The following is a 72,089-nucleotide window of genomic DNA, read 5'->3' as shown; positions in this document are numbered from 1 at the left end:
AATCCATTAGGTTTATTTTTAAGGATGAACACACATTGTTTTTAGAAATGAGAGGACCACCATAGAGATTTCAGAGTGGACAACAACTGTGACAAATCTATACAAATGTGTGGTAATCTGTTTGTTATAGTCAGGGAGACGGCTTTTCTTTCCCCACACGGCTTGTGACTATTGATCCAGAGCAGCAGCACACTGAATGTCTTCAGCCTGAGGTGTTGGATAAAGGGTGAGATGACTTTTCACTTGTTGCCAGGGACAGGGTTTGTGCAAAACTAACTTCAACCCCAGCAGTTTAGAATAACAGTAATGCTAGTGACTTTCTCTCTTCCCCAGTGCTGTTGATGGATGTGTAGAGCAAACCAGCCTTACGAGTGAATCACAAAACCGCCTGCTCGCCAATGATTACCACAGTGAAGAAGTTCACAAGGAGATTGATGTGTTAAAATCTGGTACGTCTCAAATTACCATACTGTATATCAGTATAGCAGATAGAAGTTAATGGTGTATTGTGTCACTTTAAGTAGGATCTTAAAGTTACAGAAATGCAATATAATATACTTAACTATATTATCAGTGGTGTATCAAGACCTTGCTAGATGTCTCGCCCGCGCTGCTGGCCAATGGAGGTCGACGTCAGCACCTGGCGGCCATCTTACCTCAGACAGCTCGCTCACTCGTAGCATTGTGTTTAATGGAGCATGTACTTTTAAATGACCATAACTTGCTCAATTTTCTACACATTTTCAAACGGTTTGGTTTAGAAATGTCAGAGATGTACCTATGACACTGCATACTTATGAATAATTTTCATGAAACATGTTAAAGCATCCAGAAGTATAGCCACGTTAATATTAATGAAAATTAATAGAAAATTGAGCAAGTTTTGGTGATTTAAAAGTACATGAGTACACAAGTGAGAGAGCTGTCTGAGGTAAGATGGCCACCAGGTGATGACGTTAGAGACTCTGCCATAACCTTGGGTTCACACCAGCCGCGTTTGAGGCGTCAAATTCGCGTCTACCGCGTTTAGTTTGCGGCTTGAACATTTTTGAGGTTATTCGCTCGCACGTGAAATTCTAGTCATCGAGACTTTCACGCGGAAAATTCGTGTCATGGGAAGGGCTTCTGTGACTCCGCTCACTTTCTGTGATCACATCACTACTAGAGCAAGCTCCTGATTGGTTAACGCAGCGTTTTTTTCTGCCAAAGTTCACGTTTTTCAACTTGCGTGTTTGGCGCGGCAATGATCAATTCGCGGCATTTGCGCGAACTAGAGATGCCAGTGAGGCGGAAACGCGTCTACCGCGCCGCACTAAATGCCTCATTCGCACCGCGAGACCTCCAGATGCACGTCAACGCATCTTCACATTGAATTAACATTGAAATCGCTTGACGCCTCTACTGTGGCTGGTCTGAACGCAGCATTAAGGGCTTGTTATAGCTGTGTGTAGGTCCTACGGCGTAGCCGCGTCGGCGTAGGTTACACGTCGGTTTTCATTTATGCTTTTGCGTCGTCGTCCGCGACGACGTGCAAGCACGCGCGCAGACCGCTGGTAGGCAGTATCCACGTGCGTAAACACAGTAGCAGCTCGACCGTCAAGAAGCTTGGCAAGTTAACCCACAAACGAAGAAGAAACAGCAACTTGTTAACCTGACGCGCTGTTAAAAATTTTGCGAGGTGCATGTCAGGCTACGGATAGCCTACGCATTAGAACTTACGCACGACTATAAATCGGGCTTAAGACATCTAGCCTGGTTTATACATGTCTATGGTGGACTGAGCTGTTGGTTGCAATTCACAATCTCACCACTAGATGCTGCTAAAAATCTGAGAATTAACCCTTATCTTGCTTTTCAGATGAAAGTGAGGCTGTTACTATCTCCATTGAGAGCGAGTCATAGCCACGTAGGCCATTTCAACTTCAGCACCGATCGATTGATTCTCCCTAGGAACGAAGCCGGCGAGGGGTGGTCCCCTGTGCTCTCGTGCCTTTGACTCCCAGTACTGGGGACTGTTGATGAGAATCACAGCCATCAAAGCTGATGCCTTAAACATTTTTGCTGTGAAACCCTTTCCTGTGCCCATTGCTTATGGAGGGGCCCACATTACAACTGTCCTTTACATCAACTCCCCAATCGGCAGTAGCAGCGTCATTCGAGATTGCACGACTCTCTTTGCAAACTGGTTGGTTGCTTGCACAGACCCTCACAACATGCATATTCCTCAACCTTGCATGTGAATTGAAAACATGTTTACCTAAAAATACAGCAGTGCTGCTCCACAGCCCTCAGTCAACCCAACGCAGCTGCCAAAATTTGGTACCAACTGCTGTTTACATGAGGGACAAACAGACACAATCATGACTTCTTCTGGATCTATGTTGTTACTGAGTATGAAATGGTCAAGGATTCAATGGATGGCGTCAAGTTGATGATGAAGAATGGAGAGCACAAGATGGCTGTCTACAGTGTTGGAATGTATTCTTTTAAAACTTCATTTAATCTTTTTTTTAAGGATGTAAACACAGCTGTTCGCAAAGTGCAAAGAAGTGTGACCAGGCACAGGATGCCTGCAAAAGACTGAAACGATCCTTGATGTTTTGGTAACGTTTTATTGTTTTCTGATGTGAAATCTTGGCCAGTTTTCATATGCCAAATAAAGGGCTTAAAACCAGAGCTCTGAGATTCACAGGAGTGTTTACAAAATGTTAGTAATACCTCTCTGCTTTGGCAGTGTAGCTTGTGTCATCTTGAAAACCAAATGAAACTGTGGTGTGACCTCGACTTACTTTTAGGTTTACAGACTGGCCAGCAGGCGGCACTATTGACACTATTAATATTAATTCAAACTTTTGGAGTCGGTGGTCTTGTGTATTGTATCACCATACACTCAATCTGCAACGGATGTTTTTTACCATTCCTTTTTCTTCTATATGTGAATGTTGTTGATGGCTCTTCTTGGATTCTTTAGATACAGAATCTACGTTCTTTAATGCCTTTTTGGCAAAGCGATAAAAGTGATATGTTCGTTTATATTTGTCGTAATTTATCCTCGGTGAACTTTAGTCCAGTGTGGAATAATTGTGCCCGTCTGATGTGACTTGTAGTGTGATCATAAGTGGAAACCGATGTGTGGAAAGCTGATGTGTTTATGTGCTACAAAGTGAAATGCAGTGATTGCTGCCTTATGTGCTTTGTGTTCTGAAGTATCTCGAAAACCACCAAGCAAACAAAACGGTGTTGATGTTGTAGAGCATTTGAAGGCTATGTTGTCATTAATGGCATTTCTGGAAAACTTTGGTGTGTAAAATCTGACCTATAGTATGATTTTTAAGTATTATCAGATTTGAAATCGGTGCTTTTGTTCTTAAAGATATTTGTGAGTGTTTATGAGAAGATCTAACATGAATCCACTTCATCTTTGCTCACACATTGTTTTCTTTCTGCTGCTGAAGATTGCATCATGTTCAAGATATTTCTGTACGAAATGGTTTAGCAGGTTTTATTGAATGCACATAGCGGTGTAGATGGGTTTAGAGATATTTGTTTAGTTTATTGTTCTTTAGGGAAAGTGTACTTTAAATAAAAATTACTAGGGATGCACAGATATATCTGTATTGGCAGATAAAAGCACAATTAGAAAGTGATTGCTTAAAAACATACAATCAGGCCAAATTATATCCTGGAAAAAACTCTTTAGAATTCATTCTGTCTGATTATTTTAAATTGGATGCTTTGCACTTTTAGGATTTCAAACAAGGGGTAAAGAGCAAAACTATCGGTATCTATCAGTATCACAAGTCGTCATTCTATTGAATATTGGTTTTGGCACAGAGATTTTGTATTGGTGCATCCATATGAATTACAGAGCCTTGACATCATGTATAAAAAGCTGCTTTGTTGATGCCTTGACTCTGCCTGGAAGCATGGCCCTGAAACCATTCTTAGGTTATTTACTGCAATTCATTACCTCTTTCATTACCTTTTATACTGAATAATAGAGGAGTAAACATAAAGCCATAATGAAATATATAAAAACTGTTTTTGTTTTTTATTATTTACACATTTCTGTTACAAAATACCTTCACTGCATGTCAAGTACAATTATCTGTTTGATCTACTTGATGTGCTCTGAGGTTTTGTTTTAAATTCATGTTACAAAAAATGTTAACAGAATGACATTTTTTTTATTTAACTTTCCTATTTTGTTAATGAAGTACATGCTTATATGTAAGAAGAAACAATAAATGTTCTTTTATATAAACCTGTCCACTGTGTAGTCCATTTGCTTTTATACTGTATGAGTATGTACTTGATTCTTTTACCCTGACCTCTGCCCAGCACATTAGCACTGAGGCCATTCAACCCTTAAAAGTTTAGCATGTTAAATACGCTCCTCTTTCACTCCTCTTTTTAGTTAATCATTTTTACTTTGTAAAAGTGTATATGGTTATTGTCAACTTTTTGTGAACTTTGATCATTTCAAGCTTGTAATCCTCACAGTTATGCCTTAAAGGGATAGTTTGGCCAAAAATGATATTAAACCCATGATTTACTCACTCCTAAGCCGTCCGAGATGCATATGCCCGTCCATTTTTCAGACAAACACATTTTTTGTTATTTTAGAAAATGTCTTCGATGTTTCAGTTAATCAAATGTAAAGTTACAGAGTCTGCGTCCTTCAAGTCCAAATTTTATAAAATTGTATAAAATAAATCCAAATGGCTGGATGGATGCACACTTTTTGGACGTGAAGGAGTGGACCCTGCAACTTCACATTTTATAAACTGAAAGATCTAAGACATTTTCTAAAATAACTGAAAATGTGTATGTCTGAAAAATGATGGACATATGCATCTCAGACGGCTTGGGGATGAGTAAATCATGGGTTTAATATCATTTTCGGCCGAACTATCCCTTTAAGTTATGCTATTTTTACACATTTCTTAAAGTCACAATATCCATTCTGATATGTTATGAGAAATGTTATTGTTAGAAACCTTATTACTTGGTTATATTACAGGTGATTTCAGCAAAATGGATGAGATCTCTTACTGGGCAGGATAAGACACATCAGAGGATTAGACATTATACTTTGGACACTTTATGAACATATAAATTATGCCATTATAGCAAATGTTACATGAATCATTTGATCTGTATAAAATATTGGCCTTCAAAGAATGTTGGTCCATAAAATGAACTTGGGTTATCATTAATCTGCTTTAAGGTCCCATAAAGTCAAAACTGACCATTCTTATTTTTAAAGGAATATTGCAATGTTCATTATGAACAATTTATACACGTGGGTCTTTTTTATTCCTCTTCCCCTTATAATCTTTCATCAATATCTAAAAAATTACTTCCACCTGTGGTGATCCTTCTCTGATGACGTCAGCTAGACTGCTTGGGTGGAGCATCTGTTAAACTCTGCTAAGAATAAATAACAACAAAGTACTTTAAACACAGTTTATTTATATAACAAGCAAAATAAACAACACGTAGATTACCCAGGACACCAAAACATTTGTTATTTTCGATGAGGTATTTGTTCAGTTAAGCAATTAGTCAGCCTATGAGCAGCCACCGGCAAAAAAAGAAATCGGCGCCTATAAACACCAGATTTCACAAGATTTAAGACACAGCTGTATCTCATCTAGCCTAAACTCCTGTTCACGAGGACTTTAAAGGAATAGTCTACCCTTTTGCCATATTAAACTATGTTATTACCTCAATTCATTCCTATGGTACCAAAAAAAGTTTTATTTTGTGGCACCATACTTACTGGTATAACTCCTCATGTAACAGTCTTTAAATAGGGAAAACACGGAAGTGTTTGGTGGCTTCCCTGTTTGGTACCATAGGAATGAATGGGGCTAGGCTAACTGCTAACACATTCACAACACGCTGTACAGTGCACGCATTGAAAAAAGATAGGTATGTATTAATTTGTCTAGGTTGAGGTAATAACATAGGTAAATATGGCAAAAGGGTATACGATTCCTTTAACATAACCTAACATTAAAAAATCCTTAAAGTGTTAACTTTAAACGCAGTCCCTGAGGACAGTAAAGCCATAATCATAAAAAAAACTTGACGTTATAGTCTGTTTTTAATTTCATGTAATGACATTTTTATTTTAACATTCAAAATATGTTAATAACGTACAGTATAACTTTTCACTGATTTATTTGCCTCATATGTATAGACCATTTCAAATTATGTAAACAACACTGGTCCAGAAACACTTCCGGTTAAAGTTTGTATCATTAAAAGTATCATTATTTTTAAGATGTTTGTTTAACTTCAGTTAATTCAGGTTTATATGTTCTGTTGGTTTATTTTATCCCAACGTTTATCTAGTGTTAAAAAACTGAAACAGGAAGTGCTTCTGGACCAGTTTTGTTTACTTTTTTTGTGAAATGGTCTTAACTACCATAGCAACCACATCTTCAAATAGTTCTTTAATTAATTTTGAACAATAAATTTTGTACAATTATTAGAAAAATATTCTACAGTAACGCATTACATTTAATATTTTATATATGTATGTATATAAATACTTTCCTCCTGCATAATAAAATCTTCGTTTTGAAGTCGATTAAAACCTGCATGCCTCTGGCCGTTTCTCAATCTGAAGGCTGCAGCCTCCGGAGGTCGCATATGCAGGCTGCGAACGACATTAAGCCTGATTTATTTACGTTAACTGAGCATTACATTCGCAAATCATACTCATATTACAGCATTTTACAATTAAATAAGAATAACATTAAACATTATAATTAATATTCTGAAATACGACAGCCTAGAAATGCGAACTCCGGAGGCTGCATACTCCGAAGGCTGCATCCTTCGGATTGTGAAACGGCCAGAGTATGTGAGACCCTATTGCACATGCGCAGAGCGGTCGGATGAAAGCACTTGATTTTAATTGGTCAGATTCCGTTACTGTGTACCGCAGGGAATGGGCGGCTCTTTAACAAGTGTTTCTGAATCAAAGGCATATACTACACGAGCAACTTTATTACTGGACAGAGTTTACAACACAGCAGTCTGGTTTCATTTCATGACTGCTGGTGGGTGAGGAGGACTGTTCAGCTTTCAGGGGGTTCAGTTTGCTTCGGATCTTGTAAATAATTTTGGAAGATGGACCACAGCAATCACACACTGTTTGATCCCAGATGCAGGGAAAAGGCTCCCTTTGCAATCGATGTTATTATGCGTAAGTAGCCTAACTTTAGTTTATGCTAATTTACTCAAACACTGCATGTTTATTAAATGTTTACTGACATTTGTGTTTGTAATTCGTTTACCACGATCCTCATTCATAATTATAAGTATCAGTTTCATTAAATTGATAACTAGCCTATATTGCAACTAAGTGGAGGTAATTGCTGGAGTTGCACTTAGCTAAAAATCACAATTTTTGTGAAACTAATAAAGACAGTAAACAACATTAAGGAAATCAAATAGGTCATGGCAATTCTTACATGAAATCATTTGTAGTAGTAATTTAAGAATTTCCAATCTGATCCAAATCTAATCTTTGATATCTTTCTATACTCTACATTACACAATGATCTGGCAACTATAACAGTCGACTATAGTCATATTTTTTACAGAATATAATAAAAGTAAATAAAAAGGTAATAAAGAGATGAAATAAAATAGTTTAAGATGGTTTTATGGTAAATATAACACTGACCCATACTATAAAAGAACTGTTGTACATTTGTATAGTTGTCTCTTATATTTCATAAACATTCAGCCTTATTTAAGTGTACTGATTCGATTTGCATACCATCTGAGTCAGCAGCACTGATAAGAGATTGACTTTCTTGTTGTTATTGCGGTCAGTGTACTTTGACTTGAGCTGGGCACACTAACTTTCAGTGAAAGTAATGTGGATCATTTCCTGATCGTGCAGTATTAATAGTAGACCATGTCAGACTCACACAGGTGGTTTAAGTGGGAACTACATAAATGTTTTTATTAGTAGTTGTATAAATATTAAGTGGGTTGGGGGGTTCTCACATTTACCCAAATGTGCAGTGTATGGTAAAAGTACAGATCAATATAAGATATGCTCTGTATACTTACTGGAAAATCCATGCATTCTGTTTGTGCTAAAATTTATTTAGAGATTTGTTTACCCCTTAAGTAGCGCAAATACCCTTTGATGGGGGGGGGGGTGATATTCACATTCAAATTAATATAACTCTGGTGGCATTTTTTGGTCTAGAAGCCTAATCTTGGTCTTGTTTTAAAGAAGACACTTTGGTTTTTTTTGCAGAAGTGTTAGCAGGTGAAAGTATTAAATAAATAAATTGTTATAGCAGTTTACATTTATTTAAAAAAAAATAAAAATAATTCCATAACATATTAAATGTAAATATTTTAAAAAAGTAATAATGCAAACATGAAGCCATAAGTCTGATAAGTAGTTCTGATCCAAATGTCAAGTTAAAATGCGGTTTGTGTCCCATTTTAGTGATTTTACCAACAACGGCCACTAGGTGTCAACGGTTTGCTGCATACTCTTGTCACAAATTAATAAATAACTGTCGCTGCATTATTATTACTGCAAAAAGGTTTTGAAATATGAAAGCTTTCCAACAATATGTAGTTTGTCAACATTTTGTAGATTTATACTAGGAAATAGTTTTATGAATATATAATAATTAATGCATTCCTATGGGGGCAGGGGGGGTCATAATTCTCCCAAAATGATGATGAAATATGAAAACTACACTCTTAGAGCTTTCCAGTGATATATAGTATGTCATGATTGTTTAGGTTTAGATGGGGTATTAGTAGGGCTGTCAGAATTATTAAATAATCGTCTCACCACAATTATTTGACCTCATCGCAATGATTTCAGATCACCGCAATGATTGCACATCTCTCTAAAAAACACAAGGGGGAGCTGTAGCGCCTGTATAAACGAGACTGTATTAGATGGCGTTCCTTAACTGACAGTGTAATGCAATACATTGCGAAGCCATTCAATACAGTATTTGAAGAAATGCTGCAAAACTTTGATAAGCAGTATGAACTATTATAATTAAATGATTACGTTTAAATATATGTTATGTGAATTAATATTCACTGCTAGATAAACTTTGCAAAATATTTAATTTAAATAATCACAACAATGTGTGAAAATGATTTCATAAACAAACAAAATGTATGAGAATTAAATGTCAAAGCCCCAAAACAGGCAATTAATCATCACAATTTGATAAAAATTTCATAATCGTGACAGCCCTAGGTATTAGTGTTGCAAATATATAATAACAACGTGGGCCCAACTGTATAGGCATTTTAGAAAATGGCTCTCACTATGTCATTCCTTTACCAAAATGGTGATGATAAATGAAAACTACAATCTTAGAGCTTTCAAACAATAGTTTATCGTGATTGGATAAGAATTTACATGCAAAACACTGAAGTATGTAGGCGACAGTGACATTTCGCAAGATATAAATGTTTTAAGGCACACTCTCTTCATAAATAAATAAATTACTCTCCCTACATAATTTCTTTTATAAAACACTGTTGAAATATGTATTCTAGAGGCTTAGACCTTTCCAACAATATATAGTTTGTTATAATAGACATTACATTTACATGGAAAATATTGAAGTAAACTTAGGTGTCCCGCTCACAGGACGGCGCCACTTAAGGGGTTTTAAGTATTGCGAGTAAAGCTCACTTCACACTGGTCAGACAGACTCTGTCTGACCAGTGTGAAACCCCTGTTGGCAGTTGTTGGATCAAAGTCAATGAGACTTTAGAATGTGGTTGTCTGTTGGTGTCTGTTGGAGTTGGTAGTTGTCTGACTAGTGTGAACTGGCCTTTAGGTGACGTAATGGCAGACACCTGGTTTGTTTTAATTTGTTTTCTAGCACAACTCAAACCCCCCCCCCCCAAACTATCTATTCTGAGTTCTTAGGAAGCAAGGAAGCGATTTACAAGGTTTCTGACGTTAACTGCTGTGTATGATGCAAGAGTCAAGTGCCAGATTCCTAGATCTCAAAAACATGAATGCACCTGCAATTATATACTCATCCAAAGGAGGACTGGTTTTGATGGCATATGTTTCTCTTCTTCAGAGTTGGACATCTTTGGCATAGTTCTGTTCTCTGTGCTGACCTTTATGGCCACGGTCTCCATGCTGATTTTTATTGAAGAATGCATCTATATCTATAAAAAAGTGCCGGCAAACAAGAAAAGTGTTATCATCTGGGTAACTGGAGCAGCACCGGTGGGCATTGCTTAATATTTATCTGTTCTCCTTTCTCCTTGTCTCAGTGTACTGCATCAATCATTTTTTTGCTTTGTGTATCTGTTTATCATGTATCACGTGCCTATCCTCACCGGTCATTCTTTATTTTAAGGCTTTGTTAATAATTCATCAATTCTACATATTGCGTGACATATTTAAGCTTTATCTGAATTGCATCTGTTTTGTGAGTCATTTCAATCATCATTGCTAAGACGAGTGATAATGAGTGTCAAGATTGAACTTTGGAGACATTATATTTATCTTTTCTAGGTCATTAGCACCATGTGTTGTTTGGGAATGTGGATTCCAAGGGCCACGATGTTCTGCGACATGACATCAAATACGTGAGTTTAAGAAAAAAATGGAAATAATTGGGGGTTTCTTGAAGTTCCGCTAATGAAATACATTGCATATATTAGTATTTGTTGCGAAAAGATGCTAGAAGAAGAAGAAGAAATTTCAATAGACAAGTTAGTAGTGTGCCAGCAAATGATTACAAAAAATGGATTAAAATGTCAATATATTGTTTGTCTTAAATCAGTAAACCCAAGCTATTTAAGATAAACTTTAAGACGCTTTTCCACCGACAGGTCCCCCATCCTCACTCACCCGCAGGCACACTCATTATTTTTAATTCAGGCCTGAGTGTGGTTTTGTTATTAGGATGTGACTGTTTGGAAGGAACACGAAGCCTGTGAACACGATTCGGTATTTTAATACAGTTTTTGTATTTGATTCAGTCCCTGAGTGCGGTCTCTTTTTTACCATTATACTGTTTGGAAGGAAACATTTTCTCAGAACAGTAGAACCCATCATAATGTTAAGTTTATGGCATTTTATTTCAAGTCATTTGGGACACGGTGACACACAGCCCTTAAGTCGATCTATTGCTCATGCCACTCACATTTTCATGTCGCACAACCATCCAATCCATGCTACGGCATGGTTAGCAGCACTCACACAATGCGTTACTAGCCCAATTCTGCAAGCGTGCCAGGTCATAATTAACCACTAGTCAAGCCAGGCTTTGTTGGGTCAAACGTGCTCAGGCACAGTTTGGTTTGGAGAGTGCAGGTACGAATAAGAATGATAAGGAATGGTTAAAGGGACACTCCACTTGATTTGAAAATATGCTCATTTTCCAGCTCCCCTAGAGTTAAACATTTAATTCTTACTGTTTTGGAATCCATTCAGCTGATTTCCACTTTTAGCATAGCTTAGCACAATCCATTGAATCTGATTAGACCATTAGCCAGGGCCGGCGCCACGGTGGGGCGTGAGGGGGCGACAAGTGTATAGCCTTGTTCGACTTCATGCGGCGCCGCTAGAACTGTCAGGCGAAGACGTCAAAATGCCGCGAGATTGAGACAAAATGACACTTAGTATGATTTTTTCGAATCGTTCTCGCGGTACTTAGACGTCATCCGGCTGTTGGTTCTTGCAGCAGGCAATGAAGTTGAACAAGCCTTTTGTGTTGACGGCTTGACGCACGCCGACAATGAGCCCGTGTTCTGAGTCTCAGCGGGAAATCAAGATGTCAAAGTGGGAAAGTATATAAAAAGTTACAGACAGGAGTGGGAGAGTGACCTGGGCCTGCCCTGAAGCAATTGGTTATATGGAAAATAGCACTGCAAGTTCTGCAAACCGGACTCCGGATTGTCACACATCAATTAATGCCGTGGCGTGGATGAATTATCGGAGCATTTCAGGTGCACAGATCCAAATGTTCGGCTGTCATTAAGTCAATTCTAGCACTATGAACTTCAGCCAGACTGTACATAGTTTTGAAAAGTTCAGATGTTCATGTTCTTCAGCATCCTTGCAAGTTAACGTACAACCAACAGCCTTTTGTTCTGCATTTAACGTTAAAGGTAAGCCGTACGATCTCTCTCTCTCTCACACCTGTTTATCAGAAGTAAATAGATAAAAAACAGAATTTATAATTAACGGATTTGAATTAGCCTATCCTACAGCATATAGCTCTATATGTAAACGAGTTATAGTTATTTTTCTATTGTGGTTCTCTAGCTGCTTAATTGCTATAGCTTATGGTGCATTACTTGTGGTTAAAATAACTACGTTATATGATCAAATTGAACCAAAATGTTGATAAAATGTTGCGTTTGGACAGTTTTTGGGCTGAAAACCATCAACTCTATTCGCCAACACTATGCCCCACCATTACGTAAAATTACGTAAAAAAACAGCTACTGAAAGCAAACAAGAAGTATGAACATTTCATAATTTCAAGGTTTATTGCATTAACTAATTTCACCATGGACATTCGAAAATGGATTAAAAAGAAACTACAGCAACTGCCAATACCTCTGGGTCTGAACTTCAAATGAGCAGTGTTGTGCTAATATGTAACGTTAGGTATGCGTTTTTTTGTTGTTGTTGTATTGTTCAGAGCTCTGTACGTTGCTCACTATAGCTGTAGTTTTTGTGGTTGTATTACAGAGATGTTTGTTTATAACACGTTAAAACTTAATGAACCAAACCTATGTATTTTCTAGCTGGGGGAATTATATGCATTCATGTGATTGCCCCCTCTGGTATTTTAGACGCCCCCTCATCAGCACTCGGCTGGCGCCGGCACTGCCATTAGCATCATGCTCAAAAATAACCAAAGTTTCATATTTTTCCTATTTAAAACTTGACTCTTCTGTAGTTACATTGTGTACTAAAACTGACAGAAAATTAAAAGTTGTGATTTTCTAGGCCCATATGGCTAGGAACTGTACTCTCATTCTGCCGTAATAATCAAGGACTTTGCTGTCGTAACATGGCTGCAGCAGGTATAGTGATATTACGCACTGCCTGAAAATAGTCCCCGGCTATTGAAAGATACTAAGGGGACTATTTTCAGCTGCTGTGTAATTTTTACGATGTAACTACAGAAGAGTCAAGTTTTAAATAGAAAAATATCGAAACTCTCTTTTTTAGGCGCGATGCTAATGGACTAATCAGATTCAATGGATTATGCTAAGCTATGCTAAAAGTGCTAGCGCTAGACCCGGAGATCAGCGGAATGGATTCCAAAACGGTAAGAATAAAATGTTTAACTCTAGGGGAGCTGGAAAATTAGCATATTTTCAACAAAAGTGGAGTGTCTCTTTAAAGTGATGTTTCCACATTTGCATGATTACACATTAGGCCTCCTCAAATTCTCAGCACGGATGTCTATCCGTGTTGAATAATGCTGATTGAATGCGTGTAGTAATGTCGACACTCAGGATTGGTCACTCACATATTTGACACCTTCTCCTTGAGCTAGTCAAGCATATTATTTAATCTAGAAATCTCAGATAAGGTGTGAAAACAGAAATATCTTTCATCTTTCAAAACTCGATTATTATATCTATCTCAGACCATCTGGAAAATGTTGTGGTACAAAGACAATGACTTACGCAATGACTTATCTACTATCAGCCCCATCACCGTTCTGGACGGAATGTGGCATGATGGTGGAAGAGCGGCTTTATACATGTCATTGTACTACTGTACATCTGCATAGTTTTTAATGCTGAGGAAAGTACATGTTTCTGCAAGCCTAAAAGCTTTCCGAGTTATTGTTTAATTATTTCCCAAAATGCAGGGGAATAACCCTCCCCCCACACACAGAACTGTGCCTGAAACTTTTCAAAAGGGAGCACTGTAGACAGCCAAAGAATTGTGCCAAAAAATTGCGAGTTGGTGTTGTGAAGGAGTGAGAAACAGAAGTATTTAAATAAACGATTCTTTTCATTTGACATCTTTTGGCAGATATTTTGCAGTTGTGATCTTTAAGTTCCTGATTCTTATGATTGAAGAGGTCGGAGGGGACGATGCGTTCCTGAACCGATCTGAGAAAAAGACGTTACGGATCAGCACGGGACCCTGCTGCTGTTGCTGCCCATGCTTGCCAAGCCCTGCTGTCACAAAGTAAGATATTTTTAAACTAAAAATCTGCCACAATTATAAGTGATTGTTGGGACATTGCTTACTGGCAGGACACTCCACCCACCATGTGTTTATGCTTTCGGTAATGAGATAAAAATTCTGATTGCTTGGAAAAGTAAAGCTATATGACTTTCGTCCTTTTTACCATATGCCAAAATGTAAAACTTAAAAGTTTATTCAATTGAGAGCAATGGCTCTATAATTGTTCTTCCTGTCAATATGAAAAATACTGGAATAATGTATCGCACTTGGATTTTACTAACTAAGCTAAAGTCTGTTGGCAATTAATTGTCCATATCTTTAACTAGACAGGATACATGTACCTCTGGCCATTCAACTCTTCTGCAAACACGGGACTTAGATTATGCCGTTATCTGAAAAAAGGCACCTCAAGGCCATTGCACTCTTTAGGAATCTGAATGACAATAGTTGTCTTATCAGTTTTATGTTAGATCGTCATTATCAAACTCAACCATAATGCATTGATCTTCAACAGGGAGTCCCCTTTGGGGTCTTTGGTGGTATTACTATGGGTCCTCCAAATATCGTTGAATTCGAAACAAAAGGCTTTAGTAGTATAATAATAACAAATGATTAAAACGAAAGTTCACAGATTAAAAACTTTTAAAATGTAAAATGTGTAGTGCTGGGCAAAGATTAATCGCGATTAATCGCATACAAAATAAAAGTATTTTTTGCATAATATATGTGTGTGTGCTGTGTGTAATTATTATGTATATTTAAACACACACACATATATGTATACATTTCAGAATTTTATATATATATATATATATATATATATATATATATTAACTTCCGGTTCAAAAGCCGAACTGCAGTGTCGTCCAATCAGCGATGTCTCATGTTGCCCACTGGTACCTACCTCTTCCAGTAGGTTAATGTAGTTGTGTTTTTATTTGTAGTTGTGTTTTTATTTGTAGTTGTGTTTTTATTTGTAGTTGTGTTTTTAATTTGTTGTTGTGTTTTTTTAATTTGTAGTTGTGTTTTTTAATTTGTAGTTGTGCTTTTTAATTTGTTGTAGTGTTTTTTATTTTGTAGTTGTTTTTTATTTTGTTGTAGTGTTTTTTAATTTGTTGTAGTGTTTTTTAACTTGCTGTTGGGTTTTTTATTTTGTTATGTTTTTTTTGTTGTAGTGTTTTTTAATTTGTTGTAGTGTTTTTTAACTTGCTGTTGTGTTTTTTATTTTGTTATGGTTTTTTATTTTGTTGTAGTGTTTTTTTATTTGTAGTTGTGTTTTTAATTTGCTGTAGTGTTTTTTTAATTTGTTGTTGTTTTTTAATTTGTTGCAGTGTTTTTTAATTTGTTGTGGTGTTTTTTAATTTGTTGTTGTTGTTTAGTAATTTGTTGTTGTGGTTTGCACTTCAGGGCCACCGTATGAATGTGTGTGTATTTATATTTACATAATAATTACACACAGAACACACTTGTATATTATGTTACAAATTACTTTTATTTTGTATGCGATTAATCGCGATTAATCTTTGGCCAGCACTAGTTAAAAAATGTGACTGTACACCAAATTTTTTTATTTTAATATCTTTATAACGTTACGTAACCATTATAACATAAAATAGTTATGTATCATTGTAACATAAATCCAGTCTTAACTGATACACTGGCAGTCCCTGCTCCTCCTCTCTAGGCAGTGGTTCTCAAACTGGAGGTGTGAAATGGACATTTTATCACAATTTCAAAAATTACAATAATTTCTCTTAATGATTTTATTTGGTGCGGGTCGCGAAGGGATGCATTCCACACAGGGGTGGGGGGGGGGGGTGCCAGCCGAAAAAGTTTGAGAGCCACTGCATTGAGGGGTCCTTGGCCTAAATAGGTTGATGACCACTGATTTAATGAGTCTCGTGCATTTGAATCTTTCTTCACGTTCAATTTCTGTGAGTGGGATAGTGTGATGTTAACATTTAAACTAAATTTTGACTGTGTGTTGTTTTTCAGACGAAATCTGTTTATATTGAAATTAGGGTCCTTCCAGTTTGCTGTGTTAAAATTGGTCTTGACCATCTTCTCTATAGTGCTTTGGACCAATGGCAACTTTGATCCAGCTGATGTAAGTGTAGACTGCCACTTTATTCACAAAAATATAAAGACTTGTAGTGTGTTAATCTTTTCTTTGTTCTGTAGGTGGCTATAAATGGAGGAGCCATATGGATAAACTCATTTTTAGGATTTCTTACAATTGTTGCACTTTGGCCTGTTGCAATCACTTTCATACATTTAAAAGAGTCGTTACGTGTCCTTAAAATCATCCCTAAATATTCCATGTATCAGGTTTGTGGTTTTATTTTATTTTTTTCTTATTTGATGTTTAAGATCATACTTAATATTGCTAAAATTATTAAGATTTCATTATTATATCCCCATTATTATATAGATGGTGCTGATTCTCAGTCAGTTGCAGACAGCCATTATCAACATACTGGCAATGAATGGCACTATCGCCTGCGCGCCACCCTATACTTCTCAGTACCGTGGATATTGTGAGTATCTTTAGATAGCTGAACAATGGCAGTGGGTTGTGAAAGACCAATTATTATGGAGAACAGTGAAATGGCTAGTGCTTTGAAATCTATAAAAGTTAATCCATTTGAATAAAACACATTTATTCTTTGCTCTTACCTTATACCCTTACTTTCTTCTGGCAGTGATGAGTCAACAACTGTTAATCGTGGAAATGTTCATCATCACATTAGTCACTCGCCTTTTATACAGACGTCAGTATGATCCCATACCAGAAGAGGATGGTGACGAGGAGATGAAAAAGGGATTTACTTCGGAAAAACCTGTGGATTTGGCCTAAAGGAACAGACTGTTGTGTGTGAATGAGATGTGTGTTTTCTTTATAATGGATGCGTGTGGTTACGTCTCATATATCATTAAATTTTTTTATTGGCATTATAGTACATTAGTGGATGACAGAATTTGAGTCTAGACTGAACCGTGACTTTAAGGCTCTGACTTTATAATAAACACAAATGATCAACTTATATATAACTAGAAAGTGAACTACATCTGGATATTGACAAGAATGACAGAAAATGTAGTTTGTTTTAAAGTTGATGTTTTTCAAGAATTTTGGTTGAAAGGGACCACAAAGCATCAATGTATGTGGCTTATTCATAGGTTACATGAGGACTTTTGGATTTGTAGATAAGGTCAGATGGGATTAATTTGTGTTATATTTCCATATTGTACTAAAGATATTATACTTTTTAAAACTGGTCATTAAATACTCATTATTCATCATGTAGCTCAACTACATGTATGGAGAGGGTAATTTAGGCTACAGTATTTTCTATTTTCTTGTTAAATGTGCTTACATTAGTAAAAAGACATTGTTTGAGGTAACATAGTGTGTTGATGAGTAAAAAATAATATATATTTTTCTCTCAAGTCTAACACATCTGAAGGTTACGTAGACAACCAGAACTATAATAAAAAAACACTCTGTTTAATGGTTCCAGAAAAACCACCTGCATATCATAATCAGGGTAAAGAATTTGGAGACATGTTTCCATCATTCCCGGGAACATGTGTCTTTAACCATTAAAGTCATGATCATGGAAAATCTGCACACAAGTTTTCATCTCTACGAAGCAGCAGAGCACGTTAACTTTTTCAGGCTGAGGCTCTGACTAAAGCCTTTTTCAACTTTAATCACAGGGGGCGTGGTTTGTTGTCTCCTGTGAAGTTCTATCGATTTCAAGACTGTTTTGTCTTCCAGAAACATATATTAACCCAAAACGCAAAGTTTTGATGACATAACCCACACATGCTCCTTGACCAAAACAACAAACCACGCTTGCCTCATGTCACCAGACTCTTATCAAGGATTTTGTAAAAAAGATACAAATTATTGAATGTGACGTCACACGGGTGTGCACAATATTATTAGCCATTTTCACATCCAATCGGATTTCAGAGGGATGAATATTTATTTGTAATACTTTTAAACATTTTAATACTACATATAAATTAAAGGTGCTGTGCGTAGATTTCTAGTGGCATCTAGTGGTAAGATTGTGAATTGCAACTTACGGTTCAATCTACAGCTCACCCCTTTCTTTCAAAAAGCATTGAAAAGCAATGGTTAGCCGCCACAGAGACAACGTAGTGTCAAAACGCGCTCTGTAAAGCATTTTGTCCATTTATGGCTTCTGTAGAAACATTGCGGCACCAAATGGCGACTTCCATATAAGGGGACCTGCTGTGTTTGTAGATATACTGTAAACGGCTCATTCTAAGGTAATAAAAACATAACGATTCATTATTTAAGGCCTTTATACTCCACTGATAACATAGTTATGTAGGTTATATTGCATTTCTGTCAAGAGATCATCCTAAATGTTACACACTGCAACTTTAAGGGAAAAAACATTGTTAAATTACAGACAATACAAAAAAAAGAAATCAAAATCAGTTTTTGGTTAGCATAAAACTAAAAGTATGAACTCAATAGCTGAGAAAGAAAAGTGCATAATTTAAGTGACATCTTTAAATAAATCATCATAATATTTCAAAAAAATAGTTTAATTTTTTGTTCTTTATAAGTCTAGGAGATGAGACAATGGATCTTATTTCAGCAAGAAAAAGTCGAAAATACAGAGGGAATTAAGCCATTTTTGTTTTGGATGAAGAATTAAGCATATAAAACAGATATAAAATAAAAAAGTTAACAGTATTTTCCAGGAAAACATTTTGGGATATTCATAGTAGAAAATAACATATCTGAAGCTATTGCAGAGCTGAAAAGATAGACAGCTAAATCAACCCAAATTGACTATTACATTCATACAATAAATGAGCAACAGTTTAGTTGTCAAAGGCACAAAATGAGCAAACTTCTTCAATATCAGAATAGATGGGGAATTATTTGGGATGACTTATTTTTATAGGCCAACCCGGAAGTTAGCGGGACACGGTTCTCTCGCAAAAAAGGCCATTCATTTTTCCTAGACTTGGATTATAGAAATAAATAAGCTCCGTGTTTAACAGAAGTTAGAAACACTTACACATTTTGTCCAACAAGTTAAGCTTCACAGATTTTATTAATTTTATGATAGTAATGACAGGATAATGCCTGCCTCTGGACATTTACATTTTAATGTATACATTTTCTGTTAAAAAAAATATATATATATATATATATATATATATATATATATATATATATATATATATATTATTTTACAGCATATTTTGCTATATTGTGAATTTTGAAAACAATTCCAACTTTATATATTCTGTCTTTAGTCTTTTGCATGAAGTTCTTTTCACTGAAATTTTAATGCGATTTATATATAATATATGTACACATAAATAAACATGTCATTGCAAAAATAACTTATGTATGCTGCTTTTCAACCTAACTGTCAACATATGAGGGGCGTTTATGCACGTACATGGATTGACCAATCGCAAAGCACCGTCTATATTTTCATCTCACTCGTAACCAATCACAACGCTCGCTGTTAAAATCAGGGTCGGTTGTTCGGTCGCTGTTGTGTACGTGCTGTTTAGCGCAGCAATGTTTAGCTATGATCGTGTTGAAAAGCGCGTTAATACATAGGTTTAATGCAGTGGCCTGATATATCGATAATATTTGCATGCTGAATGCGGCCATTGCTGTCAGCTGTACTCTCTGGACGGACCCCACTGCCATGATCCTAATTTAAAAGGATTTCTTTCATAAATATTCTGGCCTTGGTCGTTACACATTCTTCCACTCACAATGAGACTATACGCTTATCTCCTAAAGGACCATTTACCAAAAATTGAATATTATTCAAGGTTTTCACCATCGCCTCTGTCAATCAAACAGTTTCTGGAGTTTGGTAAGTGCGAGAGCATCCGTCGCATGATTGTTGACAGTCACAGACAGCGTAGGCTACTTACGGTTGCTGCGGAATGATGTGTTGATGTTACTGTTATTATACATTATAGTTAAAATTGTGTTGTTTTGTACGTTTTTTTGTGAGTTTAGTGTTACACACTGTCCTGATTTGAAATTCGACAATGCTTTGAAATGGTAAACAAAATTTTCATTTTCTTCCTGTAAAAATCCATAACTTGTATGAAAAATCTTTTGGTCATCTGTTGGTCAGTTTTTGCTTTGGCCATATGCTCATTTGCATGACGAGTAGCCATCTTAAATAGTTGTCACTTATCTTATTAAATTCTGAAGGGGATAGTATATGTTAGTCTTAAGGATATCTGTAAATAAGTGTGCTCTAAAACGTAGACAAAATGTTTATGTCGTCATTATGTCATTAAGATCAAAGCTGTGAGGTAAACTAACCGTTATTGGCTATTTTAAAAGGGGGAGGGGCCACTCAATATATCCCACGGGATGCATCGAACAAACCTGCGCATTTAAAGGTGCATTGTGTAACTTTTAGAATAATGTCTTGACAGAAATGCAATATAATAATATACATACTTATATTATCAGTGGTGCATGAAGACCCTACAAAATCAACTGTATTGTTTTTATTACCTTAGAGAATGAGCTGTTTATCTACATACTAGGGGTGTAACGGTACACAAAAATCACGGTTCAGTGCGTACCTTGGTTTTGAAGCTACAGTTTTTGGTACAGTAAGGGTAAAAACTGCCAACATTAAACTGCAGGTTGTTTATTACTATAAACTTTTTTTTAACAATTTGTTTACACTTTTTTTTTAAACACTTTTTATTAAAATATAATAAATAAAATATATATAAAATAAAAAAAGAATAATAAATAAAATACTGCTGCAAAGTTCTCCACTAAATAACATACTTTTTTACATTATTTTATGACAGTAGGTAAATCTTTTCTTAAACTTTTTCTACTAAAACCTTGCACTAAACTAACAAATTCAATTCCTGAATACATTTATGAACTATTAGCCTACATTTTTGCCCCCAAAAAGCGTTTCTGTTCATGCATTCCGTTATTCTCATGATTGCGTAGTAACAAAAGACGCGCAACCTCTCACGCCCTTTTGAAAGAACAAAACAGTGTGTCGACACGCGTTTAACACGCGCTTTTAGATGCGACACGTAAGCGGCCCCGTAAACGTCTACATCAATAATCAAACGAATATACAACTAAGTAAATAAAAATCTTTCTGTGGGCCAAATTATGTTAAATATGTTTGACAGAAGACTTGCGCTGAACGCGGAGACTTCCGCCACTTAATATGTCCGTGTGGAAACACGAAAATTGACCTATGTTCCGCACACAAAAGATTGCATTCGGCCATTCGGTGCACATGTGCATCGTGCCGGAAGCCCTGTACTGAAATGGTCCAGTACGAATACACGTACCGTTTCACCCTGACTACATACACAGTGGGTCCCCTCACATTGAAGTCATCATTTCGCGTCGCCATGTTTCTACAGTAGCATTAAAAAGACAAATTCTCCTGTAGAGGTCATTTTGTCACCACGTTGTCTCGGGCGATGATGACATGTTTGTCCTCTGGTGGCTGCCGTAGCTTCTCTATGCGTTTTGAATGGGAGGGTTGAGCTGCGAACAGAGCCGTTGGTTGCAGTTCCCAATCTTACCTCTAGATGCCACTGCCAATCTACACAGTGGATCTTTAAAGCCTTCTAGTCAAAGTAGTATTTTATGTAACTTATCTCTATTGTGGGTTTTTATAAAATAATTCAGCTTGTATACTCCCCAAATACTTAGTTAGGTGTGAGAGGTTGTTTTGTACACGTGCCGGGTATATTTATAGTACTTTTATTCTAACTTCAAGGTGAACTCATTTCAAGGTTAATCACATTTAATTGTTTTATAAGGTCCACTGAGCAAACACTAATAGCACACCTGGGACTGTAATACAATGACTGTTGACTCATCTTTCGACACATTGTCACACAGTAAATTAGTCCCAGATTAACTTAACTGCTTGCTTTGCCTATTATTCTTCATTTTGCCATACTTAAAATATTATAAGTGGGATTATGTAGAAGTTACAATACTCTGTGCTAGTGCTAGCAACAGCAAGATCATGGGTTTGATTCCAAGACAATCCACACATTTGTTAGTCGTTTTGGATAAAGCGTCTGGCAAATGCGTTATTGTAAATATCGAGGCCTTTGACACAAAAACATGTTTTTCGTTTAGCCTAATTAACACACCATTGCATCACTTTTTGTGTATGGATGACAAGGCATTTTTCAACTCTGTCCCATTTGTAAACAAGCCTCCCTTACCATCTTTGGTGGTTGTCATTGACTTATTTTGTACTTATTTTGTCCCTGGTTTTGCAGGCAGGGATAATGCCTGCGAGAAGACGTCCTACATGTTTTTGCGAAAGGAGCTGCCGGTGCGTCTGGCGAACACAATGAGGGAGGTGAACCTACTGCCTGATAAACTGCTCAGTCAACCATCAGTCAAACTGGTGCAAAAATGGTGAGTCCAGTCGAAAGTCCAGAACATCAGATGCAACCGTGCATGCAAAACTGTACAGATAAATGTGTGACATCTTTCTGTAGGTACATGCAAAGTTTTTTCGAGTTGCTAGAGTTTGAAAACAGGAAGCCAGAAGACCCACATGCACTGAATGAGTGAGTGTAACTTTTTTTACCATTATTATGTATTGCTTACTACTCCAGTGTGTTTACATGTTAAGTGAATTAGTTGAAAATTAAACTTTTAGCTTTTCAACTCATGTTTTTGTAGCTTCCTGGAGAGTCTTATTGACATAAGAAACAGACACAATGATGTCGTCCCGACTATGGCCCAAGGTGTGATCGAGTATAAAGAGAAGTTTGGCTTCGACCCATTTGCCAGCTCCAACATCCAGTACTTTTTGGACCGCTTCTACACAAACCGAATCTCCTTTCGCATGCTCATCAACCAGCACAGTACGTCATAAAACATGACTGATGCATGCCAGACCACTGGTTTTTATGAAGCATTAACTTAAACGTTTTTCTGTTTATGACAGCTCTCCTCTTTGGCAATGACATCAATCCAGCCCATCCTAAACACATTGGCAGTATTGATCCCAATTGCAATGTGGCAGAGGTTGTGACCGGTAAATTTGTTGTTATTCATTGCTTCAAAGTCATTATGTCACATTTCCCTATCTTTATCTTTTTTGGGATATTGTGCTTGCTGATTTTGAAGCTTGATTTTGTTTTCAGATGCATATGAGACTGCCAAGATGGTGTGCGAGCAATATTATATAGCTGCCCCGGATCTCAAGATTGAGGAATTCAATGGTACATTTGCCTCTTACATATTTTGTATTGTTTATATTTTGAAGTTTGTAGTTTTTATTTTTATGAAATTTTGGTAGGCCTCATTTTATATGTTATTGGTTAATTACACTGTAAGTTCACGTACTGTAAAATAAAGTGTATCAAAGTGTTTTTTTAGTGATGCACTGAAATTTTGGCTGGCCTAAAACTAATAATCCAATTTCCTGGAAATTTTTTTAGGCTAAACCAAAAATAAATTGCAATCTTGTATAAACTGTGCCCCCGACTACGGATTTACATATTCAAATCAGAATTGTCGAATTTTTTGTTTACTTTGACTTTGATCATCTCTGTATTCACTTGAGGTACAGAAACATCTGATGATTCTTATATAATTTGTAAATGAACACTGACCATAATATTAAATCACAAGAGAGACAATTGTGTCAAATATAGGTTTGGTGCAGATATATTCCGTGTCATCACCAAAATTTAAAGAAATGGCTTACCTGTTTAGCTCAACTTTTTTATAATAATGTGCACTCTCATAAAGCCAAAATTGTATGATCCTCATTTCATAACACATCTGCGATGATTCGACTGTGAGATTTGTAAGTCGAATCAGGCTTCCCATATCGAAGCATCGAATCTATGACTATTCGAGGTCACCCCTAATAAACTGTTGTGCATATAGTTTTCTACATTATTTAGATAAAAAAATCTAATAAATGTGATTGTTGCATACTTAATGAAGAATAAATGGTATTGTTTTATTTTGGTCCAATTTGTTACTTTAAAAAAGAAGTGTGATTATTCATAGTTTTTCCAAACCAGATTCATATAATTAATTAAATTAAAAAGTCAAAAATTAATACAGTTATACAAATAAAATTTTTCCAAATAATATTTTTGGTTTTCAGGCCAAGTGCATCCAGATTTTTTTATTTCGGCCCAGAATTTTCATTTCGGTGCATCTTTTTTGGCATGATTTAATGTCCTGAGTCTAATTTCTAGATCATTAACTAACAAATAATGCAAGTATTTAACTCTCTTACACCTTTTACTCTCTTAGCCAAGGCTCCGAAAAAACCCATCCAATCTGTGTATGTACCTTCTCACCTTTTCCACATGCTGTTTGAATTGTTTAAGGTAGGTTTCTTGTAACTTCCACATAAACATTAAATTTGATATATCCAAACACCCTCATTACGTAGTTTCAGATTTCAGTGTTTTCTGTTATACACTGTACGTCTCATATCTCTCAAGGCCAATATTTGTTGCTATAACCACATGTGTGTGTTTTCAGAATGCAATGCGGGCCACGGTTGAGCTCCACGAGGGCAGCGAGGAGGGTCTTCCCCCTATAAAAGCAAAAGTGACCCTGGGAAAGGAAGATCTCTCTGTGAAGGTCAGTTTCTTTGTAAATCAACGCTCTTTGTAAATAAATAACACGCACCTTGATCCTGATCTTCCTGAATTTGTCTAGATCAGTGATAGAGGAGGAGGTGTGCCTTTACGGAAAATTGACAGGCTGTTCAACTACACCTACTCAACTGCACCGACTCCCAGTCTGGACTCAAAACGAGTGCCGCTGGTAAGAATTATTTAATGAGAAAATTTATATTTTTAGGTGAACTAACCATTTTTAACCCACAGCTCGAATGTCTCATTTATTTCTAATCTTTATGCTTGGTTAGGCTGGCCTTGGGCATGGCTTACCGATATCAAGACTTTATGCTCGATACTTTCAAGGGGACCTGAAGCTGTACTCAATGGAAGGAGTTGGGACAGATGCTGTTATCTATCTGAAGGTAAGAGGAGCTTTTATTTTGTCTCATCGTTCGGTAATGAGTTTTGAATGACATCCACTCCTTCATCCTCTCTAACCAGGCCCTATCTAGTGAATCATTCGAACGTCTGCCCGTCTTTAACAAATCCGCTTGGAGGCATTACCAAGGAGGCCCAGGAGCCGATGACTGGAGTAACCCAAGCAAAGAACCAAGAGACGCCTCGAAATACAAGGCTAAAAGATAATTGCACTCGCACCGCACACCAGCAAAACATTCCACTGCACCAACTACATCGTATTCTCTGTGTTAGCCTACTAGCGTCTGTTGCCATGGCAACATCACATCAATGCTAAGTGTTCTATACTTGTTAGCATTTCCAGAGCAGAACATGTGATAATTTAGATGTCTGCTTATTCCTTCTTTGTACAGTTGCAAATTTCAGATGTAGATTCCCATTACTGTGTCTTCCAGGGTAGTGTAGTTTAAGGGGTGAAACTTTGTGCCCATAGTAAGTAGCAGATGCTTGTGCCACACAGTAGAGCCCCTGTTTTGTTTTCTAAAACAGCCAGAGAAGGACGCCTGGAGTTTGAGAAGGTCAAAACAAAGACCACTACTTATGCTGCCATTCAGAAATTCGCAGGCAAAAGGGAGGCGGGGATTGTCCACTGTTTCCATGGGTACCGCTGCAATTTACCTAATGGAGACGTATTTAGTAAAGACTTTCTATTATTTAGTAGGCGCTGGATGAATCTCATGATACCCATCAACGGCATTAGGACAACACTGCATTAGTCTGTTTTTCGTTTTCGCATCGCGATTTTCATTATCAGTTACATTCTTAAAATAATCACAGTGCATGCCTTAATTTATCCTCTGGAAGGAAAATTGAGGGAATCTGCAACCATGGAACAATGCACTTTTAAACAAAATCTAAATAGTTAAATACTATTTATTTATTTATTTATTAACCCCCCCACACTTCTTTTAAGCTGTCATTCAAACTTTGCATTTGTGTAGAGACATGCCGATGTTGTTCTTGACTGCTCTGGGATAAGTCATTTTTAAATGCAGGTAGCAGTTTATGTGGTATGTTAACTTATAGGCCAGCAATGTAAATGAAGTAACGGTGGTGAACGCACACACCAGAACGGCCTATTATAGCATAAAGAGTGCTACTCATTGTTTTTTTTTTGTTTTTTGTTAAGAAAGCAGATTCTGCTTTTACAATATTTTGGCACAGGTTATAATAAAAAGATACTTAACTTATTTAAAATGGACAATAACATTTAGATAAAAGCATGCATGATGCTAAGTCATAAAAGCATAGGCGGAGTCGCATTTGTGCTTGGGGGCACCTGCCAGCAAACAAGGGTACGGCATGCTGTAGAGATTGCGGCTTTATGGTTTTAAAATATGGTTTAAATTAATTAAAACTATTTTAGCCTTAAGTTATTCCAGTCTCATATTTCTATTTTATGAATAGCTCAGACAAAATCATAATTTTCTCTAATATGGGGGGGCAGTGCCCCCCTGTCCCCCCCAAACTCAAAAAAGTAAGTTTCCTCTATGACTTCTCTGTCACTGTTGATAACTGTACAACATGACCCTCAACAGAATAAGTTCTGGTTAATGTAATACTGATTATGAACTCTTTAGTTTTTGATTTAGTTCCTTTTTTAACATAATTCATTTCCTTTCTGACATTCCTCTTAATGAAATTTCCTTGTTTGTGCTAAAGGAATGTTTTCCACAGTCTTAAAATGGTTCCACATAGGGAAACAGTTTGTGAGTGTTTAGGGCAATAACACTTGAAAGGAGGGATTGGATGAATTACAGTGTACCAGCTTGCCTGGTTTAAAGGAACGGTAATTATAAGCTTAACTTTGGCCAGACCAGTTGCTCTGTACTGTATCTCGCTTTGTGACCTGAAACTAAGCAGTACTTGACATAAAATACCCTGGCTGTTATACTTAATGGTTCTTTTGTACGCACAACTGAATTTCAGTGATATTTGAAGAGTTCAGATGCAAAAGCCACTAAAGGCCACCTCAGTGAAAAATGAGTTAATGATTGTTACCGAATGCTCTCGACACGTACTATAGATGGTTTCATCTGACGCATGCACGTTGTAGTGGTTACGCACCTGAACCGAAGTGTGTATTTATTTATCAGTCTGGCTAGCGGCTAAAGTGATCTCTGAAACAAATGCCTTGTCGAAAAATTGTAAATGTTTGGTTTGCTGAAGACAAAGGGAAACGATGAGCATGGATCACAACTGTGTGGAGAGGTTTGGCAGCCAGGCAAGAGTTTAAGGACCTGTAGCTAACATTATATACATTAATTTTACAAAATAATGTTAGCTCAGTGTAACAGTTCATATGCGTTAGATATGATATGTGATTTTTCTTGTTATCAGAAATAATCTACCGTAAAAGGAATCTGATGTTATTGATTCAATGTGGAAGTTTACCGGAAGTTGCGTTTAGTCCACAAAAGCTGTTTGTTGATGATGTTGCTGCTGTAATTGTCTATACGTACATCAAATACTTTTGCGTCAAATCTGCTTAATACCGCCATCAGGTAGGGCTGGGCAAAAAATTGCCTGAGATTCTCATGCGTGTCTCCTCAGTAAAGCCAGTTCAGTGATTAGTAGTAGATCGCCATCACCTGCTTTCAGGTGAAGCGCCATTTACTACACAAAGCCGTATTTTACAGAGAAGCTAGGCAAAATCTCATACAATGTTGGAGGCGATTTCCCATGATTTTAAATGCGATTTTACGATCTTTGTGAAATTCATCTCTGTGTAGTAAATGCCGCTCATCTGAAAAAAGGTGATGGCGATTTACTACTAATCATCGAGACACGCATGAGAATCATTTTATATTTTTGCCCAGCTCTATCCTCAGGCAATTCAGAATACCGTTTTTTTAGGCATCATTAAATAATAGTCTGATTAAAAAAGGCTAATAAACAAGAAATCATGCAGATGCACTTAGTGGGTTTTGCATCTAAACTCTTCATTTCTAGAGACTTGTTTTGAGTTTTTGCTTTCGAATCTGAATAAGATGAACATTTGTGCAGTATTGCTTAACTTTCTGTATTTATTGCAATACTTCTAAGTCATATTTTATTACAAAATTCAAATGTTAGAAAGTCTGCATAAGGAAAAGATGTTATGCATGAAATGAGAGTTGGGGAGAAAATTTGCACATTCATGAAAATGCCACCGTAAATTAAAAGATTAAGTTTAGTAAAATAAGCTTCATTTTCTTAATGCAAAATATATTTTAAAAGTTTATATAATTAGAATTTTTTCCAGAGATTCACCAACTCCAACTTTGCAGGCATGTTATTGTTTTATACAGACTGTCTATATACCCGCTGTAAATTTGCAATGTTCATTTAAAATGTTTGGTTAGTGTTCCACTGCTCCATGATAGGAACGTAGTACACTTATGTTTTTGAAGTATGATTTTCAGTATTTATTTTAAAAGATTTAGTGGTTTGCTAGTTTGTGTGTTGAATTAAATCAATGAAGAAGCACTTTGATGCCTTGAACTCCAAATGCTGAGAAGAGATGAAATTAAAGGGATAGTTCACCCAAAAATAAAATTTTTGCCATTTGTACTCACCCTCAAGTTGTAAACCTGTATCCATTTCTGTGTTCTGCTCAACACAAAAGATGATATTTTGCGCACCATTGACTTCCATAGTATTTTTCTTTCCTACTACGAAAGTCAATGGTGCTCCTGTTTCCTTTCTTTGTGTGCAATTTATACAGGTTTATAAAGTAACAGAATTTTTGGGTGAACTATCCCTTTAAATGTAAGAATATGACCTGTTTACCTACAAAGAAATGTTGGTCCTATTGTAATGAGCTGATAGTTTCATTGTGTCATGCGAACATTGTATCTGCAAAACGAACAACGATTTATGTGTTTTATGTGATGAAAATTGTTTACTTAAAAACACCACTGCTTTTAGATAAATGTTTGAAACATTTTAAACTGGATAAGCTTAACCTGTAAAACTAATTACGTGTTAGCTGATTTTGTGTGTTTAGCTGATATTTTGCAACAGATATAAAATCATCACAATGAGAGCACTGATCTACTGACATTCCATCTGAAGTACTAATAAACAGTCAATCTCAATTTTCTCAATTATTTATTATTATTATTTACATTACGAATTAAAACACAAAATATTTAAACAAAAAAGACTATACAGAGTGGATAGCACATAAATTGACGTGACAGTTGCATACATATAACTAGACAATAAAGAAGATTATTCATAATGTAGGGTAGAATGAGCTCACACTAAATGTGAATCCTTCAGTTTTTATCTAAAAGTTACTAGACCTCGTCGTCTTAATGTGATAAGATGTGTGATGTATCTTTCTGCTGACATTTGACAATATCAGACTAGTATTTGATCATGACAATGATTTAGCTCTATTAAGGTTAGGGCACACAGGACACAAACGGGTTAATGAGAACTAAACACATTCATGCACAAAAAGCTCTGCATTGATACATAAGGTGGATGAGACATTGTTTGAAAACACTGAACAGAAATGAGTGTACACTGTACAGTATGTATGTAACAGTACAGCATTTCCAATGATCCAGACCTGAGCAATAGATGACAGAATCCTTCATACAGTCATTGTCCTCTATGAAAATCCTGTCATCATTTACTCACCGTTTGTGTTGTTTTTTAACTTGCATGAGTTTCTTTTGCTGAATACAAACAAAGATATTTTAATAAATGATGGTCTTCACAAAGTTGACGGTCAACATTTGTATTCAACAAAAACCTCATAGGTTTGGCACAACACGAGGGTCAGTAAATGATGACAGGATCTTCATTTTTGGGTGTATTATCGTTTTTATCCACTTCTGACTACTTAACATATTTCATTAATCACCCATAATCCAGTTTAACCAGACACTAAGGGATGGTTACCCAGACAGGGCTTAAGTGTAGTCTTTCAGCTGCCTTAACAGGAAACGGCTTGCACTGACGTATCTTACAATAAATCAGCGGCATTGTTTGTTTTTTTGTTGTAAAAACTACTTAAATGTCTTAATATATCTAAGGGCTAGTCCTGGATTTATTTAAACCCTGTCTGAGAAATCACCCCTAATGTGTTGGATTAGCTGTGCTGTATGTAAATGATGTCATTGTTAATCTTGTAAGCGAAAAAAACGCTTTCTTCTTAGGTAATACCTTAATATCATTCTTGGGTAATACCTTCCTCTGTCCATCAAATAGGAGCTGCAATGGCTTATTATTAAATATTTGCTGTAACACCAGCATAACCAAATGAGACAACCCTGTGCTGTGTATGTGTACACAGGTTTTCATGTGAGTAGTTGTGTGGACCTCTCTTCAATGCCTTTGTTTGCGTGTGTGTGTGTGTGTTAGGGTAAAGTGCAATCTACAAAGTACAGTAAATGTGTAATGGTCACTTTTCATCCTCGTCACCTTCGCTCATGCTGCTGATAGAGGCGGATGCGCCTTTCGGGGAGGAGGGCGGTGATGTTCTGGTCATGGCCCAGCGGGCGGGGGGCGACGGGGAACGTGATGGAGAATATTCTCTCGGAGGGCTGCTGCTGGGCGAGCAGTGCGGGGAGAAAGCCTGGATCATTCGTCCACTACGTTCCTGAAACATCTGCTTCTGGAGAGAAATGCAGTCATTATATGGAGAAATGGGTGTATTGTTTGGGTCAGTGACAAAAACGGTTTGGCAAGATGAGAAATTCAAAAATCTTTTTAAAACACTTGTTTTAAAAGCACGCATCAGGTTTATTTCAATGCACATGGGGCGTTTTCACGACAGGGATTAGACTAGTCCTAGACTTAAATAAATGTAAAAGCTGTCCAAACTGAAAACAACTTGCATTGACATATCTTAAAATACATCAGTGCCCTTTGTTTTGCCTTAAAATTCACACCAGTAATGGTTTAAGTAAGGCATGTTTGTTAAAACTAGTTATATTACCCAATTAAACTAGTCATGGGTTAAGCTAATCCCTGTCTGGGAAACCACCCTGTAGTGTATTTATATAAATTTTTATGCGATTAAAACTTATATTTGCACCATTTTTATGAAAGTTAAGACTGAATGTACCTGAAAATGTAAAATGGTGTAACCGCCGATTGCGCCAAAGAATGAGAAATATTAAATATTTTATCCACCTTGATGGCATGTAAGCCTAATCATAAACATAATAATAATAATAATATTTTTAAAATCTAATTTTTGTGTTATTTCTAAATGTTAATGCGTTTTTGTAATATTTGTCCTAACATATGCTGAAAACTGTTCTGTTTTCTAAATTATCTTTGACAAATTATGTAAAAATGTATGTAAAAATATCACATTACACTAAACTAGATGATTATATTTGATTCCACATTTTTATGAATATATTTTTATTTAAAGAAATACTAGTTACACCAATTGACACAGACCGGTTACACCACATTGACATTTTTGCAATTATTCCCAAAATATTCCTTCAAATAATAAAAAAGCTAATTCTTGTCTGGGAAACCACCCCGTAGTGTATTTATGTTAATTTTAGGCAATTAAAAATTATATTTGCACCATTTTTATGAAAGTTAAGATTGAATGTACCTGAAAATGTCAAATGGTGTAACCGCCAATTGTGCCAAAGAATGAGAAATATTAAATGTTTTATCCACCTTCATGGCATGTAAGCCTAATCATCAAAAAAATATAAAAATATATATTTTTAGTTATTTCTAAATGTAAATGTTAATGCGTTTTTGTAATATTTGTCCTGACATATGCTGAAAAAAACTTTGACAAATAATGTAAAAATGTATGTAAAAAAATTATATTACACTAAACTAGATGATTATATTTTATTCCACATTTTTTAAATAAATATATTTATATTTTCATTTAAAAAAATACTAGTTACACCAATTGACACACATTGAAATTTTTGCAATTATTCCCCAAATATTCTTTCAAAAAGAAATAAAACCAGAAATTTTACACTTGGTCCTCAATAAAGAGAATGTATGCAAGTACTCGCAAATTTATTTTGAAATTTTAACCCTTTAACATTTAATTTAACTATACGGACACAAAAATAATTAACGTCACATCATTGACTCATTTGCCAAAATAAGGGTTTTGTTTTAGGGACAGTTTTTTTTTTTATTCTGTCATCATTTACTCCCTCTCATGTTGTTACAAACGTGTATACATTTCTTTGTTCTGATGAACCCGAAAAAATATATTTTGAGGAATCTTTTGTAACCAAACCGATCATTGACTTCCATAGTTAAAAAAATAATACTATGGAGGTCAATGGGGCACAAATGAGATCTCTTTAATATTTCAATTATTTTTCTTACACAAAAGGTACAAAAAAGGAATGAAAGCTGTCATTGGGGTGGTACCCATTAAAAAAAAACAAATTTTTGTGCACATTATTATCTCAAAGGTACAAATTGTTACCAAATGTATACATATCTATACTTAAATAGGACACATATTATGAGCTTTTTTAAGGGTGCCATCCCCTTAAAGGACAGCTTTTTTACCTGTTTTATGAAAGTGTGGGTTTGTAATGTCTTACCCATGTTCCATCTGGGCCAAAGAGCTCCAAAAAGTTCCCAATAAACTCCCGTGATTTCTCCTCCCACTTCTGGATTAGATCATGGCTCTTCTCCTCCACTCTATAAACAAAGTGCTTGGATTTTTCCTCTACAGTCCGCACCTTCTCTTTCATCTTGTCCACCTGATTCTGCAGACGATACTTCTTCTCCTGTCCAAAATCATTTTCGAGATCAGCAAAGAAGTCAGCACAAATTGAAATACGTTTATAATCTGTTGACTTACGTTGATATAACTGACATTCAGTTCTTTAGCCGTGTAGCCCCTCTGCAAGTTACGCCTAGCGTATACATCGTAGTCTCGCACTATCCGGGTTATCAGGTCAGACGTTGAAATCCCTTCTGTCCTTTTAGTGGGCACAAACATACCTGAGACACTCACACATGTTAGATTCGACTGAAACGCAAAGATACACATGCACTGAAGCCAAGACCTATGTTCTTTACCTGCCTGCTTAATATGCTTGTAGACATCCTCAGATCCAGCGGAGGAGTATGGGATATCATCGTGGGCTACAAAGTCAATCTGAAACAAAAAAAAAACAGGGGAATTATGCACAATGCATGCACAATACATCCACATTTGTGCATTTGGCAGATGGTTTTATCCAAAGCAACTTTATTACAACATATACATTTTATCATTATGTGATGTCTTTTCCGCTGCTAACGCACTGAACTACAGGAACAAAACATTATATAAATACACACAGTTTATAACACAATAAACAAGAGCTGACCTTATGTTTTTCTAAAAATTCTTGAGTCAGAGTCCAGGGTGCGTCAGGCAAAACCTCATCGACGTATCGGCAGTGTCTCAAAGCTTCGTATCGCTCCTCTTCGGTCATTACCGTGAAGCCCTTGTACTTGTGAGTGAGCTCATCACTGCATACTTGACACACACATTTATAGTTAGGTTATGATCGTACATACAGAAAAAATACATGTGTAATTTGGAAAAGTCTTTGTAAGTGGATGGGTGATTCTCACGAAAACTTGGTTGTAAAAATGTCAAGCATGAAAATGTAAAAATTGCTTAAATTTACTTTTTTTCCACCAGACATTAGAAACAAAGTCTGAAGTATATGGGAACATTAATTTAAAAACTTTTACTTATCATTTAACACTTTTTGTAACATAATTTCAAAAATAAGTCCTAAAAAATCTCATTACCGCAACAGTCAGAAAACATCAACACTGTTAGAAAAGCTAATATATTTTCACATTTTAAAAAATTGATTATTAATAGTCATGCACAGTAAATTGAAATTCTGAAATAATATTTATTTTAAATTTAACGTTTTTTTATTTTGTTTTATTTAGCTCATATACCGCAACACCTTCCACAATTTACAACTATTTTTTTTTTATATTTCGAAGAAACCTGACACATTTTCAAAATGACATGACAAACCTGAAAGAACATAATTTAGAGATTCTGCACATGCATTTAAAATCAAAGTATTATGCTTCTATTAATAAAATTAACATTTAATAAGCATCTGTTGCGGTAATGATACATAGGTTTCGGAAATGAGGTTAATTATTTCGGTAATGAGAATACGTATACTAGCCTGAGATTTTGTTAAAAACAAATTTTAAAGTAGAAAGTCTGATAATATTTACAGCATCATGCGTTCAAGTTCAAAACTGTTTTATTATGTAGTCTTTGAAAAAAATATTAAAGAAAAAACATTAGAACAGGAAGGCTTATATTAATATTCCTTTATGTCATATTTAAGTCCCCATTTATGCATTTAACATACTGAAATAAGATGGTCTTGATGACATATGCTGCCTACAAATGCGAGCTCTGAAGGCTGCAGCCATCGGATTGAGAAATGGCCAGCTAATGTCAGCTGGATATCACAAAACATTTGTGTAAATTAGATGAAAAATATTTCCTTGCTGGATATGATGACCTTTTACCATTCTGTATCTGTTTCGATTAGAGAGAGAGAGAGAGAGAGAGAGAGAGAGAGAGAGAGAGAGAGAGAGAGGCTGTATCCGAAACTTTAGACAGCTGACTTGTTCCCTAGCTGCCTTATGAGACAATGACTTTGGCTGCATAATGGCAGCTCTGAGAAATGCTTTAGGACAGACTTCATAGGCAGCAAAATTGAATTCAGGTTGAAATGTAAGCAGCCCTCTCTGTGTTCCGGGATGTCGCAAATCTGTTTGTGGTGCGGAGGTCTGATCGACCCACCCAATTCACACGAGCTCTGCCGGCAAAGAGCCGCTGGTGGTCGTCCTCCCCTCGCTCAACCGGTTCAGTTTGTCGCCGAGAGCCTGTGTCCTGAACCAGGAGCCGCCAGGTCTGTTTCCTTTGGGTTTCCGGCGGAGGAAGATGAGATGTCTCTGACAGCGTTGGATGGAGACTGGGACCAGGCTCCACATGGTGCATCAGACACACAGCCATCCTTCTACAAGGAACTGGTGCGCATTCTCTTCAAAGCCGTGCAGGACTTGGAGATTGAGTGGAGCACCCCACAAGAACCCCAGAGAAGCAAGCTTGACTTTTGTTTTCTTCACTCAGGCCGCCCCGCTGATGCTTGGAGGAAAGTCACCAAAGCGTGGGCTACCTCTCCCCCCATTTTTTTTCTTAGGTAGGCTACCTGTGTATTCCCCCCATCAAGGACGCTGTGGCTGCTCACCTCTGCCCCTTGTCCACTTCCTTGGATGGTGTGGCACAGCTTTGAGGGTAGTGAAGCCTCATGACAGCACACCAGTCCGAAAAAGCATACCCGCGCCGAGAGAGGCCCTGTCTGCATTGCACACTATGGCGGTCCTACAGATCTTTTAGGCGCAGGTGCTTAAGGCTCTAGATGAGGGCAGCACGGATCTAAATACCTTCAGGGATCTGAGAATGGCTACGGATTTCACGCTAAGGGCCAAGAAGACCACTCATGGTGGTCATGCACAGTCACGTCTGTTTCTCCATCCGGCCTGTTTGGTGACACGGGGGGCACAATCACGGAGCATTTCTCGGAAGCGGTGAAGAGCTCTAAGGCTATGAACCACTTCCTACCTCACCACCCTGTGTCTCATGGACCAGAACCGGTGGTGCATCACAAGAGTCCATGGCACAAATCCTCCAGTATATGATGCAAGAAACTGGGTCCTGGGGGACTGCCGTCCGGAACGAAGCCGCTCAAAAACAGAGCATTTTTCTCCTCAGTTGGTTTTGTGTTGCTCGCCCCAGGGCCCGTCCTCACATAAGCGTCTACAACACGCCCCGCCACTCTCGAACACGACCCACATGCTGCGAAGACAGCAGAGGCGGAAAGGGTTAACGCACAGTCCTAATGAATTGCGCAGCAACCCGCTTTCTGTCACAGCGCCGGGCGCTTTTAGGCCATCCTCTCTGGTGTCTGTGACTCAAGCACTGCGCAGAAAGGAGGTGCCGCCTTTAGTCTCCCTTTTCCCTCGCCCCCAGGCAGCAATCTGACGCTGCAGACAGCGCGCATTGTACGGTCGCAGGTAGCTGAGATGCTGGCACGCATGGGATCCAACTTTGTGGATCTTGTGATCCAACTGATGTTGCAGCGCCTAGATGCGTGGCGTGCCATCGCTAGGTTGTTTTTGATACCTGAAAGTGGAAAGAAAGCATAACATTAAATTAGCATGTCTCACAACATGGGAGAAAAAAATTACACATCAGATGTACACATCATCATATAGTATAGTCTTGTTGCGTTGTGTGTGTGTCATGTACATTTCCTAACACTGTAGTGTGTTTTTTGCTAAATACACCTGCTAGTAACATCTCCAAACCTAACCTCTCTCTCTCTCCTTCCTTCTGTGCTCCTCGAGCCATTCTGGGTTGCTGTTAAGTTTCTCCCTGAACTTTGTCAACCTGGCCTTTGCTAAAGCTTTTTTCTCACTTGCTGACTGTCTACAATGAAGCATCATAAAGCAAAATATCAACAGTTAATACATTTTAAATTTATATTAAATTCATTAGAGATATTTAAATGTAATAAACAATATGCTTAAATTTGCATTTCCGAAACAGAAGTTCTCTTTACCGCAACTGCTATTAAATGGTTGCGGTATATGAGAATGGTGTTGCGGAGGATGAGGTACCCCAGTATGTTTTGCTAAAAATAGAGAAGCCACATAGGCTTTGCTCATTTTTTATTCAGTGCATATAATTAGACTTTAATAAAGAACATTTTCATGAAAAATTGTAAATCAAACAATTTTCGAAATGTAGAAAACTACCTGTTTCGGTAATGATAATCAAAATGTCGTGTAAGCATTCTGACCAGAGAATATTTCAAATTTAACTGGAAAGATATAAAGAGATGATCTTACCTGGTAGCCATCTTGAAGTAACTGGTCCATGTGCTTGGTCACTCAAAATCAAACTTTATTAAAATTCTGTATGTGTGCTTAAACTGTTCTCAAAAAGTGTTGCGGAGGATGAGAACATCAGGCATGGACACATCAATTTCCTAATTTTTCTTCATTATTATTATACATGAATATTCAGTAAATTATTTTTCTGTCATCTAAAGTAGTCTAGCAAAACATACATTTATTTTTTTTCTAAATATTTTTGTTTTAATATGTTTAAATTACAGCATAACGCATGTTCAAACACAGCCGGACGCATTGCGGTAATGAGAATTTCAGCAGAAAATGAGATAAAATTGACAAATTATAAATTCTTATGTTGAAATCACACATTGTGCAAGGTAGAACACAGTATTGTGTTAATTCTGAGGCTTTTTAATATTACTATATTACACATTTTATATCTAAAATCATTAGTGCCGTGGTGTTTCAATGGTTTCGTGAGAATCACTCGGATATGGAATAGTGGAATGTGTACCTCCAACTATAAGATAGGTGTTAGGAAACAGATTCTTAGCCTGCATCAAAGCTCGGGCGTGACCAGAATGGAAAAGATCAAAGATCCCATCTGCATAGACTCGCACCGGCCTGTCCACTGTGAATGAAATGTACACACTTTGACTTTTAGAACCCTTTGACAGATTTAATTAGAGTTCCATGATATATAATTAAACCTGATACTCGGGTGAACCCCACCGTGGACTAATTAGAGTCCATTTGCTGACCGTTTGATCTATATTGCACACAAAAGCAGGACACGCTTTTTGATCTGATAAGCTTTTACTGATTGGCTGACTTCATGCAACTTTCTATGACTAAAGGATTTTTATCAATTCCCCAGATTAAAGTCTGGGGAATGTTTTAAAAATAAATAAAAATAAAAAAGTCTTATTGTGAAGTCTTCCCGGACAGGGTTTATTTTAGTCCCAGACTAAAATGCATGTTTGAACTGCTATAATTTCAAAACACCTTGCACTGACATATTTGAACACATACATCAGTATCATTGTTTTGTCTTAAGATGCACACCAGTATAGTTTTTTTTAAGGTTTGTAAAAACTATTTAAATGTCCTAAAATAACTAAGGCCTAATCCTGGATTAATTTAAACCCTGTTCCCATTATGTTTAAAAGGTATTAAGCTAATACAAGGGTTTTCGAACTTTTTTGTCAGCCGAACCTACATTTTTACTGAGATTTTAAGTAAATATTTAAATATTTTAATAGCACATTTGCATATTTTATTTTATTTGATTTTAAGTTTCTTTTTAATCTATTTAAAAGAAAATGTTAAGTTAAAGTGACAAAAATATATGTATAAATAAATATCATTCCTATAGCCTAAGTTACAATCTAATTTTGCCCCTGTGATGCTGGGGTTAGATGTTCGGTTTATTCATGCTTTTTCAAACAATTCCCATTGTACTAATTCATAAGAAATTGCCACCATGTAAGATAGGAACATGTTCAAAGGCAGTCACTAGGGCGGTACCCTTTTAAAAAGTACAAATTTGTCTCTAAAGAGTTCTTATTAATACTCCAAGGATACATGTTGGTACATCACACAGGGTTCCCACACAATGTCATGTCATACAATAACCACATAAAGCTTTCAGAGTTCCCACACCTTAGTTAACTTCAAATTCAAGGACCTTTCAAGGACTTTCCAGGTCCAATACCCTCAAGTTAAAGGACTAAATGTGGGGACACATTTCAGATGAGAGCAAGGCTACATTGTGTAACCTTTAAAGATACATTGTTACAGTTCACTTTCGAGGGAACTCGCGCTGCGTCACTGCGGTGACACTTTGGGGACGCCTCCAGGGGTAAGTGCGTCTGAATGTGTATATCAAATTCAACCAATGGTGAGGCTTAACGACAAAGACAGGGTGACGCGGGAGCCAGGAAGTATATCGCTATCTGAAATATTGCATTACAGGGATGCAGTATGGCAAATGAGACGCAGCGTCTTGTTCCCTGAGAACAGTTACATACGTAACCCGAGATGTTTTGTGTCAAACACAACTTTGCTAAAAAGCATTTTGGTATGAATCAACACTTAAAAAGTCAACAATTTTTATGATATTCTCCTACATTACAAAGGGAATAATTTGGATTTTTTTTTTTTTGAAAACTTCTTGCACAAAATAGATTCAAGCACTTTCAATGACCTGTATCTATGTATGTATATTTTCAACAACTTCCCAGGGCCTTAAATTTTTTTTCCCCAGATTCACAAACTTTCAAGGATTTTAAGGATCCGTGGGAACCCTGATCACAGGTGCATATACTCTATGTAATTAGATGGTACACATTAGGACCTTTGTGAAGTGACAGCTTTCCCAGCTAGAAGAATGGTGGTATGTGAAAGCTTTGTGAGGAGTCACTGTGAGAAACTGGGTCACAGAAATACAGGGAATCCCTGAGTGTCCAATCTCAGAGGTTAGAATAAGTATCTAAAAGGTCTCATGGGATTCTATTAAACACATATAAACAGTTCATGCAATACTTTATTTTGTTAGACAACCACAAATCCTAGTCTTATTGGATACCTTATGTGATTTTTGTGGAAACTAAAACAGAGATGGACTGACCAGGTGTCCCGAGCCGAGCTTGATCTACTGTAAGCTTCTCGTGTGGGGCCTGACACTCACAACTCGTCTCTGTGGTAAATATGGCTGGTTCTGTAAGAGGCTGAAGAGAAGAAGAAAAAAATCGATTTGAGAGGAATAACAAGAAATAAATACCTAATCGAATCCAAATAAAACACTATTTAAGTTAAACAGGCCAACATTGTGTGGCCATGACATCCTTATTACCTTGCGAAAAAATGCATCCTTATTTGTACTAATAGAGGATATTAGCTGATGTATTGATTTCCAGTCTGCATAACAGCCTCTTTACGCTAGATATTGATTTGTCCACAAGAAGCTTCTCTGATGTCAGACAGATTGTGCATCCAAAGCATCACAGGTTGCAACATACATATAAATAAAATATTAAAAGACTATCTAAAGTAAGATGCCACAACTTGTCTGTATAGAAAATGGAATCTCATGTGAAAACGTTTTACATGAACACGTGTACAAATTTGATCACTTGTGAAAAACAAAATTTGGGTATTTTTTCTGTATGCATAAATGTAATTATTTGCTATTTAATGGCTTGAAATATATACATATGAAAAACAATTTGTAAAATGAGGAAATGTAAAAGGCAACACACAAAAATACAAAACTGTAAGTTTTAGCTGACAGATGAACAGAATATAGTCTATCAAACAATTACAACACATTAAAAAAAATCATAATGAGGTTGAAAAATACCTTAGTGCTCAGAACACAGTTCAACATTTTAGGGTCCATGACGTGACTTTAATTATTTTGTGTCCGTATGGTTCAATTAAATGTCTAAAATCCTCGTTTTATTTAATTTTGACAGAATATTTGGGGGATTATTGCAAAAATGTCAATGTGGTGTAACCGGTCTGAGTCAACTGGTGTAACGTGTATTTTTTAAATGAAAATATAAATAAATTCATAAAAAAATGTGGAATAAAATACCTAGTTTATGATCTAGGTTAGTGTATGATTTTTTTTACATTTTTTTACATCATTTGTCAAAGATTATTTAGAAAACAGAGCTGTTTTCTGCATATGTCAGGACAAATATTACAAAAACGTATTAAAGTTTACATTAAGAAATAACTAGTGCTGGGCAAATATTAATCGCGATTAATCGCATACAAAATAAAAGTTAATTTTTGGATAATATGTGTGTGTGTGCTGTGTGTAATTATTATGTATATTTTAACATAGTCACATACATATATACATTTCAAAACATTTTTATTTATTTATAATTTTTAAAAATGTATAGCCTACATCATATATAGAATATATAAAAATATAAATAAAAATATTCTATATACACATGTAAATGTTTCTTAAATACATACATGAATGTGTGTTTATTTATATATACATAATTATTACACACAGCACACACTTGTATATTATGCTAAAAATCACTTCTATTTTGTATGCGATTAATTGCGATAAATTTTTGCCCAGCACTAGAAATAACTAATAAAATTATATTTTAAAATGTTTTTTATTATTATTATTATGCTTTACATGCCATCAAGGTGGATAAAATATTCAATATTTCTCATTCTTTGTTGCAAATGGCTGTTACACCATTTGACATTTTCAGGTCCATTCAGTCCTAACTTACATAAAAATGGTGCAAATGTAATACACTATGTGCATTGAAATAAACCTGATGCATGCTTTTAAAACAATAAAAAAAATTAATTGCCAAACCGTTTTTGCCACTGGCCCTTTAATAAAATAAAGTAACAATGCCTTAAATGTGCAGTGTGTAGGTTTTTGTGACACCTAGCAGTAAGAATGTGGATTGCAACCAATGGCTCAGTCTACCGCTCACCCCTCCCTTTCGAAACGCATAGAGAAGCTATGGTAACTGCCACAGGAAAAATGTCATCGTTTGAGACAACGTAGTGACGAAATGCACTCTGTAGAGCAGTTTGTTTGTTTAGGGCTACTGTAGAAACATCATGGCGCAAAATGGCAACTTCCATGTAATGGTGCGTTTACACCAGCCGCGGTACAGGCGGCAAAAACGCGCTATTCGCTTGTAGTTGGACGCTTGAACATTTGAGTTCACTCGCTTCATTGGCGCCTGAAATTCTAGTCATTGGAGACATTAACGCAGAAATTCGCGTCATGGGAGGGGCTTCTGCGACTCCGCTGAGACTTCACCACTCCCCTCGATTCCTGTAATCACGCGGCGCGGAAATCCGCTGAAGTTCCGATTTTTCAATTTGCGCGTTTCCCGTGGCAACGCTCAATGCGTGTGGAATGCGCCATCCATGCCGCAGGATGCCTAATCGCGCCTTTGCATTGACTTAACATTTAAATCACCCGCGCTTGCCGCCTCTACCGCGGCTGGTGTAAACGCATCATTAGGGTACCCGGGGTGTATGTAGATAAAAACGGCTCATTCTACGGTAATAAAAACATAACAGTTCATTACGTAAAGTCTTTATACACCATTGAAAATATAGTTATGTATTGCCGTTCAATAGATCCTCATAAAATTTACACACAGCACCTTTAAGCATGAGTGAATGTGAATACACAAATTTGTTTAAACTGGCATACAAATCCATCTGATAAAGAAAATAGGTATTTAGGTTGACGTGCTTTCATGGTCTGACATAATCTTCCACTGTTTATTGGGTCTTCTGACAACCTTGTGGGAGGCTGGATCCAGACTGGAGGGTTTGGCCTGATGATTGCCCATTTAGATGAACAAAATGTTAACGGTATGATCTAAACCACTGAAATGCTTGTCTCTGAATGCCAGTACAATTCTGTACAAATCGATCTAGAAGTATGGCATGGTCTCCAGTGTCGAACTCAGCACTAAGATCGTGTAGCACTAGGAGTGAGATTCAGCCTTTGTCAGCTGCTAAAAGCAAGTCGTTTGCGATTTTAAAGAGTGCAGTTCCTGTGCTATGGTGTGGCCTAAAACCTTACTTTTGCAAGAAAGAGCACAATTCAGGCACACAACTTTATCTAGTATTTCAGACAAATATGGATGTTTGTGCTTTAATTTTCAAATAATTTTATTTTAACCTTGCATTGATCTTTTGGACATCAGGAAATGCCCAACCAGAGAGGCTTCCTGTTTGTCTATTTTTAGCAACTACATGTACATGTACATTTGCAATGAGCCAAACCACTTTATATAAAATATTTTGTGTGTAGGAGTGAGGTCTGATTACTCATTGGATCTCCATGGGGCTCTCAAAAGGAGCAATGTACGATTCATTCCCATAGCAACGGAAGCAGGTGCTCAGAGGATGCTTGGGACTTTTCCCAGAATTCTGTACAAGGTGAGAAGGAAGAACATAACATAACAGAAGGGCAACCTGGAGTCAAATTCAATCGAGATACCTAACATCAGCTTGGCACCAACCTAATCCGATCGCCAAAGCATTGGCACTTACACTTAAAAACAACATCAGGAGATTAAAAGAGCTAAGCATCATCATGATTTGTATTTGGCATTTGTGCAAACACTGAAAAGCACACTCTGTATACCAAGCTTAACTTCTACAACCAAAGATATGAGTCAACACATCACAAAGAATCAAAAATATATGGTTTTGAACAGATTTGAAAGGAAGCTGATAAGAAACAACAACCCAGCATCTTCGCTATGCGTACAAACAGACCTCTAAAACAACAAAATACAGCCGTCTCACCGTTCGTGGAAATGGACAGGTGTGTTCCAGCTCCTCCATAGTTTTTGGAGGGTCCAAACCGAGCAGGATGTGACTCTAATTGAAACCTCTCCCTGACTCAGCATCAGTTTTGAACCGTAGCTGTTAGCCAAGCTTGCTCTGTAAAGGATGCTCTACTACAGCGAACCTGCATCTACGTCCCGCCCACTCGATTATTTTTTTCCCTCAGCCACTCCCATCAAAGCCCTTCCACCGTAGCGCCTCCCCCTCACAATGTCCGCCTATTAAAAGAGAACGATGCTCCCAAGCTCCGCCCCCGACCGAGCCCATCAGATGGACTTCAATGCAGTTTACAACAACAAAGAAGAGAGGCTGTGATATGGCCAGGCAAGAGAGGACCAATCAGGAAACTTTACCTCGTTTTTTATTTACATAAAGGAGTGTGATTGGCTGAGCTTTCCGCTGAACGTCATTGCTTGTTCATTGTGTTGCACAGATGCATAGTGGTTTGTTAGAAGATGCATCATTACACGCACGCGTACACTGGATTATATAAGTAAAATATTTTTATTTTTTAACTCTACATGTAAACGTAGCGTTGTAGACTACACTAATTGTTTAGCGTCTGATAAATTTATTTATGTAAATATATATTTTATTTTTAAATCATATTGTCAAAAAATCTTCTAAAGACAGCATCACAAATAATCGTATTTATGGTGATATATATATATATATTAAAATATTCTGTTTGATTTGCTTGCTTGTTTGTCACATCGACAATTATACTGAGGCCGTTTCTCAATCGGAAGGCTGCAGCCTTCGGAGGACGCATATGCAGGCTGCATACGTCATCAAGATCGTCTTATTTCAGAATATTAACAATTATAAAGTTGACTTTTATTCTTAGTTAATCGTATATTGTTGTAATATGCTCATGACCTGCAAATGTAATGCTCAGTTAACTTAAATAAACCAGTTTGATGACGTAAGGAGCCTGCATATGCGACCTCCGGAGGCTGCATCCTTCCGATTGAGAAACGGCCAAGATATTTTTGCCTAATTGCAAGTAATAAACATAATAGAAAAAGAGCTAATAATAAAATACAAAATAACAACAAAAATGTATGTAGGATAAACTAAAATTAAAAATGTACAAGAAGGTTGTCTTTCTCTAAAAATGTAGAAATCGAACTGTTCACATGTCCACCTGCATTTCATTTAATATCCACATGGTGGGGCCATTGTTTCAAATGTAGTTTGTGTGCTTAAACTTGGCCTGAAGTGGTTATTTTGAAGAAATTATAAATTAGTTTAAGAAGCAAAGTTTGTTAATATTTAGCAAAAAAATATATGTATAAAATCACGCTGTAGCTTGCCGGTATTTATTACATTTATTTATTTATTTAAAGTTTAGTTGTTTGTTATTAATAATAATTTACAAGCTACAGTATGCATTTTTCCTCTTTGAATTGTGTCTTTGCCCACCTTCCCGTAACCACCCAAGTGTGCAAATAGTATTAATTTCTTTGAATATTGTCATAAATGCATTGCAACATACAATGTTTTTCAAGTTATAAGGTCAACAAATTGTATAATTTCAAATAGTATTTATTATCAAGTAGTTTTGCATGGTGTTGTTCAACTGAAATACTTTAGTAGCAAAAGCTTCTATTTAATATAAAAACAGAACAGATCCTTTGACAGCCACTTATCATGAGCAGTGTGTACTTCCAGTGAGTGCTGAACTCTTCACAAAGTCACTGCTTGTAATCATTTCAGTCAGGCAAAGAAGCAAATAGCTTTGAAGAATCCTTAGAGAGATTCGGTGTGGTCCAGAAGAGGCAGCAGGAGATTTGAAAACTCTTTTGTGTTTCCTGTGAGCCTCATCAGCATGAAGAACGAGTATCGTTTTCCTCTTTGACTGGGCCTATGTACTTTTGACTGCTATATCTCTCCAGAGGCTCAGAAGGCAACAGTATATACTGTGAATAACATTTCCATTGGCGGAGCTCCGGCTCTCTCTTCTGACGGCATGTGAAGCAGCTGTGCTCTTCCAGCTCAAAAAGGTTATCGGTCTTTGTCATAATCAAATAGAGAATAAACAAAAAGATAATTTACAGGGAGAAGAGACTCTTTCCTCCAAGGCTTTGAGGGGTCCTGAAAAATCAAGACCTCATTTTTAAGGCAATTGCATTGTGACATAAGCATGCTGATTCAAGGTTAAGGGCATTTCTATTATCTCCCTAGAATACTGACATGCCCATGAGTATTTTTGACGTAGTTTCTCTAAGTAATTTCACACCGGTCTCAAATGTTCGGAAGCAAAGCACATTAAGTACCCATTTAGAGATGCAAAATAATACACTGCAAGCGAAATGCTCAAATGCTTCATAATCAATTTAAATGTTAATAAGCATCACCGTATCCCTCTACATTCACACAAGACAGAGAAGCAACTCTTATATAAAATAAAGGCGCTAAAAGGATCTTCATAGTGATGCCATAGAAGAACCATTTTTGTTTCCTTAAAAAAACATTATAAGTGAAAGGTTCTTTAAAGACCAATTTTTCTTATCTTTATATAGTCTAAATAACCTTTTTTCATTACAAAAAACCTGTAGTGAAACATCAAAGTTCATCATTTTAAATGTTCCTGATACCATACAGCCCAAAAATTGATCGGGCACCTGCACTGTCAGAAAAAGCTGTCACTTGCGCAGTACCCTTAAAGACGGGGTGCACGATCTCAGGAAGTCAATGTTGACATTTGAAATCACCTTAACAAACTAGCCCCTACCCCAATATAATCTGGACCTTCTTTTGATAGACCAGCCCCACACATACGCAACCCAGGCAACGATGTCAGTTAGTAGACACGCCCCTTACTGCTGATTGGCTACAAGTGTGTTTTGGTACTCGGCCTGACTCCCTTTTCCAAAGCTTTTCTCAAAAACCGTGTTGACCTAATATCATACCTTTCAGGTAAAAATATGCACCCTTCACACTGTAAATAAAGATTTGTTGGTTCAACTTCAAAAAGTAAGTTACCGGGATACCTTAAGTTAATTCAACTTAAAAGTTGTGTAAAAATAGTTGTCAATCAGTAGCGGCTTGTGACTCATCCGAGGGGCGCAAATTCAAAATAAGTGTTCGGAGTGTCGTGTGTTGCTTGCGTTTTCAAAATATGTGTTTGTTGCGTCATGTGAACCATGTGCATCACGTGTTTTGTCAAAATAAGTGCCTGCTGCACCCGCGTCAAAACCGTTTATGATAAAAGAGACGCTCACGTTCACAAAATACACACAAGACACTCCCTTAACAGTAAACTCTGATTACGCACGAGATTATGCGAGTATCTGGCAAACGCGAGCGTATCTTTTATCATAAACACTTTAGACACGTTTGCAGAAGCCAGTTATTTTAACAAGACACATGATGCACACAGCATCTCTCGATGCGCAGAACACATATTTTGAAAAAAGGAACCACACACATGTCAAGCTATACATGTTTTGACGAACTTCCTATCGAGCGCCCTCGAGAAGTCACCGGCTGCCACTGTTGTCAACTCTATTCTTAACTTTAATTAACTCATAATTTTGAAGAAATCAGGTGACTTACTTTTTTAAGTTGAACCAACTTTCTTTTACATACAAAAAGGTACTTTTTGCAATGGTACTGCCTCAGCTTTTGCTCCTTTATTTCTGTGAGTGTGCCGAAAACCTTTTGTGCAGATATTTGTCTCCAAATCTGCATTAAAAAAGTTTGAAACAGCATGATGACAGGTGTCTTATCCCTTTAAGCTAACCCATTACTTTTTAACAATGTCTTTACGTGGGAGACATACAGTACACATTCATATTGCATATAAATCCAGAGGAAGCTGATGTCAGCGCATTATGATGTGAATTCATTCTGACGTGCTTGTCAACCACTGATAGCTTTGAGAACAAATTCCCATTGTTTCGGCAGACCTATGTATAGCAATTCAAGCAATATATTTAGACCAAAGCCATAGAATCTGAATGCAGCCTCGGTTTAAAGAGCTCTGCAGGGAGGTCCGGCAAGATTGATGTGGCTATAGAGCGCAGCCGGTGCTAATAAATTCATTAACTTGCCCACTACAGGGCCACAGCGAGAGTCATTTCCTGACTTTTAAGGATCTGATCAAGCATGCTCCACATGAAAATCGAGTTTAATTATGATAGACGTCTTGCTTGGAGTAGTTAAACATTATCAAGCCTGATGTCATTTTACGACTAATTTGCATGAAAATGCACAAAATTTATTTATTTAAAATAAACAATAAAGACTAACCCCAACATCACAGGTATGAAAGCAAATAATATTTTTTTTTTTACAAATGTTGGGATTTAATTAGAATTAGCAACCTCGTAAAAAATACGAATGCAATGAGATTGTGTTGGCATTATCATGTGACAAAACAACAAGCAAGCATCACATGGCATTTATTAGGTGAAAACTCCAAAGTCACACAGCATCCATATATAGATAGCTTACAGGTATGTGAAGCATCTTGTTACAGCACCCCGAGCTGCGATTTTGCATTTAACAGTGTCAACAGATCACCAAATGGCATTATTTTATTTTGGGCATCACTAATTATACATGGTATTGAAGCCTTTCCTTGAAAGTGTGGCTTCTGACAGCTATGGAAATGAGAAAAGTAATGATGCTCTCGTGTACGCCTGCAGGTGAAATGATGGCGAGAATTTTAATGAGAGGTGAACGCAATTGCTCAAAACAAACTTGAGTGTCAAGTTTTTTTTGTTTAAATAGACTTTATGGCTCAAATGTTGATTCTTCATAGTTTAAAAGACTTTATTGACCTCAAGGCTTCCTGAGCAGAGGAAGACAAATTTCCTCAGATGTAACATGGCAGTAAAGTTAAATCGTATATATTGGTATAAAAAATGATCAGCTTTGAGAACATATATACCTTAAGGTCACGCTGTCATTGTGTTGATGTTGGGACTGATCCGACTCTCCATTTAACACTTTCCGACTGGTTGCACCTTTGGTGATCCGTGAATCATGGGTAAGTGGAAGGTAAGCGTTGTTATGTTGACTTTACGTTTCAAAGGGTGTTGACCCGTCACAATCAGAGGGCACAATGGGCAGAGAAGTGAAACAAACAAAAGGGCAATGATTTCATGCTCATCTGATTTAATCCAAAAGACGCTCGGTTGGTTGTGCTCTTGTATTTTCAGTGTTATGTAAATGGAATGGACCCACGTTAGTGGACGGCACATCGGATTATATGTAACAAGATAGATTCACATGAGGGTGAAATCTGTGTCAGGATGTCCAAAATGAATGTTCATGTTATGTCCACAGACACAAACATTTCACATTTCTCCATTCTGATTACCAATAGGTTGAATGTCACAAAAATAATGTTATAATAAAAAGCAACATATATAAAAAATCCATTAGAAGTGGTAATTCCCAGGAAACCACTTTTTAACCACGATTTAAATTCTACACAACGTGTTTGCTGCTACAGGATATTGGAAATTTTGGCAGACAGTTTCATCCAAAGCAATGCGTGAGATTCAAGATATACATTTAATCAGTCTCTGTGTCCCTTTGGGATTGAACCCATGACCTATGTGCATCCAACACAACACAACAATTGAGCTACAGGAACACTAGTCACATTTTTTGCTGCGTACCGTGTAGACTGATGTTTAGTGTTTAATGCACAGACACAGACAATTTGCATTCCTCTGTTCATCGCCATTACATGTTGTGCAGTGAACAACTTTTCCTGTCAAAAGAAATGGTCAGAAAATTGTCCCTATAGCGGTTACTGGGGTGGTACCCTTTTAAAAAGTATACCTGAAGATATCATATTATCTCAGATATACATATTGGTACCAAACAGTTCCTATCAATAGTTCAAATGCTACCAGCATGGGAAAAGTTTGGATCATTTATGAATATTTCAGTATTTCATAATGTACATTTGCAATGCTATTGTATATTCACTACTTGCTACATACACTCACCTAAAGGATTATTAGGAACACCATACTAATCCTGTGTTTGACCCCCTTTCACCTTCAGAACTGCCTTAATTCTATGTGGCATTGATTCAACAAGGTGCTGAAAGCATTCTTTAGAAATGTTGGCCCATATTGATAGGATAGCATCTTGCAGTTGATGGATATTTGTGGGATGCACTTCCAGGGCATGAAGCTCCCGTTCCACCACATCCCAAAGATGCTCTATTGGGTTGAGATCTGGTGACTGTGGGAGCCATTTTAGTACAGTGAACTCATTGTCATGTTCAAGAAACCAATTTGAAATGATTCGAGCTTACACAATGGTCATAATAGGATGGACATGGTCAGAAACAATGCTCATGTAGGCTGTGGCATTTAAACGATGCCCAATTGGCACTAGGGGGCCTAAAGTGTGCCAAGAAAATATCCCCCCTACCATTACACCACCACCACCAGCCTGTACAGTGGTAACAAGGCATGATGGATCCATGTTCTCATTCTGTTTATACACCAAATTCTGACTCTACCATCTGAATGTCTCAACAGAAATCGAGACACATCAGACCAGGCAACATTTTTCCAGTTTTCAACTATCCAATTTTGGTGAGCTTGTGCAAATTGTAGCTTCTTTATCCTATTTGTAGTGGAGATGAGTGGTACCCGGTGGGGTCTTCTGCTGTTGTAACCCACCCGCCTCAAGGTTGTGCATGTTGTGGCTTCACAAATGCTTTGCTGCATACCTCGGTTGTAACGAGTGGTTATTTCAGTAAAAGTTGCTCTTCTATCAGCTTGAATCAGTTGCTCCATTCTCCTCTGACCTTTTTGCATCAACAAAGCATTTTCGCCCACAGGACTGCCGCATACTGGATGTTTTCCCTTTTCACACCATTCTTTGTAAACCCTAAAAATGGTTGTGCATGAAAATCCCAGTAACTGAGCAGATTGTGAAATACTCTGACCGGCCCGTCTGGCACCAACAACCGTGCAACGCTCAAAATTGCTTAAATCCCCTTTCTTTCCCATTCTAACATTCAGTTTGGAGTTCAGGAGACCAGGACCACAGCCCTAAATGCATTGAAGCAACTGCCATGTGATTGGTTGATTAGATAATTGCATTACTGAGAAATTGAACAGGTGTTCCTAATAATTTTTAAGGTGAGTGTACATATATTTGACACATTTTTGCACAGTAACTTTTTCAATGTGTTCATTCACTTTTCTCTCGAATGATGTTGGATGTTACATGGGATATTACAGCACCTGCTTCTTCCCACACTATCAGATCTAAGATAGAGAAGACTCTGACCGATTTACCACGTCTGCACAATCTGGCCGGTATCCTAGAAAATCCCAGCATGCAAGCGCGCGTCCTTGAAATTAGATTCCAAGGAATATTTTTTCATTCATCTAGAATGTGCTTCTGGAGTCATGGATGCCATGCTGTGACCTGGGCTAACTATAAAGCCAGAATACATTAACCACAGAGGTCATTTCCCAACACCCACCATACAAGGTTTTATTAAAAAACAGTGACATCATCAACAGAGTTTCTTTTCAAAGGAACTTGAAGTCATGCATTTTTATAAGTAATTGCATTCCTCGGGATTCCAACCCACGATGCAATCCTCTAACAATTGAGCTACAGGAATATTCACAAAAACCCCACTAGTGTGATATTTTAGCCACAAGACATACTTGCACTTTTCTCTGTACTAAAACAACACAAATCACTGTGACTAATCTTCAGTGTCAATAATCCTGAGAAATCAGACTATTATTACCCAAGCCTGTCAAACAGCTGGGGGCTAAACACTTTTTGTATTCTCATAATCTCACCCGGTGAACAAAACGAAACGGAAATAACAAGTATGCAAATATTTAATGTTTGCTGCTGAGAGCGCAGCCCACAAAAGTTCCCACAGTAGTGCAGAACATGCTGAACCGAAATTGTCAGGAAGAACTCATTATTTATTTTTGTTTAATTACAGTATGATGAGATTATAACTCACCCGTGCTTTTTATTAAACTGAAAGGTGGACTCGATGAACAACGTCTCTCTATTACACCTGCTGAAATCTGTTAAAATTAGCAACTTAATAGCAGTCGCTTGGCTGAAAGGTCCTTTGGGGACCCAGAAATGGTTTTGCAATAGCTGCAAGGAACCCTTATAGCACCTGGGTCATTCTATAATTGTGGTCATGTCCGTGAAGTATATCTTTAATATATTTTCATCAATATAAAGCCACAATGCTTAATTTGCTAGTACAAAATTATATTTCTAATCACACCTAAAGCCATAACCTATGTTAAAAAATGATGCTCATATCACATAAAACACATAAAAAAGATTATCCGTTCTGTCCTTTGTCCCTCAAGGTATTTTTCATTCAAAACGGCATATACAAATTTAAGGTTATTCGAGAAAAGTGATGAATATTTAGCTACTTTTGTGAAAATACCTCTAAATAAATTTCCAACATGTTTTAATGATTAAAGTTTTATTTGGGTAATTGGATACAGAATCTGTCAATCGGGTTACTATTTAAATTCAAGGTATTTTTCAAGCTATGAACAAATATTTATTTTGTCAGTAACATAGTTGACTGGAATATACAGGTAGGCCTAACATCTGCTTTTTGAATACAAAACCCGATAACCCTGAGCTTGGCTAATAGAATAAGTTCTTGCTTTTAAGGGTTTTACGTAAGGTTTGGGTTTTTGGGGAAAAGGAAAACTGTTTTGGTCAAATGCCAAATGTACCCCTAATTATGGAATGACCCACCTCTATTTAGGACTGTTTAGAGAAAATGAAATCACAACGATGGTGATTGGCTGATGCCACCACAAAATATACACAAACATATATGTGATGTCCATTTGATGTTTTCCAGATCCAACCAGAGCCAAGGTTTATCGAGGCTGTGCTATATCGTGAACGTGAATAAGTCACAGCTGAAGGGCGTTGTTAAGCACGATGTGAAGCAGAGTGCCCCTCAGCTATGATTTATTCAAAATATAGCACTAGCCTCGAGTACCTTATTTCTTTATAAAACGGTTACCACATAATCCTGCTGAAAAGACCAGATAAAACCAACCTAAGCTGGTTGGCTGGTTTAAGCTCATCTCCCAACCTGGTTTTATCTGGTTAAGCTTGTGTAGCAGGGGTTTTGGAGACTTTTGAGCTGGTCATAGCTGGTCAGGCTGGAAGACCAGATGACCCACCAGCTTGACGAAGCTGGAAGCTTGGCTATGCTGGTTGGCTGGTCTTAGCTGGTTTAAGATGGAAGTAGCTGGTTTTAGCTGGTCCTCCTAGCCTGAAAAAGTTGGTGGGTCAGGTGGTTTTAGCTGATGGGTCAGCTGGTCTTCCGGCCTGACAGGCTAATGGGGCATACACACCAAACGCAAGTTCAACGTTTTGTGCGAGTAGATTACATACAAAGTCAATGCAAAGATGGTATCAGATGCGTCCTCGTGCAGGACAATGCAAATGACGCGAAAAGGGCGGCGCGATTGCCGTGAAAAATTTGCATGACACAAAGTTACATCCCGCGAGTAATCTAGAGCGAGCAACGCTATGCTACGCGTTTGGTGTGTATGTAGCATTAGACCAGCTTTACTAGCTAAAAAAGTGACCAAAACCCCTCTAAAACTAGCCAGCTTATCTAGCTAAAACCAGACTGAGAACCAGTTTAGGCTGATTTTAGCTGGTCTTTTCATAAGGAATACAAACTTTCATGAAGTAAAATCCCTAAGAAGACTTCCTTGTGTTGGAAAAATAGTCCCTAACTGACTGACAGCAACAGACTGTGTTTACGTTGCTAGGGGTGGTTGCTAAGGGTGCTGCAGTGATACCATAGACCAGGGGTTCCCAAACTTTTTTTCCTGCGCACCCCCAATCCCCACTTCAAAATGAAAAAAAAAAAAATGCTAAAAAGATTTGTTTTTAAAGACTCATGTTTAATCATGCGCAAATAACCAGGGGGCGGTTGCAACAGCCGGACGTTAAAAAGTTGGGTGTAAGTCCTAAATCGAGCTTAGCTACGTCTGACATTGTGAAAAATATTTACGCGTGTTGCACCATCTGAAACTACGACCAGATGCAGCTACGCTCAGCGTAGATGATGCGCGCCCCCGTGTATGCGTTTAACCACTGTGATATTTAGATGCAATTCAAGTTTACTATGGTAAAAAACGTACACTTACTGCCATTAATAGATGATATATGAGAGTTTCTTCATGTTTACCAGTGCGCTCTCCTTCTAGATACGTGCGTAACGTGGACACCCATCATTCACGAAAGCCTTTACTGTTCGCACAAAAGGTGTATAATAGTTTGCAGATTCATTATAGCAGCTCAAGTTTAAAACAAAATTAAATGAAAGCTTTTAATAAGTTCTGTACAGTGTCTTTGTAAGTATTTATGTATTTTATTATATAATTCACTGGCGGTCTCTTTATCATGCATGAAAACACATTGCTCGCGTATCCTGTGCATTAGACGTGCCCATGTCTTGTCACATTTCATTATTTCTATTTTTGCCATAAAAAAGTCTCCCTCTCTTGGTCCCTCTCCTCCTTCGTGACTTTATCATAAGACGTCCCACACTTGACAGTTTCCCTGATTTCAGCCAGTTAAGCATATTTATTACACGGCTCTCTGGAATGCTTGATTCTGATTGGTCAGTTGAGACATTTGCAGGTTCGTTCTTTTCAAATAATAACCGCTCCAAAGTAATAACGCATAGCCGGTACTACTTGTATGTTTAAAATCCCTCCGCGACAATAAAGATTACCGTTTGGCGCCATCTTGTGACAAACACTGGACAACCACATTGGTACTATATCGTTTTGCGGAAAGATAAGAATGTTTATTTAAAAACAAATATGCCAATAAAATGTTTCAAATTCATATTCATGTCCAGTTTTTTCCTTATGTGGCAAATAGCCATGTAATAAGCGGGATAATGTACAGGCAGCCTGTAGTTATCGCAAAAATGCACCCCCTGGTGGCAGCTCGCGTTCGTAGTGTCCATGACATCACCCATATGTTTGTGAAGAGCTTTTTTAAAGCTTAAAGTAGGTGGTGCCTGCCGTCGCCATCTTGGCCGCGCGTCACTGTGCATCACTAGTGGATAACCGAAAATGGGTAAGAGGTGGGACGTGGGCGAATCGGTGGGTGGTTGCTGAAACCACGCCCGCCGAGCTTGACTCTAGTGACAGCAGTGGCAGTTCACCCATCACTCAAGTGGCCACGCCCTAAATTATGCAGAACTTTAAGGCTTAATATAATTTAAACGGATGAGTTACAAAAAAATTCACCCCCCTCACAGTTGTCATGAAGGGCAAAATTAGCTATATAGACCAAAAACACTTTTTGTACCAGGCTGTAAACAAAAAAAATAAATTTTAACTGTATATAAATTTTAAGGGAGTATGGTAAATGACTCCCTTTTGGAGCCAGCCTCTAACGGACCATCAATGAAATGTAGTTTTAGTCACTTCCGTATTTGCTTCATCAGAGTTTGGAAGGTTGCTCCTCGAGTGATACACAGAATAGCTGTGCAGCGGTCATAGCTGTGTTCTATCATAACTAAAACACAACTATTGACCAATCAGAATCATGGACTGGAACTAACCATTTTATAATGTAATATATACAGTACATGATGTATATGTTGCTTTTTTGTCAGGATTCAGAAGCAAATCTGATTTACATCAAACTAACATTAACCACCTGCTTAATGGCTAGCTTTACACCTGATGACTCCATTCTCTGTGCACTCATATGAAAATGCTTGTGTGAATTTGGTGCAGGGGATGTTTTAAAGATTTAATTGGTCGTCAGCAACCCTCCTCTGACACTATGTGAACTGACAGACTAAGACCGCTGGGAACAAGCACATCCGAAAGAAATTACTTTTCACCAAATCTTCATTTGACAAGTGACAAATTAGCCTTTTGAGAGATGTTCTGAAGCCATTATGGCGGTTCTCGCATCCCGAGGGGCCGCACTGACGTTTACCCCACACATCTACATCCAACTTTTTGTAAAGTCGCATTACACAGCGAGACAACTTGATTGCGACTTTTCGTTAATTTTCAACCATCCAGAAGAACTCTTTTCATATACGAACAGCCTTTGAGGATTTGTAAAGTGCTGCTGTTCAACACTTGCTAATACGTGTTGACTTCAAAGTGACTAATGCGATAAAAAAAGAACTGAGATTTTTTTTCAATCAATGTGTGAAAGACTCTGTTGATACCTCATAAACCAGCTAATTTTAATAGGGGGTCCTTAGGAGCCTGTTTTGGATCCAAAAAAGTTTAACCATTTACAGCAAGAATGATCTATTTTAGCACACTGACTGGGCTAATTAGGCAAATCAACTCCCACACAGCTGGTTTTTGGCTACATGTACCAGCGACACCCCTACATATATGATGCTGTGTGACAAACCTGACCTTTGTCCTAATACGCCTCTGAGGTCCAAATATGAACTCTTTTGGTGCAAAGGTGTACTTTTCGAAAGGATACTGGGCTGGCCCAGTGACAGCTAGGGACAATTTTTTTTACCATTTTCTTTGACAGTGCATATTCTCTCCCTGATGTCCGACATACATCTTCCTAGATGTAAACAATATTGCATATTATATACAAATTGAAAAATACCCCTTTGATCTCGATTTAAGGACAGTCATCGTCAGGTATAGGAAGTTCACATCACTTAGTTTAAAATTAGAGTTACAGAATCTCCAGTCTTGTGACTGTCACTTAGCAAATGTTGAAGTCTCACTTCTGTGTCACCTGTGATATTCTGACACCTAGTATTGCTGGCAGTGATTAATGTAAGGTTAAATACTCTTGGGTTAGACAAGCCGCCACATTTGCTAAGTTGCTGAACCGTCACTTTCGTTGAGCATGAAAGCTCCCAAACTGTGTAAAACCCAGAGCCACTCTGGTTTGCCATTATTCATTTAAATTATATGCATGCAAGACGGTCTGTTATGCAAATGACACCTCCAATAAAATTCATATTTTATAACTAGATTACAGAGCGGAAACCAGACGTTGAACACTGAGAGCTTTTCTGAAATCTAAAAATAGGTTATGATCATCATACATTATTATATTAACTGTATTTTTTGATTGTAGTAATAAAACACAAAGCAATTAAATCTGTTTCTGGATAAACAATTCAGACTCTCGAATAATGTGTACTAATATTAGTAGTGCATATGCTATAAGGCCGATGTCACTGTTACCATTTGTCACATTTGGATTAGGGGTAAAGTTTTCGTAATTGGTTTTTTAACCCTCTTTGTTACAATGAGTGAATGAAAGTCATCCCTGCTAGAGTCAAAATAAAGTCATTTGACAATTCCCAACAGTCAACAGATGTCAAAGTGGATTTTCTTTGGGATAGAGGGTGATGAAGATAGGGTGACCATACGTACCATTCTTCCCGGGCGAGTCCTGGCCAGATTTCGGTGTGTCTTCCGGAAATCTTTTTGTTTTTGACCGCATACGCTATTCAGTTAAAAATATAAGACATACAATCGTAGTTTCATTCTTACCTTACCTTTTCTGAAATAATAATCCTTTATGACGTATGTGGTTGACAAATACGACTTCCAGAAGACGCACAGAAATCCTGGCCAGGACGCGTCCGGGAAGAATGGCACCCTACTGAAAAAAAAAACTAATTTGAGTAAAGAACAGACTGACCTCTATGGTCCTGTTTTTAATTTGCAATTTCTCAATACTCAATAATGCTGGGTACACACCGAAATATTTTTTACATCTTATAAGATTTTCAAAATGTGATAGACCACAAACATGAGGTTAAAAAATCCTAGATTTAACCATTTGCTCCTATAGTGTGTGATGTGCCATGATGTGTCAAAGGCAACACACTACACACGAGCAGATTTTCAACCAGAGTCTCGACTATGAACACAGGAAATCTCACAAAATCTCGCAAGACTTCAGAATGAGCATGGCGGACGATATGCAGAAAGAAATTTCAATGACGGTGTTTGGAATGATTTTCACAGAAAATTTAAGGGAAAAAAAGAAAAGGGTTTGGGTGAAGTCGTGGAGACAGCGGGAACACTTCACTTTGCATCAACTTCACTTTGTGCTGCGCCATGACTGCTTCCGTCTTACATCATCTCGCTTTCTGATTGGATATTGTTTCGTTTTACGTGATAATCTCAAGAGCGTGCGCACGTTTGTCCTCGGGGTTCCCCCCACACATCAGGATTTCTGATCGTAAATATTAAACATGTTTAATATTTACGTTTCGTGATCGGTGCAGCTTCGACGTTCTTCCGATCAGGTTTGAACACTTTTAAAGAGCACCAATTATGCTAATAAATTAGCACGTTAGCACGTTATTGTAATATCCCATAGTACATACATGTTATTAAAACTTGAACTAATGCACTGTGAGTCTTATAAATTGCTTACATACCTCACCGATTTCTGCATGTCTGGAAAACGCTCGGATTTAGTTCCTGTCTCCGCCTCCCAAAATGTCTAGTGTATTCGGATTGGTCAGATGACTACTCAACTGTTATTGGTCAACTGGGTTCGGCGTGTGTTTGAAAGGTTACGCCCCTGACTACGCGTGGGTTTTCCGGTTCTGACTGAGAGTCACAGGCAACGTAAACAAGCGCTATATTTCTCTATAAACGATGGTGTCTGTACTGCCTTACCACTTCAAGCTCGATCCAGAGAGTTCAGACGGCCGTTACGATATAAACGATCTCCGTCAATGAACGCGATTGGATTTAACTTTTTTAGGTGTCCTTAGCTCTGCCAGAATGCTAAACGAAGACGAAAATGTGTTGCAAAGACATCCAAAAGGTAATTATAACGTACTACATTACTGTGCAAACTATATGGAAACACCAAATGTAGCACACAGAAAGTATTTGTTGAAATGATTATAAAACTATTTCATTTGTTAACATTATTTTACTATAGTAAACTTTATTATAAAAGACCGCTTACATACTATATTACTGTGCAAACTATATGGAAACACCAAATGTAGCACATAGAAAGTATTTGTTTAAATGATTATAAAACTATTTCACTTATTAACATTATTTTACTATAGTAAACTTTATTATAAAAGACTGTTACATACTATATTACTGTGCAAACTATATGGAAACACCAAATGTAGCACAAAGAAAGTATTAATTGAAATGAATGTTCTACATTATTTCACTATGGTAAACTTTTTAATGTAAGACTGCTTACTTATAAGTGCTATGTTTTTACTTATTAGGTTTTAAGGAGAATGCAACATGTTCCAGGGCCTCTTACCTGCGTGATTCATCATCCAGGTTTTGCACAAATTGTCTAAATCCCTACACACAGAACATTTATTGTACCGACTATAAGCCTTTGAGGTGCAGGACTAGAGTAAGTTTTATTACATTTTTAAACCAATAACACTAAAGTATCATTATAGTAACAAAGTACCCAAAAGAACAAAAGATGTAACTTTAAAGAAAATATAATAGTCAGTCAAAAGTTTTTTTTATTTATTACAAATATATATTTAAATGTTAAACAATATATAAATAAACATACTTTAGTAACCATATTGTGCTCTTGTTTCAAAAATTGTTCAATTCATTTCTTACAGCTATCTATTCAGATAAATGGCATATCAAAGCTTTGTCAGCTGGTGCTATTTAAGACGACACTATAAGGTTATCATCCCGTCGTGTGTTGTTCTCCAGATACGCTTGGAGCTTCCTGATCAGATCGGTCACAATTTTGGCTTTCGACGACCCCTGCACTGAAGATGGCATGCAATCACGTCCTCCTTTGAAGGTCTCTCAAACTGTGATGCCAGGTCCATTGGAATCGGGGTTTCCTTCAGCTTATCTTCAAATACCTCATCAAACACAAGCCTGATCACATCCTCCACATAACTGTAGAAATATTGCAGTCAATAAATCTTTTGTTTTGATAATTTATTTCCCTGCTTCATACATTAAGTTTTTAATTATGAATGTATTTGAAATAAAACATTACTGCTTACGGTATGTCACTTGTGTGTTTTGGGAACATAGCCTTGTACTTTCCCTCTCCTGCTTTTGTTACGGCTTGGTGACATTGTAATGGATGGCTGCAAGGTACAAATACCTGTAAAATATAAACAAGCAATTAATTTATTGTAAAAGTAAATACTACTTTATTTAACACAGTTACTAAAATACTTAAATACCTGCACAGCATTCCAATAAATGAGAAAATTTTTTTTTGCTGCAAATCTGAAATCTCAGGCTACGGACGGCAAAGGCATCCACTGATGATGGTGATGGAAACATTGTGAAACGATGCTACTGCCTGGGTTCCTATTATTATGCAGAGAAAAAAAACTTTATACATCTAAGACTGGTAGTGGTTTCACTAGCTAAATACATCATATGTGTTACACACCTTTGCTCCTCATATGCCAGTCTGACTCCTTGTACTGTGTGTAATGATGTTGCATGTTTGCATACAGTGTAGAAGGATGTGTCCAGCTGCGAATCTAGGATATAGACAAATAAAACAAACATGTATTCAGTCAAAAAGACATATTATAACAATAGAGTACAACGACTATAACTCGTTAGACTATTCATTAAAACGTAAATGTATTACATATTACATGGCCCAACATTAGCAACACACATTACGTGTTTACTTCGTTTCAAAATCTAAGAAAGCTTCAAGTAAATACAACAGTAAAATACATATAACTTTAAACAAATCATCTGTACTTAGAGTTTCTTGAGTTTGATCATGAGAACAAATTTTACCGGTAACAGTTTAGCTGGTATTTGTATTTATCTTAGCAACTTAGCAAGTTTGTAAACATGTCTAAACCAACATAGATAAAAAAAAAACGATAGTCTGCATAATTCAACATACACGTGTGTAAATATGGTACGTTGTTTATGAAATACAGTATTACAACACAAAACAATTAGCTTGCAAGCTTAGCTCTACACGCACATTATGTTAATCTCCGGTTACCGGTTACGTAATGTACAGTAAAAGGCAAATAATAAACGTGAATACTTACAGCCTGTGATCCAGAAGTGCACAGTAATCCAACTTTCAATAGGAGACTTCGCGCAAATCCAGCTTCGGTTCATGAGAAGCAGTTATTGTGAAAACTCCGTGAACAACTTCTGACTGGATTTTTCCGGAACCGTATTAAACATGATGTCCTCTGTGGAAGTCCATAAAGTGCTATTTTGCCCTCGCATCTAAAGAGACAGCGTCTACTCGAGAGATTTAATCGCTTAAACAATGAAACAAGAGTTTGCAAACAGAGTCAAAGCAGGAGCTCACAACCTCCGCCATTTTAGCTCTCTTCTGACTCGGCGCTCCCCACCCCCGTCTTTGAGGGCGTACCCAAGCAAAGCAGAGAGGGCTGAACTATGATAATGTTGGTCTTATCTACGTCACCAATCCCAGGAAGTAAACTGTTGCCTACAATCCGAGTGTTTTTTGTAGTCCTCGAACGTTAGAGACGATAACTCGCGTCATCGTTTTCTTTGAGGTATGTACTTTTTGAATATCGTTAGCATGTACTAATGCACACTTACACACAAAAGGATGTTTAAAAACGTGTATCCCATAATAGGTGCTCTTTAACACACCTACCACCAAGGGAAAATCTGATAAGATAATCTGTAGAACCATCAAGATAATTGAGACATAGCTGGGATTGTCGGAAGGGGGGAAACTGGCCCAAAATCAGCTCGATTATCTTTTGTACCCAGCACAACCTGAAGTTCAAAATAGTCACCTATGACACAAATATCACAGGTAAGTCTCAAAAGTTTTACTGACCTTATTATAAAAAATTATTTACTAAACAAACCTGTGTTATGTGAAGGCCTAATTGTTTGTATAAATATTAATATAGGCCGACCCTTACAAAAGTTAACCATGTTTTTTTTTGTGGTAAAAGTGTAGTAACCATGTTTTTGGTGTAGGCTAATAATTACTATTATCAAAACTAGAGTTTTACTACAGTAACCATGTTTTTTTTAACTGTAGTAAAACCATGGTTAATATTTGTAATTGCTCAATCTCTTTTTAATGGCTCAACGTTTCCCCATGGATTATCAATATTTAACTAGATTTTAATTTCTTAAGAAAAGCAGCAAAAAAAAGAGTTTAAGTTTCAAGCAGTTCCAATCACACAAAATGTTAAAATGTCAAAATGTATACCACACTAACATAATGAAACTGAGGAACGATGCAGTGGCTACTTTCTGGGAGAGCATGCAGTATCGGTTTCCTGATAAAGGTGGCTAGCTGGTTTAATAAATGTATTAAAACAGATCAATTGCAATTCTGAATGCAAATATTACAATAAGACATAAATATTTGGTCGCTATCAATAAATGCACTTACATTTTTGTTTGATTTTTCGCGCTTAGTTCTGTTCACTCTTCTCCTCTGCAGTCTGCACTATCATATCTAACAGAACTAACCGGGACTACATGTTTGAGCGGTTTGTCATAATATCCCTCCGCATTATCGGATGTGTGACGATGGCGCGGATGAGGTAATGCGGTTAGCTCTCATTCACAGCAGCTCAACTTGCAGGTTTAATCGAGAGTGCACTGCTGGCCAAATACAGGAATAATAATACAAACAACGAGGAGAGCTCGCAATACGTAATACAAGTAAAGTTCAAAGACGAAGTAATGAAACAAAATAAGACACAGCTGAGAGGAAGCGCGAGGTGAACAAGTCAGTCAGAAAGGTATTTAATGTAAAGTTAAGTTATTGATTCATGTTTTGGGGTATATTTTTCTAGATAAGCAGAAATGTCAGAACTTGTTAACTAACTTATATCTCTCTTTTTTTTTTGACACAGTTCTGTTTTAGTTTAATATTAAGTTACCACAGGTTTATGGCATTAACAATACCTGCAAGTAGCCTATGTTTTTGGTCACCTTGTGTAACATGAAATCAAGTGGTATTTAATTCCACTGTAAACGAAATTTTGTATAAAAATATATATTTAAACTTGTGTGCCAATTTAAAGTGCCTAAATTTACATTTGGTAAAGCTGTGAAATAAAAGTTATGTAAGGTTTTGTTTGCTTTAGTCATAAAATTTAATATTATGTGTTTTGGGAAGTGTAGGTTTCAGGTAAAATCAGCAGTTTCTTATTTGGGTCCTGGGTAAAAAAAACCTGCTCTTAAATTAAGTTGGCATTACAATTACAGTAGTTGGCATTTCTGACTGCATTGATTGGCTCAAAGTCTATTAAACTGGGTTTCTAGGTGGGTCTTAACCAACAAAGCATCTGCCAATAACATTAATGGGATTGCAAATAGAAATTAAATGTATGCTGGCAGTATAAACCTGCGTTATGAACAGCTTACATTTGTTATTGTATCTAGTGTAAGTTTAGCTCCTGCATAGCTTAGTGGTAGAGCATTGTGTTGGTAGCACAAAAGGTCATGGGTCTGACCCCAGGGAGCATACAAATAAAAAGAAATGCATACCTTGTTGTAAAATATAACTTTTTAATTGTAATTTTACTTTCCAGTCTTGCAGTTACAGTAATACACTGTAATTAGTGTTAATTTATACAATTATATTCATACATTTTTATACAATTTGCTTGTACCCCTGTGACATTGGGGTTAGGGGTTGAATTTCGTTATTGTTTTTTATCATAATTGTATGTTTTTGTCAAATTCACTTTATACGAATGCTTACAAATTAGCCAACTTGTAAAGAAACGTACAAATTTGCGGCTGGTAATTTTACCCAATTTTTTAAAGCATCATACCTTATATGCATACCATACTGCAAATTCTTGTGTCCAGCTATACCAACTTGTGACCATACTTGCATTCTTCTGCCTAATAGACAATTAAACTTATTTCCAGGTGATGTTGCAGTGGATGGCAGGTGACGTTTTGAGGGTGTCGTGATTAATGCTCTGTCAGGAGTTCAGGAGAGAAAGTGCTGAAGGCTGAGACATCTGATTTGCATATCTACTCTAAATAAAAGCTGGTGAGTCATTGCTTTCAAGAGTGTTAAGGCGCTCTGTGTGTCAAGTCCTGTTGTGCTTTATAGATATCATTATGCGCTCATGGGAATGCCACTACAGTAGATTCACGTTTACGTGGGGTATACACCAAGCACAAGAGGTGGTTGGCAGCGATGGCCACAGGCAACACATTTTGATTTCTCTGGGCTGGATGGTTTAAACTTAAAAGTTAAAATAAACAGCACACGGGCATTTCAATGCTGTTTTCTATTGTGATAGTGTTTAACCATGCAAACACCAGATCATATATTTAAAGTAATCGTTCATCCAAAAAAAATTATAAAGAAATTGAAGAGCTCAGATGAAAAGTGCATCTCTGACACGTTTTCTTGTAAATTTGTATTTTTTCTCAGTCTCCTAATTGATTATTTTGCCAGAAAATTGGTATTATTGATTAAAGGGACCCTCCACTTTTTTTAAAAATAGGCTTATTTTTCAGCTCCCCTAGAGTTAAACAATTGAATCCATTCAGCGGATCTCTGAGGCTGGCGGTAGCACTTATAGCATATCTTAGCATAATCCATTAAATCTGATTAGACCATTAGCATAATGCTCAAAAATAACCAAAGAGTTTCAATATTTTTACGGAAATTAAAAGTTGCAATTTTCTAGGTCGATATGATATTACGCAGTACCCAAAAGTAGTATTGAAAGTTACCAAGGGGACTATTTTTGGTGCTATGTAATACCATTGCGCCTCCTGCAGCCATGTTACAGCAGCAAAGTCATTGATTATTACGCCGGAATGAGAGTATAGTTCCTAGCCATATCGGCCTAGAAAATCGCAACTTTTAATTTTCCGTCAGTCTTAGTACACGATGTAACTACAGAAGAGTCAAGTTTTAAAGGTAGGGTAACAGATTTGATCCTGAAACATTTTTAGTTATGCTGGTTAAAAGTCTCCTCACATTCTGATAGCAATCACTGTGTTAAGTTGTTTAAATGTATTTGTAAAAATTTATGTCATCTGTGAAAGGCGTAGGGCCAAAAAATGTTCAACAAATCATAGATTTCGGTCCGAACGGACGTTTCCTTTTATGTCCCTCATACGTAAGCGTAATTTGAATTCCCACCGCGCAGCGAGTCTACGCAGATACCATACGTCATCGGCGCGTTCACGTGCGCTCTGTCTGTAAACAGCGAGAACAGCAAACTTTTCTGCTGAATTGACAACCTACACAGGAGCAACAAAACTAAATGGATCTTTTATAACAACAACAGCAAAAACTGCCTGGATCAGCAAGAGCAAAAACCCAAATTAACATCTGTAACTTTACTGCTTTACCGCGAGATGCAAACAGCTACAGGAGGCAAAGGGTCTGAAAGGGTCGTTGCACTGTTTATTTTGGTAAGGTAGGTACGCGATATGTTTGTATTGAGATGGATTCAGATATTCTACTTTGATGAAACGTTGTGTTGCTTATGAAATTTGTGTTCGTTTTCCGGATTAGCATAACGATATAGTTACTACGTCTACACAATCGAACGTGTGCTTAAACTAATTCTGATGTAAACCAGTTGTTTATGTTGGTTATTTTGGAAATGTTATTCACTTTGTACTGCAAAGTTTTCTCACTGGTGAATGAGACATGAGACGTGACCGTCTGATCTGTGCGTGTTCATGTGTTTGGAAAGAGGCGTGACTTTGGATGGCGATTTGACTTGAGGGTGGGATCGGGATTTCATTGCTAGGCGGCTATCGTTAGCATTTTTCAAAATGTGTTACCCTACCTTTAAATATGAAAAAAATCTAAACTCTTTGGTTATTTTTGAGCGCGATGCTAATGGTCTAATCAGATTAAATGAATTATGCTAAGCTATGCTAAAATTGGTACCGCCAGACCCAGAGATCGGATGAATGGATTCCAAAACGGTAAAACTCAATTGTTTAATTCTAGGGGAGCTGGAAAATAAACATATTTTCAAAAAAAGTGGAGTGTCTCTTTTAGCGAATTTGAAGCGATGGACGGATAAATGTATAATATGTGCCGAGAGCATTCGGTTAATAACATTATTTCATTTTTGACAGCATTTAATGGCTTTTGCATCTGAGCTCCTCAATTTCCTCAAATTCAGTTATTAGAATTTCCCCTGCTGTACGATATAAGAGTCAGGGCGAGTATATTCTGATAGATATATTTAATTTAGGGTAACTGTTCCTTTAAGGTTGCCTGAAATTGAACAACAATGCATATACAGCCTTACATATCAGTATACAGCAATATACAGTTGAGCGTACACAATGTGAATCACAGCGCCTCTTGGCCATGATTCATTACTTTACTTCTGCTATATTGCCAATGGAGTCATTCTTGGTACAGCTCACTGATAATCATGGGAAATCAACAAGCTACTCTCTTGATACTCCACCATTAAACATAAAGCACAACAGCATAACAGAAGTCTCTAAACAAGGAATGACTCACAAAAAATATTTTCAATATCTTAATTGTTTAATATCTCAGTTGTTTCATCTAGATACCAATGCGCATTTGTGGAGGGCAAATGGTGGCTTTGGCTTAAGGCTATTTTTTCCTTTAATGTTAATCCTCCTGATTAACAAACCTTAGTTATCTGACGTTTCCTATATAGTTTCAGAAAAAGGACTTAGCTTTGTCTGAAACTGTGTTTAAAACTACTAAGATCCCAAAGCAATTAAAGATCAAAGATATCAATATGATTTACTGAGCTATTTTTTTTTAGAGCTATTTAAAATACTGTTATTACTCTAAATTGTTTTTGCACTACAGTAATTATATCATTTCACAAGACAAAACAAAACATTTAATGCAAAATGTATAATTGAGATCTTTATAAAAACTTCCTCTAGGAATATAAATTATACATTAGCAGACTATAACCAGTTCATTATGTTAACTAGAGTTTTGAAAACTGGAACGTGTATTTTTCTGTTTGTATTATAAAGTTATATACGTGGCATGTAAAATAAATGCGGCATTATGATGCTGGCACGCACACTGTTTCCTCAGGGCAAGAAAATGCAGAGGTGTTTCTTCTCTCATGGGCATTTATACAAAGCCATACAATTCTTTGGCATAGATATTTTGACACATAAAACAGGAATTTAAGACACTTTATAGATGAAAAAAAAACTCTCTGCAAAAGACACATCAAAACATTTGGTCCCACTATAGAATATGTCTATATCTGAAATTGCAGGTCGAATCTAAGGGCTTTCATTGAATATGTAATACTTTTTTTAACATTAATATAATAAATGTTCTAAAAATCTAAAAATCAAAACATACAACTATACGGTTTAAGAATTGTTTATTTTTAAGCCATTTTAAAACAACTCATTTGTTTGATCTCAATTGTCTAGACTGCTTCAAGACTGTTTATGCACATGACACACCAAAGCACACCAAAGCTTTACGCCTGCGGCTGGCGTATGCTTTCAATTGTTTCCAATGGAAGCTGCATAAAAAAGCCCCCTAAGGGTTTGTGCACACCAAAACTTTTAAATGCGGCTGAAAACGCCTGGAGGACACCAAATGGCAGTTGTTTTCAGCTGAGTGCCAGCTTTCTTCAGCCGAGCGCCTTGGTAGCTATGATACTTGAGCTGTGAGCCGGTTGGTTCTTGTGATACTTGTCCCGCCCCTTCTCCACTGTGATTGGATGGCTGTGTGAGAACTGACATTGACGAGCGGAGCTGTTCACCTAAAGTTGAATATTTTTCAACTCTCGACGCTCAGTGCTGAGCGGAAAAAACGCTGAACGACGGTTTTCAGCGCGGAATAAAACTGCTAGCTGCTGGCTTATTTGAAAAACTGTGAATTTCCATTGGAATCAATTGAAAACATGCGCCGGCCGTGGGCGTAAAAGCTTTGGTGTGCACGCCCCCTAAGGGGTTGTGCACACCAAAACTTTTAAATGCGGCTGAAAACGCCTGTAGGACATCGAATGCCAGCTGTTTTTCAGCTGAAAGCTAGCTTTCTTCACCTGAGCGCTTTGGTAGATGTGATACTTTAGCTGTGAGCTGGTTGGTTGCTGTGGGAATGTCCCGCCCCTCCTCCACTGTGATTGGACGGCTGTGTGAGAACTGACATTGACGAGCGGAGCTTTTCACACAAAGTTGAATCTCTTTCAACCCTCGAGCTCAGCGCCGAAAAACCACCAACCAGCTGCTGGCTGTTTTGAAAAACGCTGTGCTTCCATTGGAATCAATTGAAAACATGCGCCGGCCGTAAAAGCTTTGGTGTGCACGCCCCCTAAGGGGTTGTGCACACCAAAACTTATAAATGCGGCTGAAAACGCCTGTAGGACATCGAATGCCAGCTGTTTTTCAGCTGAATGCCTGCTTTCTTCATCTGAGCGCTTTGGTAGCTGTGACACTTGAGCTGTGAGACGGTTGGTTGCTGTGGGAATGTCCTGCCCCTCCTCCACTGTGATTGGACGGCTGTGTGAGAACTGACATTGACGAGCGGAGCTTTTCACACAAAGTTGAATCTCTTTCAACCCTCGAGCTCAGCGCCGAAAAACCACCAACCAGCTGCTGGCTGTTTTGAAAAACGCTGTGCTTCCATTGGAAACAATTGAAAACATGCGCCGGCCGCAGGCGTAAAAGCTTTGGTGTGCACGCCCCCTAAGTCTGAGGCTGGGTTCCCAGGGAATATACAGTTTTATACCACAGGCCTGATGAATGCTTCATTCCGATTGGTTGACATTTGTTCTAACGTTGGGGATTATTTTTAGTAAACACACACTTATGTAGTTCCAGGTCTTTTGACCACATTATAGTGCCATATCACTACGCAAAGTTTAACTAAAATAGCTGAATTATTTATTTCAACAATTAAGTAAAGCATAAATATATTTGTGGTAGAGATAAAAATAAATTGAAATGATAAATTAAATAATAAAAAAGAATTAAATGAACCCTGTGCAGCAAACAACACAAGCAGCATACTCACATAATATTACTTAAACCCATCATTTTTCCTGCTCGTGTTTTAATGAAAGCAGAGGGACTTGAAGTAATCAGGACAGAAGTGGTTGAAAGTGGACCAAACAGACTCTCCTCCACTTGTGATCCGATGGACCAAAACACATCTTAATACCAAGTAAATGTGCTCTAAGATGAGATGCATAATAAATAAGTCCTACTCACAATAGCATTTTAAGGACAAAAACCTGTCAAATGTCTTAAAACACCTGAACAATATCTTATGGTGTGGTAGCCGTGGTATAAGCAGAATAAATGATTCCGTTCCGTTAATAATGCAGATCCGCGGTGTAACGAATGTCGCGTTGATGCATTACCACCTTGGGTGTGCATTATTTTCGAATAATTAAACATCCCATCGTCATCAATTATTCCTTACTTACTGTGCATTCTGGCATCTTACAATTTATTAGTCAGTCATTTTGAATAGCATCTGTCAAATGCATCAATGTAATATGCAAAATATTAATAAATAAACAGTTCAGGTTCTGCAGTGTACTTCATAAGAGATATTATTGTTCATTACTGCATGTTTGCTGTAAATGCAATAAACAACATCTTCATTAATTGAACTAATAAACCACTAATGTGAAGTGTGAAAATACAATTAGAACAAAACAGACCTTCTTGTTTTTACATCAACATCTTGCAGTCATTGCTCAGTAATGAGATAAACTGATATAAAGCGTGCGCTTTAGAGGGAACACTGGATCTCCTGAGACGCTGGCAGCCTTCTCAATTTTTAGACACGTCAAAGGAAAATTCAATTCGCTGTATTTATTCCCTTCATTTTCAAAGACTGGTGGAGATCCTTTTTAGCGAATCGACATTTTTATTGATTCACTGCCATATTCTTTCCTCATTTTAGAGGAAACATCAAACTTGTCTTTTCCCATCTTGATGTTAAAAGTTGGAAAGAGGTCTGGAGAGAGGGCACTTTTTAAGCATAGACTATAAAGATGTACGCTGGTCCCTCGAGAGAGGCTGACTCATCCAGCGAGTGCCAATGAGAGCCTGTTAGTAATATATCGATAATTCCCATGCACAGTTTGCCTTGGCGGCTTGTTATTTTAAGGGACCGCTGACACATGTTGCTATTCAAGATGTCAGGTTTGTAGCTGGCAGTCACTGACATACTATTACCAAGTGAAAAATAAACAGTACACTTATTGCTGTGAGAGATTTTCGGAGCATCTCAATGTCTTCCCCTTCTATTTTGAAGACCATAAAGTAAGCTTTTTCACTGAGTGGTTTCTATTTTATGTGTGCTTGTTCGACCCACATGGAATTGATTGATGACCCCACATCTTAACATAAATGAAACGTTTTAGTCTCTGTAGATATCTCGCATTGAGTATGAATTGAAATTAGATATTTTTGTAATAACTCATTTTGGGAATTCTTTTTTACATTTCTTGCCTCGTGTGAATGAACATGATTTCACGACTTAGAGGCTTTTGGTGCTTAAAGTTAATTTCTTAGCATTATTACAAACTTTACTGATGGCGATTCATTTACAGTGTAAATCAGACTGATTGACGGGTACAATCCTCTGATGATTCATTCAGTCTGAGATTCACAGGAAAAGCTCAAAGGATCAACCTTAGAGCTAATGAACACCAATTAGTGCAGGATGTGACTTTAAGACGCCTTTGTTTAGGTGCATACTTAGCACTTCCTAATGAAAAGTACGACCATGTGTTGAGATATCCACATAATGATGCAGATGGAGAAGACCGAGGAGACCTTTTCACACACCAATTAGACATTTCTTTAATGGCACTGTTCTATGAATACTTTTTTATAGCGGGGATAACTTGTACCTAAAGTAATTATTTCAGGAGGTTGTTAAACTTGTACGCTGCGCTGTGACGTTTTATGAAATTTCGGCGGTTTGCTGAACGGCATTTTGGGGAGGGGCGTCCTGTGCGCTGTAGCATGACACCTTGATTATCCGCTCAGACGGATGCAAACCCAAAGTGCACCCATTGGAAGATAAAATTAGGCTGATTATGCAAATAAATAACACAATGATGAAAGCCAACTAACTTTGTATGCGTGTATGACTGATCGGTCCCCATGTGTCACTGCAATGTGCCAACATCAGTGAAATGGTCAAGATTTTTGGTGGTCATTAATCCACAGTGGTACATCTAGTGACCATTTCCCACAATCCTTGTCTGTATTTAGCAGTGCGGAAAATACACATATAGTCATGTTAAGGATACACAATAACACACATGAAGATAAAAATCGATGGCGGAATGATGTAGAGGATTGGATGTTATGCTTAGTCGTGTTTGTGTTTGTGAAGGAGCAGTGTCATGGCAGGTCATCACATTCTTTGAGTGGTCACCGAAGAAAAGGCCACAAGTTATTGATTGTGTGTCACTGAATCATGATCAAAGATCGTCCAGAAACATTCCTGTGGGACTGAATGCCCTATGCCACTAGATGAGTTGAGGACTAAAGATGTGTTACTTTTGCTCAATGATAAAAATTGAGTTATTTTTAGATTTTGAAGATGCAAATTTTAAAACTTAGTCATCGTATAAAACACACTGTGACAACACCATTTAAGGTGCAGCGCAAGACTGAAATAAGTATATTTTTATCTTAAAAAATATTTATTTTTATTGCAGAAGCGTTATAAGCCACGGTTGAGAAGTTCACAGTTTTCCTAAGGAATTTGTCCTGTATGGGCTGTAAAAGGCGATATGATCAGCTGTCAATCTTAAAGGATTAGTCAATTTTCTTAAAAAAAATCCAGATAATTTACTCACCACCATGACATCCATAATGTTGATGTCTTTCTATGTTCAGTCGAGAAGAAATTATGTTTTTTAAGGAAAACATTCCAGGATTTTTCTCATTTTAATGGACTTTAATGGACCCCAACACGAAACAGTTTTAATGCAGTTTAAAATTGCAGTTTCAAAGGACTCTAAATGATCTCAAACGAGGCATAAGGGTCTTATCTAGCGAAACAATTGTCATTTTTCACAAGAAAAATAAAAGATATGCACTTTTAAACTACAACTTCTTGTCTATCTCCTGTCCTGTGATGCGCCAGCGCGACCTCATGTAATTGCGTAATGACGTAGAAAGCTCACGTGTTACATATATGAAACGTAAATTTGCAGACTATTTTAAACAGTAAACTGACACAAAGACATTAACTAGTATCATTCGACATACAACAACGTTGGAACAGTCCTCTTTCTCCACACTTGTAAACACTGGGGCGTAGTTTCGCATTCGTCAGCTGTGACCTCTTGACGTGATGACGTATTACGTGAGGTCGCGCTGGTGCATCACAGGATCGGAGATAGACGAGAAGTTGTGGTTTAAAAGTGCATATTTTTTATTTTTCTTGTCAAAAATGACAATCGTTTCGCTAGATAAGACCCTTATGCCTCGTTTGAGATCGTTTA

The 72,089-nt window shown here is 37.2% G+C and overlaps 4 protein-coding genes and 1 long non-coding RNA gene across 8 annotated transcripts in view; 4 read left to right on the top strand and 1 right to left on the bottom strand.

Annotated features, from left to right (window-relative positions):
- Positions 1-4,278, top strand: part of zdhhc20b (zDHHC palmitoyltransferase 20b) — an 11,257-nt gene extending 6,979 nt beyond the window's left edge. The window contains exons 11-13 of one of the 2 annotated variants that reach the window (XM_065258338.2): positions 131-226; positions 334-449; positions 1,859-4,278. In XM_065258338.2, the coding sequence (XP_065114410.1) occupies positions 131-226; positions 334-449; positions 1,859-1,902 (256 nt within the window). In that variant the 3' untranslated portion in view covers positions 1,903-4,278. The remainder of the gene's footprint in view (positions 1-130; positions 227-333; positions 450-1,858) is intronic. The other variant, XM_065258337.2, reaches the window with a different exon arrangement.
- Positions 4,279-7,002: 2,724 nt separating this feature from the next.
- On the top strand, positions 7,003-17,253 carry slc51a (solute carrier family 51 member A). The gene is made up of 8 exons (XM_065258326.2): positions 7,003-7,222; positions 10,116-10,267; positions 10,559-10,632; positions 14,054-14,212; positions 16,208-16,319; positions 16,394-16,540; positions 16,644-16,749; positions 16,915-17,253. The coding sequence occupies exons 1-8, from the start codon at positions 7,147-7,149 to the stop codon at positions 17,067-17,069; spliced, it is 981 nt and encodes a 326-aa protein (XP_065114398.1). The 5' UTR covers positions 7,003-7,146; the 3' UTR covers positions 17,070-17,253.
- A 2,448-nt stretch (positions 17,254-19,701) lies between these two features.
- On the top strand, positions 19,702-29,415 carry pdk3a (pyruvate dehydrogenase kinase, isozyme 3a). Its single transcript, XM_065258322.2, has 11 exons — positions 19,702-20,103; positions 22,535-22,676; positions 22,760-22,831; positions 22,947-23,131; positions 23,215-23,304; positions 23,414-23,491; positions 24,543-24,619; positions 24,777-24,878; positions 24,957-25,064; positions 25,168-25,281; positions 25,361-29,415. The coding sequence occupies exons 1-11, from the start codon at positions 20,001-20,003 to the stop codon at positions 25,502-25,504; spliced, it is 1,215 nt and encodes a 404-aa protein (XP_065114394.1). The 5' UTR covers positions 19,702-20,000; the 3' UTR covers positions 25,505-29,415.
- A 1,247-nt stretch (positions 29,416-30,662) lies between these two features.
- On the bottom strand, positions 30,663-43,807 carry pcyt1ba (phosphate cytidylyltransferase 1B, choline a). Of its 3 annotated transcripts, none has more exons than XM_065258324.2 (8): positions 43,577-43,807; positions 39,876-39,975; positions 37,761-37,877; positions 33,664-33,815; positions 33,371-33,449; positions 33,150-33,292; positions 32,887-33,075; positions 30,663-30,944 (listed from the first exon to the last, which is right to left on the bottom strand). In XM_065258324.2, the coding sequence occupies exons 1-8, from the start codon at positions 43,613-43,615 to the stop codon at positions 30,735-30,737; spliced, it is 1,029 nt and encodes a 342-aa protein (XP_065114396.1). In that variant the 5' UTR covers positions 43,616-43,807; the 3' UTR covers positions 30,663-30,734. The 3 variants fall into 3 exon arrangements, with proteins under 3 accessions (XP_065114396.1, XP_065114397.1, XP_065114395.1); XM_065258325.2 differs by having other exon boundaries at positions 30,663-30,947; positions 33,150-33,265; positions 43,577-43,794; XM_065258323.1 differs by having other exon boundaries at positions 30,663-30,947; positions 43,577-43,791.
- A 14,138-nt stretch (positions 43,808-57,945) lies between these two features.
- Positions 57,946-59,486, top strand: LOC141281429 (uncharacterized). The gene is made up of 3 exons (XR_012335756.1): positions 57,946-58,456; positions 58,887-59,023; positions 59,347-59,486. It is a non-coding gene; the product is annotated as an uncharacterized lncRNA (long non-coding RNA).
- The last annotated feature ends 12,603 nt before the right edge of the window (positions 59,487-72,089 follow it).

This window comes from Paramisgurnus dabryanus, chromosome 22 (assembly GCF_030506205.2).
Source record: "Paramisgurnus dabryanus chromosome 22, PD_genome_1.1, whole genome shotgun sequence".
NCBI lineage: Eukaryota > Metazoa > Chordata > Actinopteri > Cypriniformes > Cobitidae > Paramisgurnus > Paramisgurnus dabryanus.
The sequence above is the reverse complement of the archived record's forward strand: the minus strand, read 5'-3'. Positions and strand labels throughout refer to the sequence as shown.

Bases quoted from the DNA above. Each gene is read 5' to 3' on its own strand.
- slc51a (XM_065258326.2), top strand. From the start codon at position 7,147: ATGGACCACAGCAATCACACACTGTTTGATCCCAGATGCAGGGAAAAG. The intron at 10,633-14,053 runs GTGAGTTTAAGA...ATCTTTTGGCAG, and splicing joins TGCGACATGACATCAAATAC to ATATTTTGCAGTTGTGATCT. The intron at 16,541-16,643 runs GTTTGTGGTTTT...ATTATTATATAG, and splicing joins CTAAATATTCCATGTATCAG to ATGGTGCTGATTCTCAGTCA.
- pdk3a (XM_065258322.2), top strand. From the start codon at position 20,001: ATGAGACTATACGCTTATCTCCTAAAGGACCATTTACCAAAAATTGAA. The intron at 23,492-24,542 runs GTACATTTGCCT...TTACTCTCTTAG, and splicing joins CAAGATTGAGGAATTCAATG to CCAAGGCTCCGAAAAAACCC. The intron at 24,620-24,776 runs GTAGGTTTCTTG...GTGTGTTTTCAG, and splicing joins TGCTGTTTGAATTGTTTAAG to AATGCAATGCGGGCCACGGT.
- pcyt1ba (XM_065258323.1), bottom strand. From the start codon at position 43,615: ATGGAGGAGCTGGAACACACCTGTCCATTTCCACGAACG. The intron at 37,878-39,875 runs GTCAGTCCATCT...TTTCATTCACAG, and splicing joins AGCTCGGCTCGGGACACCTG to TGGACAGGCCGGTGCGAGTC. The intron at 33,816-37,760 runs GTACACATTCCA...GTGTGTGTCAAG, and splicing joins CACCTATCTTATAGTTGGAG to TATGCAGTGATGAGCTCACT.